The sequence below is a fragment of the Oncorhynchus kisutch genome, linkage group LG28, assembly GCF_002021735.2.
Source record: "Oncorhynchus kisutch isolate 150728-3 linkage group LG28, Okis_V2, whole genome shotgun sequence".
Taxonomy (NCBI): domain Eukaryota; kingdom Metazoa; phylum Chordata; class Actinopteri; order Salmoniformes; family Salmonidae; genus Oncorhynchus; species Oncorhynchus kisutch.
Window position 1 is genome coordinate 10,672,018 of NC_034201.2, and position 72,089 is coordinate 10,744,106.

At 43.9% G+C, this 72,089-nt stretch overlaps 2 protein-coding genes and 1 non-coding gene across 3 annotated transcripts; 1 reads left to right on the top strand and 2 right to left on the bottom strand.

The window, feature by feature from the left end:
* Window positions 1-8,035: 8,035 nt before the first annotated feature.
* On the bottom strand, window positions 8,036-33,109 carry hrh2b (histamine receptor H2b). Its single transcript, XM_020463653.2, has 3 exons — window positions 32,779-33,109; window positions 10,233-11,144; window positions 8,036-10,025 (listed from the first exon to the last, which is right to left on the bottom strand). Exons 2-3 carry the CDS (start codon window positions 10,851-10,853, stop codon window positions 9,597-9,599), a joined length of 1,050 nt encoding a protein of 349 aa, XP_020319242.1. The 5' UTR covers window positions 10,854-11,144; window positions 32,779-33,109; the 3' UTR covers window positions 8,036-9,596.
* LOC116358196 (U7 small nuclear RNA) lies at window positions 19,682-19,736 on the top strand. Its single transcript, XR_004206078.1, has one exon. It is a non-coding gene; the product is annotated as a U7 small nuclear RNA (small nuclear RNA).
* A 26,125-nt stretch (window positions 33,110-59,234) lies between the features above and the next one.
* LOC109872558 (mucin-5AC-like) lies at window positions 59,235-69,419 on the bottom strand. The gene is made up of 4 exons (XM_031808294.1): window positions 68,885-69,419; window positions 64,381-67,610; window positions 60,096-60,170; window positions 59,235-60,004 (listed from the first exon to the last, which is right to left on the bottom strand). Exons 2-4 carry the CDS (start codon window positions 67,542-67,544, stop codon window positions 59,743-59,745), a joined length of 3,501 nt encoding a protein of 1,166 aa, XP_031664154.1. The 5' UTR covers window positions 67,545-67,610; window positions 68,885-69,419; the 3' UTR covers window positions 59,235-59,742.
* Between the last annotated feature and the right edge of the window lie 2,670 nt (window positions 69,420-72,089).

Genomic DNA, 72,089 nt, shown 5'->3' on the forward strand with positions numbered 1-72,089 from the left:
CACTCTCTCTGTACTGCAGCAGTGTGAATGATAGCACTCGAAATGTGATGGGAGCGGTAATGCAGGGAATTGGAGCCCCCTCCAGCCCAACAGAAACAAAACTATAAAAAGAGGGAATCAAAAACTAACAATAGCCTCAGGAGGAGAAAAGAAAGAGTGTTAAAAAGAGAACAACAAGTAAAGGCTATAACAGGGACAGGTATGAATGAGTGGAAAAGTAATGAAACAGCTCAGCAAAACATGCAATCTCTGCTGCAATATCACGTCGCTACATTCTGCTTGCCTCCTCTCCCTCTGTCTGGCTTCTGGAGGAATAAACAGTCTCCATCTCCCTGGTGTTGGAAATGATCTCTGATCAATTCCTTTTCCAGACTTCTCTGTAGGACTGTGTGTTCATGCTAGATTTTCTCTGATGCAGTGTTGTTGCTTTTCTTTTACCGTATTACCGACTCTGGGAGTAATAAATGTTTGTGGTGCATTTTATTCACATGAGAAATAAATCTTCAATATATAGGATTTATCTGATCTGTACAGACTTTTACCTGGGAAGACCATGTCAGTTCAGATTGGAAAACACAGATGGAAAAAAACAAACAGAGAGTTGGATAGAGAAGGAGAGTAATTGTCTCCAAACTAGATTTGCGGTTGTCAACTGAGGTACAGTGTATTCAGATCTTCCCCCATTGAGCTATCCATTTACCCTAGGGGCTCTGCAGACAGGTGCTAAAGTTACAGCTGCATTTTGATGCACTCTCTTTATCCATCCATTATCACCTCTGTTTCCATTCCCTTTTCTTTATTTTGAGGTCAGTAAGAATTATTTTGGGGTAAGTTAAGATACTGGAAGCTTTAGTGATGCTTTATTTTGCATACAGTCAACATGTGAGTTGAGAGTGTGTATGGGTCAACAATGTGAGTTGAGAGTGTGTATGGGTCAACAATGTGAGTTGAGAGTGTGTATGGGTCAACAATGTGAGTTGAGAGTGTGTATGGGTCAACAATGTGAGTTGAGAGTGTGTATGGGTCAACAATGTGAGTTGAGAGTGTGTATGGGTCAACAATGTGAGTTGAGAGTGTGTATGGGTCAACAAGTGAGTTGAGAGTGTGTATGGGTCAACATGTGTGTTGAGAGTGTGTATGGGTCAACATGTGAGTTGAGAGTGTGTATGGGTCAACATGTGAGTTGAGAGTGTGTATGGGTCAACATGTGAGTTGAGAGTGTGTATGGGTCAACATGTGAGTTGAGAGTGTGTATGGGTCAACATGTGAGTTGAGAGTGTGTATGGGTCAACATGTGAGTTGAGAGTGTGTATGGGTCAACATGTGAGTTGAGAGTGTGTATGGGTCAACATGTGAGTTGAGAGTGTGTATGGGTCAACATGTGAGTTGAGAGTGTGTATGGGTCAACATGTGAGTTGAGAGTGTGTATGGGTCAACATGTGAGTTGAGAGTGTGTATGGGTCAACATGTGAGTTGAGAGTGTGTATGGGTCAACATGTGAGTTGAGAGTGTGTATGGGTCAACATGTGAGTTGAGAGTGTGTATGGGTCAACATGTGAGTTGAGAGTGTGTATGGGTCAACATGTGAGTTGATAGTGTGTATGGGTCAACATGTGAGTTGAGAGTGTGTATGGGTCAACATGTGAGTTGAGAGTGTGTATGGGTCAACATGTGAGTTGAGAGTGTGTATGGGTCAACATGTGAGTTGAGAGTGTGTATGGGTCAACATGTGAGTTGAGAGTGTGTATGGGTCAACATGTGAGTTGAGAGTGTGTATGGGTCAACATGTGAGTTGAGAGTGTGTATGGGTCAACATGTGAGTTGAGAGTGTGTATGGGTCAACATGTGAGTTGAGAGTGTGTATGGGTCAACATGTGAGTTGAGAGTGTGAATGGGTCAACATGTGAGTTGAGAGTGTGTATGGGTCAACATGTGCAAAGATAGGGGCGATTCCAGCGTTACGACCATTTCATTTGAATGCAAAATCACAACTTTAATGTCTCACAGAATGGACAAACAAAATCTAAACTAAACTTTCGATGTGTTTGTCTATAGTGCCCCCTGGGGGAGTGTGTACTTAAAAAGCGGACGTCTAAATATTGGCTTTTTGGAGAAATAAATAAAATAAGAGGCATTATGGATGTTACACCCTCCGTTATGGATGTTACACCCTCCGTTATGGATGTTTCACCCTCCGTTATGGATGTTACACCCTCCGTTATGGATGTTACACCCTCCGTTATGGATGTTACACCCTCCGTTATGGATGTTACACCCTCCGTTATGGATGTTACACCCTACATTATGGATGTTACACTCTTTGTTATGGATGTTACACCCTCCGTTATGGATGTTACACCCTCCGTTATGGATGTTTCACCCTCCGTTATGGATGTTACACCCTCCGTTATGGATGTTACACCCTCCGTTATGGATGTTTCACCCTCCGTTATGGATGTTACACCCTCCGTTATGGATGTTACACCCTCCGTTATGGATGTTACACCCTACATTATGGATGTTACACTCTTTGTTATGGATGTTACACCCTCCGTTATGGATGTTACACTTTTTGTTATGGATGTTACACTCTTTGTTATGGATGTTACACCCTCCGTTATGGATGTTACACCCGCCGTTATGGATGTTACACCCGCCGTTGTGGATGTTACACCCTTCGTTATGGATGTTACACCCTACATTATGGATGTTACACCCTCCGTTATGGATGTTACACCCCAGTTATGGATGTTACACTCTTTGTTATGGATGTTACACCCTCCGTTATTGATGTTACACTCTTTGTCATGGATGTTACACCCTACATTATGGATGTTACATTCTTTTATGGATGTTACACCCTACATTATGGATGTTACATTCTTTGTTATGGATGTTACACCCTCCGTCATGGATGTTACACACTCCGTTATGAATGTTACACCCTTCGTTACACCCTCTGTTATGTTACACCCTCCGTTATGGATGTTACACCCTCCATTATGGATGTTACACCCTACATTATGGATGTTACACTCTTTGTTATGGACGTTACACCCTCCGTTATGGATGTTACACCCTCCGTTATGGATGTTACACTCTTTGTCATGGATGTTACACCCCACATTATGGATGTTACATTCTTTGTTATTGATGTTACACCCTACATTATGGATGTTACACCCTTCGTTATGGATGTTACACCCCCCGTTATGGATGTTACACTCTTTGTCATGGATGTTACACCCCACATTATGGATGTTACATTCTTTGTTATTGATGTTACACCCTACATTATGGATGTTACACCCTTCGTTATGGATGTTACACCCTCCGTTATGGATGTTACACCCTCCGTTATGGATGTTACACCCCACATTATGGATGTTACACCCTCCGTTATGGATGTTACACCCTCCGTTATGGATGTTACACTCTTTGTCATGGATGTTACACCCTACATTATGGATGTTACATTCTTTGTTATGGATGTTACACCCTACATTATGGATGTTACACTCTTTGTTATGAATGTTACACCCTCCGTTATGGATGTTACACCCTACATTATGGATGTTACACCCTCCGTTATGGATGTTACACCCCCCGTTATGGATTTTACACCCTCCGTTATGGATGTTACACCCTCAGTTATGGATGTTACACTCTTTGTTATGAATGTTACACCCTACATTATGGATGTTACATTCTTTGTTATGGATGTTACACCCTACATTATGGATGTTACACCCTACATTATGGATGTTACACTCTTTGTTATGAATGTTACACCCTACATTATGGATGTTACATTCTTTGTTATTGATGTTACACCCTACATTATGGATGTTACACTCTTTGATATGGATATTACACCCTACATTATGGATGTTACACCCTCCGTTATGGATGTTACACTCTTTGTTATGGGATGTTACACCCTACATTATGGAAGTTACAGAGTCTGAAATGGCCATTCAAATCTTAAAGATTTCTTGCTAAAAATCTATCGTAACTCATTTGTTGTCATTTGGAATGTTTTAAAATATTAGCAGAAGGCATTGATAGCATAATTACAGGTAGCCTGAATAGTATACAAGGCCTGGCATCACACCCTAGATGTAACCTTTACAAATATAACCATTTTATTTTTGTATTAACATTTTTCTGAAATATATATATTTTTTAAATGCAAATGAGACAGTATACCGCCACTCCAGTACTATTCACAGATAGTTGATAAACTCTTTCCATCTCTCTATCTAAAACAAACTGCCATGTATAATAAATGCATTTCAGCATATATTTTCTAAGTTCCCTTTCAGAAATAAAAACAACACAGACCAGCATAGGGCTGGTTTTGCTGGTGACCAGTCTTTGTTATATTTTGGACGCTTTGATGCTGGTGATGTTGGTATGCTGGTGACAGGCCAGCCAGCATAACCAGCTAGACCATGTTGGTCAGACCAGCTTGACCAGTATTAGACCAGCACTGTCCAGCATGGACCAGCATAGACCAGCATAGACCAGTATGGACCAGCATAGACCAGTATGGAACAGCAAAAAAGATCATAGACCAGCAAAAATGTCAAGCTGGTCTATGCTCTTTTTTCAGCAGGCCTAATCTTAGCTCAAACACATCAGTTTCAAGGTATCAACAATTGCTCCTATTAAAATCGGAAGAATACTTATCAGAAACAAGCACACAAAACGTGGTGAATGCACAAGATTCTGAGGCTAAGAATTGATACGTCAATATCCATAACATCCACAACTATTACGGATGTTACGCATATCATAACGCTGACAATGAAAAGAGATTATAACATTTTTAGACCATATTGAACCTTGATGAAAGTTAAATTGCCTATCCCAGTCACCCCCTGATCTTTACAAGGTTGTAGAACACACAAACAAAACCCAAGATGCTTCAGTTTGATCTGCATTGCTTCATGAACATCTCAACTTCAATAACTAACACTGGGAGACAGCTGTGAGTTGGGAAAAAAAACAAGCTCTGTGAGCCCTTTCTAAAAGCCATGAAATATGAAAAGCCTTATTTGAGACTTGGCCTCGTACTCTGTAATGGTCAAAAGCCTGAACTCCAACATGTAGCCCTCCGTGAATTCATTTGGAAATGACAAACTTTATTTGTTCATGCTTCAGGTTGACTTTTCCACAGACTCACTATTATGGACGCGCATGATTAAATTACAGATCGGATCACATACAGTAGGTACGCATTTGCTTGGTAGTGTGGTTGTACACAACTAGAGATCGATTTGAAAGTGATCTCTGGGACAGGTTTCAATAAAGCAAGTTATCCAATGCGTGTAACATCCTGATAGAATGTGTGCTGTCCTCAGGGAAAGTGGCATCTGTCCATATACATAATGCAGTCTGTCAGTATATCTGTCAAGTGTCCTGAGCAGCAACAGACACAGGCCCAGCCCCAGGCCCCAGTCTTAGCTCAGGCCTAGCCCTTGCTTTACCTCTCTACCCTGTGCCATCTTCCCTTCTGCGCGTTATCAGGTAGTCTTAGACCAGTGACTGGATAGACTACAGACTGTTTACTGCCAGCAGTGGCAGAATTACCATTATGCAAAAAAGGCAAGTGCCTGGGGCCTCACGACACCAGGGGTCCCACCTAAAAAGAAAAAAAAGGTACGAAAAAAATCAACAACATTTCTCTGTTATCTTGCCTTCCTCTTCCACTCAAGGCTTATACTGGGCTGGGCCTCAAATTCTGAGAATTGATTCGGGCAGGGCGGGTTTCGTGCTTGTGTGCATACCTTTTACTACTGCTCTCTCTCAACAGAAGCTGCAGCCAGCCACTGGCGGTGCCAGGATTCCAATATGGGCTGCGCCAGAGAAATGTGTGGCCATGATGAAACGTATTTTTCTGTCATTCGGGAGAATGATGATCCACTAGACCAGACAGGCAGCGCATCTCAGTGTCAGGAGAAGCCAATAATTCCAATGGCATCTGTTAATGCCAATACATCCTAACAAAATACACCATATGACTGCCCTGTTAATGTGCCTTGCTGGACCTTGTGAACTTTCGAAAGTAGACCCGTAGGGCTAACTGATCCACATGCTTTCCTAATGAGGCATAGGCTCGATGTGGTTATTTTGGAATTAAACATAAACATGAAGTTATTATCCGAGACATAGTGCCACCTGCTGGGGAAATGTGTCCTTCCTGTAAGGTCCATATCTATCCCCCTGAGTGCTAACCTATGGAAGCACATTCGTGCCACCAAAACGTCAAGATAGTAGACCGTACTTACAGGTTATGTAGCGTATGCTTCTTCATTTGTAACATTGTGTGGGGATTTCAGAAGTAGTATCCAAGAGTGGTGGTGGGGGGGGGGGGGGGGGGGGGGGGAGAATAGTTTCCCTGGGGACCAGAGTTTTTCCTGATCTGGTAGGCTAACGTAACCAGGTAAAACTCCAGACCCTAGTTGTAGGGTATGACAGTAATAAATCTGCTTTATTTTTTTTCTAATCAGGTTATATGGTTTAAAAAAACAACTGTGATTGGACAATAGAATTTACAGGGCTGAGATGGTTGTATGCAGGGTTGCATCGGGTAGGCCTTTGGATCTGTAATTAAAAAGATACTCATATAGTGAGTCATCACTATTGTGTTGATTGATTCATTCCAGTCAATAATTCTGGATTAAAAAGGTCTTGGTAGCCAAGCCACCTGAAGTGTGAATATAAACCCCATTTGATCACATTACATTTTCTCAGAACAAAAATAAATGGGCCTATAACTTAGTCCATAAAAACATGACATGATGTTACCCCTGGCCCAGATGGGATCAGAGTTAACAGGCTACCTGCAGCTGTCGTTGTTATCAGTAGGCTACAGACTGAAGCACAGATTAGGCCTAATTGTGCATGAGTTGACCATTTGTTGTCGCGCCAAGATGAAGTTAGTCATGTGTTTGTCTAAATTAAAATAAGGAATGCTGTAACAGACGCCTCGTCTACCATCACTTGTTGTAAACAGGTAGCCTAGCGGTTAAGTGTTGGCTACTAACCTATTGAAATCATAGAAAGAGCATGTTGTGTCTCCAACCGATGACAGGCACAACACAAAAACCTCAGATGATGTAAAAGAGGGTCTAAGCGGCAATATATACAAATATGAAAAATATCGGAGTTTACGAGATTTTAGATAATTGACATTTAATGTTAAAAAAAAAGACATTGTACTTTATAATTATATATATTTTTTAAATAAAATTGATTGTTTTTTACAAATTATATCAATCCAAACCATTTATCTTTTCCACTGACGAAGACATGGATGTCTCATGGTATGGTGGGGTATGCAAAATAGATACAATTTGAGCACCTTTATCTCTTGAACGTTTTGGCATTCAGGTCCAAAAAGTCCCTTTCTGGCCACTTCTACAATGAAAGGTTTCGTTCAAATCAAAGAGGTGCTGTCAAAAAGAGAATTTAAATGGATTTTTAGTTTGGTTTGTTTCACGTTTTCCACCTTGGTGCTAACAGGTAATTAATTATCAGGTAACACCTCTTTACTATTTGTTCAATGCTATTTCCTTGCTTCTGTGGTTATAAGACACAACTGGTAAGACTTGTTGTGATGCATTCCCTTGACCCAAGACTCATCTTTTATGTATTGTTTTATAAACTTAATAATAATAATCCCTGTTGGTATATCATAAAGCATTGTTGCAAAATGCAGGCCTATCAGGCAACATCTCCTCGCAAATTTGTCAGAAGCAGAAATATGCAAATGATGTCAGAGAAATGTACAATTAGGAATCTGATTCTTGGATATGGATATCTGGTGCGTTTAATCTCAGATGTGTCAGATGGAGGTCAGGATGTCCTTAACTCAGAGAGTGGGCCCGGAGAGAAGCGTGGAGCTGAGGAGTCTCCTTGGAGCTCAGACAACTTCTCCCTGGAGGTCACGAGCTGTCTTGACCTTTAATAATCCCAATGGTAGTTCACTACTACTACAGATGTAAAAAATACACATAACAAGAAGAAACAATATCCTCACGTAAAGGTATAATGTCAAAAACTGTTGTGTATGATATTGAGGATATGATTGCTGTCTGTCTTCAGATATGAAGTGGTTTGTCACTGAGAGCAAGAGCAACAAGAGTTTCCAGAAGAAGGATTTGATTGCTGGAGAGGGTTCAGAGTGTGAGAGTGGAGAATTGGTTGTTGTTTCTCCAGATTTTAATTACAGTACAGGTACTGTACTGTATCATGCCTGAAAGTGCTTAGTGAAAATAAATCGTCAGGTGATGTTTAAATTCCGTTTTCAGATTGGAATTTTATTTCTTGCTTTGCAGTTCAACAATAACCAGGACATATTAGGTCATTATAATTGGTCGTATGTACATGAATAATACATTATAGATAAACATATGTCTGTAACAATGATTTGTACACACAGATACTGATACAATTGATTTTGTCACCTCTTCTTGTGAGGGTGAGTGTGATGACACATTTGGTCACTAGAGGGCAGGGACATGTCATTTATAGAAGTCATTGCAGACAAAGTACATAGTTTGCAAGTGTCTGAGTGTGAATGAGAGTATTTGATTGTGCGAGGACTTTTTGAAAAATGTCATTCACTTATATTATGAACTATTGTATGTACAATATGAGGTCACATGGTCAGACAGAAACAAAGTCTACAAATCCAGTGGGCAAATTACACTACATTCTGATAAACAGTTAACAGTAATGTCTCATGGTGTGAATGTCACATGCCATATAATAGCAGCACAGGTGAGTGTATCCTGGCAGCACATGTGAATGTGGGGGTTGTTGGGTTGATGTGAGCTAATAATTGTCAAACAGTAGGTCAGTTATTTCTACTGCGTCACAGATTGGGCTGTCGGCTGTGGCAGGAAACAGTTATGTTAATCTGAGGACCATAGGAAGATGTCACGACACCAAAAGGTTTAGAAACCACTGACGTGAGGGAACCTATGCCCAGTGGAACTACATCAACTGGCTGTTGATGCAGGGGTACATTATTTAAAGGTGGACAGGTATCCCATATGGGGCCGGGATGCCTGGATGACACATCCAGATGTCCTTGTATCCCCTCCGCCAACCTCCTGGAAGCCATCCAACATACTGTAGCTCTGACTGGACATTCTGTACCTTTTAGGGATGAACACACATATACATTCAAGTAAATCCATCCAGGTTAGTCACTAATTCACCACAAGTGGGTCTGCAACAGAGAGGATCACCAAAACATTTAACTGCCTATGTCTCCATCAGTTAGCTAGGAAATGATCAGCACGGACACAGCTATTTAGACAGTTAATATTGACTCGGCTATGTTCTCTTTATCTTCTTGGTATGGGTTTGTTCTCCTTTGTTTTATAAGCAGGTGGTAGATAACATATCAGCCATTTTATATCATACTGTACTAGCTCCTGCACAACTGTCCCTCATTCACCTTTATAAAGTGTCCTGCATGTGTTACCTAGTCCCTATCCAGTGTGTATTGTATTTTACCAGGTCTGGTCAGCAATGTTGCTGCCATTGCTCTTCTGAGAGGTGAGGCTCTTTCCCTCTGGCTAATTGTCTTTAGGGAGGGTGTCTGTGTGGCCATTGGTCAGATCAGTGTCTCTGTGTTCGCTAGAGAGGGGCACTTGTTTCTGCAAGGACACGCAGATAGTTGTGGATATGTGTCTCCACCGCGGCCCCCTGCAGCACAGCAGCTCCCCATAGGCTCTGCGGAAGTCCCTATTCAAGGCCGGGTACAGGATGGGGTTGACAACGGAGTTAAAGTAGCCCAGCCACAGCACCACAGAGTGGGCAGTAGTAGGGGGGTTAGTCTCTGCCCCGATGCCCATGCAGGTAAAGAAGGTGTAATAGGGGAACCAGCAGATAATGAAGGCCCCCAGGACTGCTGCTAGAGTCACTGTGGCCTTGTGCTCCCGCGCTGTGGCCGCCACTGATGCTGTGGGGGCAAATGAGGGTGTGGCAGCTCGGATACGCCGTCCCTGAATGGATGGATAAAGACAGGTTAAAGAGAAAGAGGGTCAGCAGATGGATGACTGAAAGGATGACATTAATAAATGGATGGAACTATAATAGCTACTACTAATTATTCCAGTACTACTATTGCTGCTCCAGCCATAATTACTGTTATCACTACTACCACTGATGATACTACCACACAACAAATAAATATAAGGAATAAAATGAACCTGTTTGCGTGCTATCTGAAAGATGCAGTGGTACATCCCGCACATGACCAGTAGTGGGAGGTAGAAGGTGCCAAAGGCATCTAGGAGCACGTAGTTGTTATGCCACTCAAAGCGGCAGGTGCGTCCCTCCTCCACCTCGTCCCAAATGCCCCAGTCCAGGTTCTGCACCCTGAAGTCAGCCGTGTTCCAGCCCAGGTGGATGGGGAGGAAGGACATGGCCAGGGAAGTGACCCAGATGGTGGTGATGGCCAGGGCTACTCGGGGAGGGGTGACCCTGCGGGGGTAGCAGAGTGGGGCTGAGATGGCCAGGTAACGGTCCACACTGATGGCCAGCAGAGTCAGGATGGAGGCCGTACAAAACATCACATCCAGAGACACATAGATGTTACATAGGGTGCCCCCCAGGGGCCAGTGTCCACTCCGCAGCTCCAGGGTGGCAGAGAAGGGCAGCACCAGCAGGCCCAGCAACAGATCCGTCACAGCTAGTGACACAACAAAGCAGTTAGCAATGCGGCGCAGGCGGCGGCTGAGCCCCACGGCCAAACACACCAGCACGTTCCCGCCGATGGTCACCACGATGAAGGACACCAGAAACAGCCAACGGAGTGCCGTGGAGATCATGGCGTCCCTCCCCCTGCACTAGGTCACAAGGTCCAGCCCTGCCTCCACATCAGACCTACTGCTTCTGTCAGCTTATCTTCTCCTGCAGGCAGGACTACAGACAGGACTACTGCATAGAATCCAGCCCTCTGCTTAACAAGCTTGTTGAGGACTTGGTATAATGACAGGGTCCTGTCAATTCAGCTGTCAGTATCCATCAGATTAATGAGGGCTTCACACTGTAGGGGGATGCTGTATTGCAGCCATCTCTTTTTTAATCATTTCACAGAAGATGTCCTCTTTGAAGCTGCCCTGGTGTACAAAAAAACAAAACAATGGCCATTGGGCTATGTCGATTTCAACATGATAGTGCATTAGTAGACTGATTTTAAGTGGTACGAGGTTAAGGCTGTGTTGATTTCAACACGATAGTGCATTAGTAGACTGATGTTAAAGTGGTACGAGGTTAAGGCTGTGTTGATTTCAACACGATAGTGCATTAGTAGACTGATGTTAAAGTGGTACGAGGTTAAGGCTGTGTTGATTTCAACACGATAGTGCATTAGTAGACTGATGTTAAGTGGTACGAGGTTAAGGCTGTGTTGATTTCAACACGATAGTGCATTAGTAGACTGCTGTTAAGTGGTACGAGGTTAAATATATAATATTTATACTTTTTATGTATGCAAATTCACGTCTCTTAGACTACAGAACTGAAACAATGGCCCTTTGGTGTCTAATATACAGTACATGGTTGAAATATCAAAGGTCCTCCTTCAGTTCATTTAATAATTGTTTTCTTTCATGATGGTAATTCAATTGCACATCATGTGAAGGAGAAATGTTAATGAATGCACTTGCCTCTGATGCAGTGTGGTGCTGTTTGTTCTGGAAGAACACAAGAACATTCCGCCAGCGTTAGCTTGAAGCTTCGCTAAAGTCTGTCTGCAGGCCTTTTGATTATGCAGCTTACATATTGGACCCAGAACCCAGGAGTCAAAGATGACCTAAAGGCCTGCTCAAAATGTGCATTTAAAATCAAACATTGAATATTAGGAAATGGCCACCAGACAAGGCATTGTTTTATAAACCATGTTGAGACATCATTAGCACTTCTTAGAAGGCCACATCACATTTGGGCTCTAACATTAGCTTGGACTTGTCCAAGGTACTGAAAATGTCCAGACTAGTGAAAATATCCATGTTCTTATGGGAATATGTTATAATTGGCTCAATGGAGACAGTCTCTTGTTTACAACCAGTGACAGTTCTGCTATTCCCACTAGCTGCCCTCCCTCTACAACTCCCTAACCCAGGTGAAGTACTGTAGCTAGTGTTCCCATTACAGACAGATGAAACCTGGCCTGAACAGGGCTGATCCAATACAATCATTAAGGATGGATGACACCGACATAGGGGAGCTATGAAAGCTCCCAGTTGATGCGATTATACTGTGCTATCCAAACGCCAATCAAATTACAGAGGCATGAGGCGCTACGCAGGCAACATCCACAGCAGGCAGCCAGCCCAGTCAGCACAGGCCAAACATACAGTACTTTCCTCACTGATTTTACCCAAATCCAGATAGCAGATGTTCTGAAAGAGCTGCAAAACCTGGACCCGTACAAATCAGCTGGGCTTGACAATCTGGACCCTCTATTTCTGAAACTATCTGCCACCATTGTCGCAACCCCTATTACCAGCCTGTTCAACCTCTCTTTCATCTCGTCTGAGATCCCCAAGGATTGGAAAGCTGCCGCAGTCATCCCCCTCTTCAAAGGGGGAGACACCCTGGACCCAAACTGTTACAGACCTATATCCATCCTGCCCTGCCTATCTAAGGTCTTCGAAAGCCAAGTCAACAAACAGGTCACTGACCATCTCGAATCCCACCGTACCTTCTCCGCTGTGCAATCTGGTTTCCGAGCCGGTCATGGGTGCACCTCAGCCACACTCAAGGTACTAAACGATATCATAACCGCCATCGATAAAAGACAGTACTGTGCAGCCGTCTTCATCGACCTTGCCAAGGCTTTCGACTCTGTCAATCACCATATTCTTATCGGCAGACTCAGTAGCCTCGGTTTTTCGGATGACTGCCTTGCCTGGTTCACCAATTACTTTGCAGACAGAGTTCAGTGTGTCAAATCGGAGGGCATGCTGTCCGGTCCTCTGGCAGTCTCTATGGGGGTGCCACAGGGTTCAATTCTCGGGCCGACTCTTTTCTCTGTGTATATCAATGATGTTGCTCTTGCTGCGGGCGATTCCCTGATCCACCTCTACGCAGACGACACCATTCTATATACTTTCGGCCCGTCTTTGGACACTGTGCTATCTAACCTCCAAACAAGCTTCAATGCCATACAACACTCCTTCCGTGGCCTCCAACTGCTCTTAAACGCTAGTAAAACCAAATGCATGCTTTTCAACCGGTCGCTGCCTGCACCTGCATGCCCGACTAGCATCACCACCCTGGATGGTTCCGACCTAGAATATGTGGACATCTATAAGTACCTAGGTGTCTGGCTAGACTGCAAACTCTCCTTCCAGACTCATATCAAACATCTCCAATCGAAAATCAAATCAAGGGTCGGCTTTCTATTCCGCAACAAAGCCTCCTTCACTCACGCCGCCAAGCTTACCCTAGTAAAACTGACTATCCTACCGATCCTCGACTTCGGCGATGTCATCTACAAAATGGCTTCCAACACTCTACTCAGCAAACTGGATGCAGTCTATCACAGTGCCATCCGTTTTGTCACTAAAGCACCTTATACCACCCACCACTGCGACTTGTATGCTCTAGTCGGCTGGCCCTCGCTACATATTCGTCGCCAGACCCACTGGCTCCAGGTAATCTACAAGTCTATGCTAGGTAAAGCTCCGCCTTATCTCAGCTCACTGGTCACGATGGCAACACCCATCCGTAGCACGCGCTCCAGCAGGTGTATCTCACTGATCATCCCTAAAGCCAACACCTCATTTGGCCGCCTTTCGTTCCAGTACTCTGCTGCCTGTGACTGGAACGAATTGCAAAAATCGCTGAAGTTGGAGACTTTTATCTCCCTCACCAACTTCAAACATCAGCTATCTGAGCAGCTAACCGATCGCTGCAGCTGTACATAGTCTATTGGTAAATAGCCCACCCTTTTCACCTACCTCATCCCCATACTGTTTTTATTTATTTACTTTTCTGCTCTTCTGCACACCAATATCTCTACCTGTACATGACCATCTGATCATTTATCACTCCAGTGTTAATCTGCAAAATTGTAATTATTTGCCTACCTCCTCATGCCTTTTGCACACATTGTATATAGACCCCCCCTTTGTTTTCTACTGTGTTATTGACTTGTTAATTGTTTACTCCATGTGTAACTCTTTGTTGTATGCTCACACTGCTATGCTTTATCTTGGCCAGGTCGCAGTTGCAAATGAGAACTTGTTCTCAACTAGCCTACCTGGTTAAATAAAGGTGAAATAAAAAAAATTAAAACAAGATCATGAATTAACCATAGTCTGAATATAAGGAAAGATTGACTGTAATTTAGAGAAAATATGCACAGTCAATCAGGAGTCAGCCAGGAAAGAGATCTTTATTGAGGGCCGACTATGCCCCTCATATCTAGTAATGGTGAAGTGGGCCTGGATATATGCCTCAACAGAGCAAAACCCATCAAAGGGACCTGATGAAAAGGAGGGAGCTATATGACAGGTATATCAGGTAAGACCCAAGTGCAGACTGTGTAGAAGTATAATGTTTATTGTAACAGGGGCAGGTTAAGGCAGGCAGGGGGTCGATAATCCAGAGTAGTGGGGCAAAGGTACAGGATGGCAGGCAGGTCCAGGGTCAGGTCAGGCAGGGGGTCGGTAATCCAGAGTAGTGGGACAAAAGGTACAGGACGGCAGGCAGGTCCAGGGTCAGGTCAGGCAGAGGTTGGTAATCCAGAGTAGTGGCAAAGGTACAGGACAGAAGGGAGGCCCAGGGTCAGACAAGGCAGAGGTTGGTAATCCAGAGTAGGGGCAAAGGTACAGGATGGCAGGCAGGTCCAGGGTCAGGTCAGGCAGAGGTCGGTAATCCAGAGTCGGGACAAAAGGTACAGGACGGCAGGCAGATTTAGGGTCAGGCAGAGTCATCAGGCAGGCGAGCTCAGAGTCAGGACAGGCAAGGGTCAAAACCAGGAGGGTGAGAAAAGAGACTGGAAAAAGCAGGAGCTGAGACAAAACTATGGTAGGCTTAAACAAACAAGACAAACTGGCACAAACAGACAGAAAACACAGGTATAAATACCCATGGGATAAGTGGGGAAGATGGGTGACACCTGGAGGAGGGTGGCGACAAGCATAAGGACAGGTGAAACAGATCAGGGCGTGACAGTACCACCCACTCCCCTGCATCCTACCCGGGCCCATACCTGGTTGAGCGGGGTGCCGGCGCTGGGACTCAGAGATGAGGCCTGGGTCCAGGACGTCCCTAGCGGAGACCCAGCACCTCTCCTCCGGGCCATAACCCTCCCAGTCAACCAGGTACTGGAATCCCCTGCACCCAGGTCGAGCCTTCAGGAGACGTCTCATCATGTACGCCGGTTGGCCGTCAATGAGACAGGGGAGAGGGGTGGGCCTGGAAACAACAGTTTTAACTCTAGACACAGAAAAGGTAGGAACAATATGGAGGGTATGGGGCAACAGAGGACAAACAGCAGAGGGGCTAATGATCTTGGAGCGGGGGTAAATCAAGTCTCGGCTTCCGGGGTCGTAGCCTATAGAGGCCTATAGAGGCGTGCCAGCACCTCAGGCTTGACCTTCTTGGATACCGGTCATTGCTGTGGAAGCAAAATGGCCCGGGTCTTACTGAACCCCTTCCGGAGGTCATGGTACTCTGAGGAGCTGGCAGAGAGGTCTGGGGCAATTTCCAAGCCCTCAGGAAGACGTCCCGGGGCAGGCAGAGCTGACTTCAGGCAATGAGTGTGGCAGGACGGGCTTCAGCCCATGATGGCACCAGTAACCCAGTCAATGGAGGGATTGTGTTGATGGAGCCAAGAGAATCCCAATACCACGGGAACCTGCAGAGAATCAACCAGCAGGAATTGGATCGTCTCGCTGTGGTTCCGACACTCGTAGGATGACGGGGGTGGTCTGGTGGGTGACCCGGCCTATAGAGCAGACATCCAGTGCACTAATACCCATGGGAATGGAGAGGGGTTGAGTGGGGATGCTGAGCTCGGACACCAGGGTAACACTCATGAGACTCACCCCCCCGACCACGTCCTGGAATCCTTCCATTAGACCACGAAGCAAATACTCGTTTGTACTAATGATGGCTCCTTGGGAGAGATGGCAATGTGGAGCTGGTCCAAGTCTGCTGGGTCAGTCATGGCCAGTTCATACTATCAGGTTTCAGGTAAGACCCAAGTGCAGACTGTGTAGAAGTATAATGTTTATTGTAACAGGGGCAGGTCAAGGCAGGCAGGGGTCGATAATACAGAGTAGTGGCACAAAGGTACAGGACGGCAGGCAGGCCCAGTGTCAGACAAGGCAGAGGTTGGTAATCCAGAGTAGGGGCAAAGGTACAGGACGGCAGGCAGGCTCAGGGGCAGGCAGAGGTCAAAACCAGGAGGGCGAGAGAAGAGAGACTGGAAAAAGCAGGAGCTGACACACAAAACGCTGGTAGGCTTGAACAAACAAGATAAACTGGCACAGACAGAAAACAGGTATAAATAACCCAGGGGATAAGGGGGGAAGATGGGTGACACCTGAAGGGGTTGGAGACAAGCACAAGGACTGCCCTTGCTGTCTCTGCCTGGCTGGTTCCCCTCTTTCCACTGGGATTCTCTGCCTATAACTCTATTACAGGGGCTGAGTCACTGGCTTACTGGTGCTCTTTCATGCCGTCCCTAGGAGGGGTGCGTCACTTGAGTGGGTTGAGTCACTGATGTGATCTTCCTGTCTGGGTTGGTGCCCCCCTTGGTTCGTGCCGTGGCAGAGATCTTTGTGGGCTATACTCGGCCTTGTCTCAGGATGGTAAGTTGGTGGTTGAAGATATCCCTCTAGTGGTGTAGGGGCTGTGCCTTGGCAAAGTGGGTGAGGTTATATCCTTCCTGTTTGGCACTGTCCATATCATCGGATGGGGCCACAGTGTCTCCTGACCCCTCCTGTCTCAGCCTCCAGTATTTATGCTGCAGTAGTTTATGTGTCGGGGGGCTAGGGTCAGTTTGTTATATCTGGAGTACTGTCTTATCCGGTGTCCTGTGTGAATTTAAGTATGTTCTCTCTAATTCGCTCTTTCTGAGGACCTGAGCCCTAGGACCATGCCTCAGGACTACCTGGCATGATGACTCCTTGCTGTGCCCAGTCCACCTGGTCGTGCTGCTGCTCCAGCTTCAACTGTTCTGCCTGCGGCTATGGAATCCTGATCTGTTCACCGGACGTGCTACCTGTCCCAGACCTATTATTTGACCATGCTGGTCAATTATGAACATTTGAACATCTTGGCCATGTTCCACCCCTCACAGCCTGGTTCCTCTCTAGGTTTCTTCCTAGGTTTAGGCCTTTCTAGGGAGTTTTTCCTAACCAACGTGCTTCAACACCTGCAATGCTTGCTGTTTGGGGATTTAGGCTGGGTTTCTGTACAGCACTTTGAGATATCAGCTGATGTACGAAGGGCTATATAAATACATTTGATTTGATTTGAAGGACAGGTGAAACAGATCAGGGTGTGACAAGGTATGCAAAGGCTCTAAACATTTCTATCCTGCAACTCAAAGAAAATGCAGTCCCCATGCATAACTGCGGGCAGAGATATGCACTGTAGAGCTGGCCATATTATGTTGTTTTTTCAATCACAGACAAGCATTTTTTGGAACAATGTTGTCGATTTTTAAAACAGAGTCCACAAGACTGTTTTTTGCAAAACAGTAAATGGGTTTTCCAAATCTCAAAACAAATGCATTCATCAAAACTATATTGAGCCGTCAAAATTGCAAATGCATTCATCAAAAGAACGACTGCCTGCAAAAACACAACCATGCTTATCTATTGAGTCCGAGCAGACAAAACAGAAAGTTAGTTTGTCTTTTAAAATCCAAGTCAGTCAATACATTTTCTTTGCAGTCAGTAAATCATGATCAAAATTGGAAGTAGATGTAGTGATGTGCACTGGGAGTCGGGAAGCAAGTTCAAGTTCAAGGATCATTTAATAAATTGAACATAATACAAAACAATAAACATGAACAACGCAGACAGGAAACAGAAACAACGTCGCCTGGGGAAGGAACCAAAGGGAGCGACATATTACATTTTTTTTTACCTTCATTTAACTAGGCAGAACAATAGATTTTTACCTTGTCAGCTCAGGGATTTGATCTTGCAACCTTTTGGTTACTTGTCCAGTGCTCTAACTATTAGGCTACCTGACGCCCCAGTGGGCTTGACGGGCTCCCCTGCCTTAAAGATATAGGGCAGGTAATCAAGGAGGTGATGGAGTCCAGGTGAGTGTCATTATGATGAACCGGCTGAGGTGTGAGAGCCTAATGAGCTAGCTAAGACCTCCCCAGTTGCCTCGGTCAAGGCACGGGAACCTGTTCACCCAGCTGAGGCAGGGGAGCCCATCGAGCCTGCTGGGCATGGAAATCCGGCTGAGGCCTCCCAGGTAGCTCAGGTAGCTCCGGTTCGGACACTCGGACCCGACTTCACCTCCAACACAAAAGAAAACTCCCTGATGCTTCCCTATGATGAGGCGTCATTCTGTAATGTGTTTGCTTAGAAGCAAGTTCAGAGAGTGAAACATTTAATGAACATAAACAATTACTCCTGGGGAAGGAACCAAAGGAGTGACATATATAGGGCAGGATATCAAGGAAGTGATGGAGTCCAGGTGAGTGTCATTATGCGCTGATGCGCGTAACGATGGGGACAAAATGTGCCAATAGCAAGTGTGACAATAGAACTATATTACTCTCTTTTTTATTCATATTTCACCAGCACTTTCATACACATCAAATCAAATATTCTTCCTAATTATAAATACATAACAATGAGAATACAAATAAGCACATTGTGTGTAGTATTCATTCATCAACATCATCACAATCCAAATCCATGTATTCAATACACAGGCTGGTTTGCTCATAGTTGTGTAGACTTTCCATTGGTGCACATAAACACAATCCACAATAGAAATAAGGAAAGATGAATACAATGTGGGAACACAACTGATATGAATGTGTAGGCATCAATCCACACCAAAGCAAAGCTTTAAAATGGAAGGTCACGATGTTGGAGACACACACACACAGTGCATGCATGCACACACACACAGTGCATGCATGCACACACACACACACACTCACAGAGAACACAGAAGCATGCAGAACACTAAGTGTAACGATGAACAGTAATTGTGTAAGCTAAATGGCTTCACACTTCTCCTTAGGTAACATGAAGGGTCTAGACCATTCATAAAATATTCTTGAAATTGTGTCATTCTGTTTTCTTTCTCGCATAATATCATCCATGTGAGTTTGTGTACGACTTTGACTGCAGTCCCACATGAAAAAAATTGTACTGTAGAATACTGTAGTAAACTGTAGTATACTGTAGAATACTATACTACATAATGTAGTGTCTCTCGATCGTGTGTAGCAATTACTATAGAATATTGTAGTACCCTGTAGAATACAGCGATGAGATGTAAATACTACAGTATCCTACAGTCTGCAAAAACACTACAGTTTAACTATAGTAATAATATAGTTAACTAGGCAAGTCAGTTAAGGATTTGATCTAGCAACCTTTACGGTTACTGGTCCAACGTTTTAACCACAAGGATACCCGCCTACCTACAGGTTATGGAAAATTTGCTCTTTTAGTATTTGCCAAGTAGGTTTCCTCAAGGAGAAAGCCCTCCTTTTCTATGCAAAAGATAACAAAAGAATACACTATAGTAAATACTACAGTATAATGTCCACAAAAACACAACAGTAAATATTACAGTATACTGTAGTATACTGTAGTACAGCCCGTATACAGTATACTGTAGTACTACAGTTTATTAACTACAGTAATACTACAGTATTTATACTATATTAAACTGTAAATACTATAGTCTATTACAGTAATATCTGCAAAAACTCTATTCGGAAAAAAATACAGTATACCACAGTCTGCAAAAAGAATACATTCCACAAAAACACTACAGCTTTTTAACTATAGTATTTTTTCATGTGGGAGTGGTATAAACAAAAATCTATTCAGTGGAAATGCCAACATTTTCCATAAACTTTAATTTGACAAAAACCGTCCTCCATAGTCTAGACATGGCATTAACACCCGCAGACATTTTCAGTAGGCTTGGACAAAAGACACTTTTATACTGTTAGGGGCAATTATTTCTTAACCTAAGGTCGATGTCTGCACCCCGCTGAAATCTAATTAGCACAATAAAAAAATCCCCATAAAATCAATCAGTTTAAGCTAGAGGCACAGTAGCTATTTTTTTTCATTGGATGGATCTCAATCCACCCCTTCTGCCGACTGTATGGAACACTTCTGCATCTGCAGTGAAAGGTGACAGAGTTAGAGCAAAATGTTGGTCAAACCATGAGACATCCAAAAATCAGTATTCTCACACAATCATCTGTAGCGTCCGAACGGTTTAGTCTACAAACCACTCTATGGAAAAATGAGACTCTCACGAATACATACAGTACCAGTCAAAAGTTTGGACACACCTACTCATTCAAGGGTTTTTCTTAATTTTAACTATTTTCTACATTGTAGAATAATAGTGAAAACATCAAAACTATGAAATAACACATATGGAATCATGTAGTAAAAAAGTTTTAAACAAATCTAAATATATTTTATATTTGAGATTCTTCAAAGTTGCCACCGTTTGCCTTGATGACAGGTTTGCATACTCTTGACATTCTCTCAACCAACTTCATGAGGAATGCTTTTCCAACAGTCATGAAGGAGTTCTCACATATGCTGAGCACATGTTGGCTGCTTTTCCTTCACTCTGCATTCCAACTCATCCCAAACCATCTCAATAGGGTTGAGGTTGGGTGAATGTGGAGGCCAGGTCATCTGATGCATCACTATCCTTCTTGGTCAAATAGCCCTTACACAGGTGCCTTTTGGGTCATTGTCCTGTCAAAGAATAAATGATAGTCCCACTAAGCGCAAACCAGATGGGATGGCTTATCGCTACAGAATGCTGTGGTAGCCATGCTGGTTAAGTGTGCCTTGAATTTTAAATAAATCACTGACAGTGTCACCAGCAAAGCACCCCCACACCATCACACCTCCTCCATGCTTCACGATTGGAACCACACATGCGGATATCATCCGTTCACCTACTCTGTGTCTCACAAAGACACGGCGGTTGGAACCAAAAATCTCAAATTTGGATTCATCAGACCAAAGGACAGATTTCCACCAGTCTAATGTCCATTGCTTGTGTTTCTTGGCCCAAACAAGTATCTTCTTATTTTAGTAGTGGATTCTTTGCAGCAATTCAACCATGAAGGCCTGATTCCATGCAATCTACAATCTACAATGTAGAAATTAGTAAAAATCAAGAAAAAACCCTTGAATGAGTAGGCGTGTCCAATCTTTCGACTGGTCTCTATGATGCCCGCAGTTCACACAATACTCGTCTGAAGGTCCCCCGGGACCAGTTAACAAGATTAATATATATGATAGACACTTCAAAACAAACTTCCTTTAGATTTGTTTTTGGGGGGACTATCTGTTGTTCCATGTAGTGAATCTGTCTATCAATAAATTTTTTGTTTTAAACAATTCTAAAGCAAATAGCAAAATTATCCTCTGTATGACCTTCTTAAAACAAGAGGGAGATAGAGAAAGGGAGAGGGGGAGAGAGAGAATGAAAGGGAGTGGGGGCGAGAGAGAGAAGGGAAAGGAGAAGGGGAGAGAGAAGGAGAGGGAGAGGGAGAGAGAGAAGGAAGGGAGAGGGGGAGAGAGAGAATGAAAGGGAGTGGGGGCGAGAGAGAGAAGGAAAAGGAGAAGGGGAGAGAGAAGGAGAGGGAGAGGGAGAGAGAAGGAAGGGAGAGGGGGAGAGAGAGAATGAAAGGGAGTGGGGGCGAGAGAGAATGAAAGGGAGTGGGGGCGAGAGAGAATGAAAGGGAGTGGGGGCGAGAGAGAGAAGGAAAAGGAGAAGGGGAGAGAGAAGGAGAGGGAGAGGGAGAGAGAGAAGGAAGGGAGAGGGGGAGAGAGAGAATGAAAGGGAGTGGGGGCGAGAGAGAATGAAAGGGAGTGGGGGCGAGAGAGAATGAAAGGGAGTGGGGGCGAGAGAGAATGAAAGGGAGTGGGGGCGAGAGAGAATGAAAGGGAGTGGGGGCGAGAGAGAATGAAAGGGAGACGGGGAGAGAGAAGGAAATGGAGATGGGGAAAGAGAAGGAAAGGGAGTGGGGGAGAGAGAAGGAAAGGGAGTGGGGGAGAGAGAAGGAAAGGGAGTGGGGGAGAGAGAAGGAAAGGGAGTGGGGGCGAGAGAGAGATGGAAAAGGAGAGGGGGAGAGAGAGAAGGAAAGGGAGAGAGATAATGTACTTGTATACCCTGCAATACAGACAATGATTTACAACAACGACAGTGGAAAAGTGGTATCGAAATGTATTATCATAATGGCCTCACTGTATAAGAACACCACAAATGTCTCACTTGCGTTCTGCCCTTTGGAGCAACCAAGTGAAACAAAGTCAATATAGATTCCTCTGTGGTGTGAACTCTTGTCCGTTTCCATGGAGACTTTAATAGCCATGAGTGGCAAGTCTGTGATCTCCTTGGTGATTTCAACAGGCAGTGTTGTCTTCATGCCCACCTGAGCAGGGTTCTGGGTACTGTCAGGGAGGGGACAAAGATAACAGGGTGTTGTTGACTAAAGTGGTTTGGTTAGACTGTTGAACCAACTCATGAGTTGTCATCTCTACCTTTACATTTCGCCCACGTTGCACGCATGGAACTACAGTTCTTAGGCAGTCATGATAGCTCAAGAAAATGACTTTGTCACAGTATTTCAGCAGTGACACAATCACGTGTGACACTGTCCTATTCTATTTACCAGCTCAGAAGTACTATTATGACTACTGAGGTTCTCATGTGGCGGGACCCTTTGTCAAATATTTCTACTGACAGACCTGGTTAGTATGACTTGGTAAGTCAATTTGAGGCAGTAGATGTGATGTATCCCTCAATATGGTGTATGAAATTATTATTCCGTTTTGAGAGAAGAGAATTGAATTGATCTTAGGGAATCCACCTGTGTACGTTTATCAGCAAAGGTCAGCTGGGTGAGTGGCGTCTGGTCACCCTAAGTGCATGTACTCCACTCTACAGCACTCAAGATAGATCAATGGTAGATAGACAACAGAACAGATGGGCCATTATTTTAAAAAAGGTGAAATTGAATGGTCTTCTTGCCCAAGGAATGAGCCACCCCGCATGGCTGCCAATGTGATAGGGATGCAACCAGGGCCAACGTGGATGTCGGTTACTCATGTGCAGGACATAAAGTGTTCCGAAAATCATTCTGGACTGCACTAATTTGGAGGGAAGGCGTGTTTTTGGAGAGAGATGTAAGGAGATGGACCAAATTCATTTACATGCATACTTTGGGGTTCTTATCCTTGCTTGTGTTTTCAGATCCAATGGGGAATCCACAGAATCCCCGTGGGATGCAGAAACTGGTAGAGAACATTTCTGTGCAACAATGTCTCTTGAAAACTTCCACATAATTTCTAGGATCTTCCCCTTCGATAACGGAGACACCAGACCAGCTCGGCGGCAGAGAGACCAACTAGCTGCATTCGGGTCAGTGTGAGACAAGTGGGTGGACCGCCTTCCCCTGTTTTACAACCCTGGGCCCAACGTTACTATTGATGAGCAGCTTATGCCATTTATGTGCCACAGCCCCTTCAGGCAGCACATACCGTCTAAACCCGCAAAAAATGGAATCAAGATCTAGGCTGCCTGTGCTGCTTCATCATATGAGTGGAACTTGCAAGTGTTTACAGGGAAGCCAGGTGGAGGAGCCCTTGACAAGAACCAAGGGATATGGGTTTTCCTGGACATGACACAGGGACTCCGTGTCCATAACACCACATGCAATAACTTTTTTACTTCACACAAGCTGGGACAGGAACTCCTCAAGAAGAAGCTGATGATGGTAGGAACAGTACGAAAAAACAAGCCAGAGCTCCCAACTCAGCTGTTGAATACACGTAACAGGCCTATCAATTCCTCTAAGTTTGTGTTTGTGGCCGACACATCCCTAGTATCCTGCATTCCAAAGAAAGGCAAAAATGTGGTAATCATGAGCACGCTGCATAGGGGTGGGAGAATCTGTGGCCAGGAACATCAAAAAACAGAAATCATAATGGATTACAATGCCACACAAGGAGAAGTGGACAATTTAGACAAGTTGGTGACTGGCTACAGCTGCAAAAGAAGAACCCTATGCTGGCCATGTGATATTCTTCAACATCTGGACATCTCAGCGTACAACGTGTGTGTCATCTGGATGGCGTTGAACCCAGATTGGAACAGAGGGAAGCTCCAGAGGAGATGGCTCTTTCTAGAGGAGCTTGGCAAGGCATTGGTAAGACCTCAAATCCAGAGGACGAAACATATCTCAAGGACCCCCAGCTTTTGCACCCACTGTGAGGAGGATTCAGGAGGAGGATGCTGGTGCCCCATCCCCCCGACCCACAGAACCAACAACTCAGTCCCTCATGTGGGGTGTAGACCGGCCTTAATTTGTATTCAATGGGGCTCATTTATCGTTAAATACTGTAAGTAAAATATGTCCTTCCAATTTGTTCTGTTCAAAGCAATACATATCAGTAGTGATGAAAACCTTGTTAACTCTATATTTGTTCAAGATAAACATGATTTTTTCTCCACCCATGTCTTGAGCATAATTGATTATAATCGGAACTAGAAGCACAAGCATTTCGCTACACTCACAATAATATCTGTTACCATGTGTATGTGACCAATACAACTAGATTTGATACAAACATTTTATTGATAAATGTGATCTAGCAGCAAATATTAACCATGTATGCTGTCTATATTGCTTGTAATTGATATAAGTCAACATCTAAGTATTAAATATTAAGTCTTTTTTTGCATAAATTATGTCTGTATTTTTTTTTAAACCCAATAATGTTGTGGGTCCATTAGACCCGCTTATATTAGGTGAATAACAAACACATGACTACCACACACGAGTTAAGTGCCTTTGAACGGGGTATAGTAGTAGGTGCCAGAAGAACTGCAACGCTGCTGGGTTTTTCACGCTCAACAGTTTCCAGTGTGTATCAAGAATATCACGTGTGCTCCCTCTCCGGCCTCTAGGTCACAAGGCTGCTCATTATGGCACACACCTGTCACCACCGTTCCGCGTTACGTCGTCAGACTCACCTGGTCTCCATCACCTCCTTGATAACCTGCCCTATTTATGTCACTCCCTTAGATTCCTTCCCCAGGCGTCATTGTTTCTGTGTCAGTTTCCTGTCTGCACGTTGTTTTAGGTTCTTGTTTTGTATTATGTTGCGTTTATTTTATTAAAAACACTCACTCCCTGAACTTGCTTCCCGACTCTCAGCGCACATCGTTACAAAGATTGGACAACACCCAATGGACTTTCGGCCAACCTGACAAAACAGTAGGAAGCATTGGAGTCAACACGGGCCAGCATCCCTGGGGAATGCCGTTCGACACCTTGTAGAGTCCATGCCCCAATGCATTGAGGCTGGTCTGAGGGCAAAGGGTGGGTGCAACTCAATATTAGGAAGGTGGTCTTAATGTTTTCTACACTCAGTGTATAATCACGCTATACCACAAACATAAAGTTCAAATGCAGAGACTCTGAGATCACTGAGTGCTTTTGAACAAAACAGCGGTGCCAAGTGGTAGGCCTAGTAGACAAAATATCAGATCTGTAAGGCATGACACTATTTATATTTAGTTTAGTTACATTAATAGTAAATATATGCCATAAACAAAGGTCGAATGGAGATCCAAATAACCAAAACATAGCCTAAAGCTTATTACAGTGAGATGCAGACATGCACAGCTGTTTTGCCAAATAAATAGGCCTATACAGGCCTGTTTCAAAAATATTAATTAATGCCGCTTGCTCACAAGTTCAGTAATACGTTGTGTTAAGTCACAATACACTTCTGTGAATCAAATTCCACCCACATAATCAATTAAGCAATGACAGCCTACCATAAACACGTTTCTAATAAGTACAGTTCCATTCACAACCACAAAAACAATAGGCTACCAAGAAAACCATAATATCATAATTTCAGTGATGAAACATACCCATATGTAGCTATACCCAGGGGTGTAATTTGGGTTCTTGCATTGGATTTAAATTGAATTCTACTTATATCACACTATACAACAAACATAAAAGTAAAAAAACATGCTTTTGACCAAGAAGTGACAGGTTCAATGGTACAAAATCTCACTGTGCGCTACCAGGGCAGTTCCCTACACACAGGAAATCACATGTATTTGTGGGCTATTGTGGACTTTATTGAGTTCCTTATTTAGATGGTACACTGATTATCGACACAATGACTGCTTGTTCTGTCACATAAACTGAAATTGTCACGCCCTGATCTGTTTCACCTGTCTTTGTGATTGTCTCCACCCCCCTCCAGGTGTCGCCCATCTTCCCCATTATCCCCTGTGTATTTATACCTGTGTTCTCTGTTTGTCTGTGGCCAGTTCGTCTTGTTTGTCAAGCTTACCAGCATTTGTCCTGTCAGCTCCTGTCTTTTCCCAGCCTCTCTTTTTCACACCCTCCTGGTTTTTGACCCTTGCCTGTCCTGACCCTGAACCCGCCAGCCTGACCACTCTGCCTGACCCTGAGCCTCCCTGCCGCCCTGTACCTTTGCCCCATCTGGATTTCCGACAACTGCCTGACCTGAGCCTGCCTGCCGTCCTGTACCTTTGCCTCTGTTGCTGCAATAAACGTTACTTCGACACGGTCTGCATCTGGGTCTTACCTTGTCCTTATAGAAATTAGGCAAACTATTTGAATTTTAGTAACCAGGAACTGGAGGAGTGATTTCAGCATATTGCACCTTTAAGTAACCTTCTGTCTTATGTAACTGTACCAAAGGTAACATATCATACTAATTTGAGTTTCCCAGATTTATGTTTACAGTGGCTTGCGAAAGTATTCACCCCCTTTGGCATTTTTCCTTATTTGTTGCCTTACAACCTGGAATTAAAAAAGATTTTGGGGGATTTGTATCATTTGATTTACACAACATGCCTACCACTTTGAAGATGCAAAATATTTTTTTATTGTGAAACAAACAAGAAATAATACAAATCAACTGAAAACTTGAGCGTGCAAAACTGTTCAATACTTTGTAGAGCCACCTTCACAGCTGAAAGTATCTTGGGGTATGTCTCTATAAGCTTGGCACATCGAGCCACTGGGATTTTTGACCATTATTCAAGGCAAAACTTCTCCAGCTTCTTCAAGTTGGATGGGTTCCACTGACGTATAGTAATCTTTAAGTCATACCACAGGTTCTACATTGGATTGAGATGTGGGCTTTGAATAGGCCATTCCAAGACATTTAAATGTTTCCCCTTAAATCACTCAACTGTTGCTTTAGCAGTATGTTTAGGGTTATTGTCCCGCTGGAAGGTGAACTTCCGTCCCAGTCTCAAATCTCTGGAAGACTGAAACAGGTTTCCCTCAAGAATTTCCCTGTATTTAGCGCCATCCACCATTCCTTCAATTCTGACCAGTTTCTCAGTCGCTGCCGATGAAAAACATCCCCACAGCATGATGCTGCCACCACCATGCTTCACTGAGAGGATGCTATTCTCGGGGTGATGAGAAATGCTTATTTTTTTCTTTAAGCAGTGACTTTTTTCTGGCCATTCTTCCGTAAAACCCAGCTCTGTGGAGTGTACGGCTTAAAGTGGTCCTATGGACAGATACTCCAATCTCCGCTGTGGAGCTTTGCAGCTCCTTCAGGGTTATCTTTGGTCTCTTTGTTGCCTTTCTGATTAATGCCCTCCTTGTCTGGTCCATGAATTTTAGTGGGCGGCCCTCTCTTGGCAGATTTGATGTGGTGCCATATTCTTTCCATTTGTTAATAATGAATTTAACGGTGCTCTGTGGGATGTTCAACGTTTCTGATATTTTTTTATAACCCAACCCTGAGCTGTACTTCTCCACAACTTTGTCCCTGACCTGTTTGAAGAGCTCCTTGGTCTTCATGGTTCCACTTGCTTGTTGCTGCCCCTTGCTTAGTAGTGTTGCAGACTCTGGGACCTTTCAGAACAGGTGTATACTGAGATCATGTGACACTTAGATTGCACACAAGTGGACTTTTTAACTATTTAACTAATTATGTGACTTCTGAAGGTAATTGGTTGTACCAGATCTTATTTAGGGGCTTCATAGCAAAGGGGATGAATACATATGCACGCACAACTTTTCATTTATTATTATTTTTAATTTTTTGAAACAGGTTATTTTTTCATTTCACTTCACCAATTTGGACTGTTTTGTGTATGTCCATTACATTACAAGTCCAAATACAAATCAATTTAAATTACAGGTTGTAATGCAACAAAATAGGACAAAATGCCAAGGGGAATGAAAACTTTTGCAAGGCACTCTACTTTGTTATGTATAGTCTATGAGACCAGCCTGTCTACACATACAGCAGAGCACCTTGTCCATTGTGTTGACACGGTGCCTGTCACTCAATCTTTTAACTTTTTTGATATTTTTTTGTAGGGACATAAAACTAAAACTGAAGGAGCGAAAGTTTGAACTGAAGGAGCTGAACCCCCTTTAGCCTTCGTGGTTCCGTGTCCGACTACAGTTTAAAGCAAGATTTTGATCAAATCCAACCAGCTAGATTGAAACAATCTTACCTTTTCAAAGAGTTGCAGCTTCCTTGATGCTTTGTGGAACTTCCTAAGGAGTCAATTACTCCGTTCTCCCTGAAATATACCTGTAAGAGATCCCTCAAATGCCAGTTGGATTAGTTCAGCTTTCCTCGGGTGTAGCATGCCTCTTCTGTGCTGACTGAACACATTTGTCAATGCAGAAAATTTGTTTTCGCAGGTAGTCGTGGATGCCCCAAAAGTCAGTCCATGTTTCAGTGCAGTAAGTATGGTCAGGATGGTGGAGAGATACCCAGAGGATCATTGCTGGATTTCAAGTGGGGTCCATTTGTCCTCATTGGAGCCAGAGTGGACCATCGCTCACCAGCTAAAACTGGTGAGTGACACTAAACTCAGCTTCCATCAAATCTGTTTTGCTTGGTTCAAGTGACATTTTTCACATCTAGAGAGTCATGGCTCTCCGGGTCAAGGGCACACACCGTCTCCACCAGTTGGCTGTTGCTTTCGCTGAATCGTTCTGCCATTTTTACCAATGACAGCATCTAACACGCTGAAAAACAGTACTTTCCATTGTCTCTTTTCCTCAGTCCTGCTGGCCTACTGTACTGTCCACCATATATTGCTGGAAATTTGTATGTACATAACATTGTCATTTGCTTGGAGCTGGTGGTGTGTCAATGCCACCAGCTCCAAGCAAATGACAATGTTATGTACATACAAATTTCCAGCAAGTACGAATGGCTCACCCCTTGTTTAAATAATTGCCCTTTCCCCTTTATCCACACTACAACCTCTTCCTTTCGGTTAATTGAGATCGGAACCATGTTCAAAATATGATTAAAAATGCTATTATCTTTGATGATGACATGAATGGTGGAGTTATGTCATACGTGCAGGGTACATAAACATATGGGGGAAAAAATAAGCAAATCTGGAGCGAAACATAATGCGGATGTATTCCAACCTGCTTTCTCATGTGCGTGCTGAGAACGTTGTGGTAATATTAGGTCAAACTTAAATATAACATTTTCGAAATATTCTGTTCTGAGGACGTCCAACAAGGTCAAATGTAAATTGCATGAACATCAATTGAATGTTTTGTTTAACCTAAAACAAATACCCTGTGAACGTCATATAAACTGACTTATTTCATTTTTAAGAACATTGAGGGAATGTCCTGTGCAACCTAACCTAAACATTGTATGAATGTCATCACAACTGAGCATAGTTTGTGTTTTGGGAACCTATCTCTTGTAATGTACCCACACTGTTCCCACAACCTATTTAAATGTTCTGGGAACCTTCACATAACTTAATAAAGGCTGTTCTGTCAACATTCCTGCAACATCAAAGGAACGTTTTGAGCAGTCCGATACAAACATTATCTGAATGTCAGCACAACAAGCTTTAGTGTTTAGGTAACCATATCCCACAATGTTCCCACAACCTATTCCGGGAATGTTCGTACAACATCAGGTGAATGTTTTTTGTACCCTAAAAGAAGCATTGGAATAATTTGTACAACTTGACAGTTTTTCTATTTTGGGAACATATCTTTCGGGATGTCCCCACAATGTTCCCGCCAGACTGTTCCCACAACCTAATAACATATATTGAGAACCTTTAAAGAAGAGATTAAATGTGTTCTGAAAATGTCCTTGTAACATCAGGTGATTGTTTTTTTTGCACCCGAAAATAAACACTGTAGACTCATCTGCACAACTGGACAGTTTTTGTGTTCTGGGAACATATATTTTGTGATGTCCCCACAATGTTCTCACCAGACAGTTCCATAACCCAATGAAACATTCTGGGAACCTTTAACGAACAGATTAAATGTGCTTTGGGAACATTCTTGTATCTTTTGTGATGTCCACTCATTGTTCTCACAAGACTGTTCCCACAACCTATGAAAATATTTGGAGAACTTTTAAAGAACAAATGAAATGTGGTCTAGGACACATACAGTACCAGTCAACAGTTTGGACACAACTACTCATTCGAGGGTTTTTCTTTATTTTTGACTATTTTCTACATTAGAATAATAGTGAGGACATCAGAACTATGAAATAACACATATGGGATAATGTAGTAACCAAAAAAACTGTTAAACAATACTAAATATATTTTATATTTGAGATTCTTCAAAGTAACCACCCTTTGCCTTGATGACAGTTTGGTCTAAGATAGCTCCCAATGTGTTCTCCAGTATCATAAAACATTTTAGAAAAAGTCTCAGTGTCATTATTCTTGCAAGGTGAGATATTGAAAACAGGAATTTCAATCATTTTGACCCTTTATAAAAATAAAAAAGTAATTAAAAGTCATGACGATCTCACTTACTAAACTCTGTTCTACATGAGACTGCCTTTATGACCAAAATGATCAGATGTACACATTGTAGGCTATTTTGAAACGTTTCAGACTAATATCAATACCACATAAGCCATTTTCTATCAGAGAAGTTGTTTATTGCCTATTTGTTTAGTTAACTAGGCAATTCAGTTAAGAACAAATTATTATTTACAACGACAGCCTACCAGGGAACAATGGATTAATTGCCTTGTTCAAGGGCAGAACGACAGATTTTTACCTCAGTTTAGGGATTCAATCCAGTAACCTTTCGGTTCACTGGCCCAACACTCTAACCACTAGGCTACCTGCCGCCCCAACGTTTTCTAAAAACGTGGTCGCATAAAATATTTGTGCAGAAACAATGGATTGTCAATGGATTACATGACACCTTGAGTTTGAAAACATATATTTTGGTTATTGAACTACAGTAAAGTGGATTTACATCAGGTAACATAATTAATGGAATGGAATTACATCACGGGTACAAGATCTGTACAACTCAGTAACACATAATTATGGATAGGAATGTCATTCTCTTCATGGTGATGTACCCTGACCAGGTACACAAAGGTAGCAATATGCAATATCATAATTATTGGTATTCTACACACTTGCTCATATTCGTATGAGCTCAGCACTCAAACAAGTACAAATGTGGTTGTTCTGGACCGGACCAAATCTGAACCAATCATAGACGTCTATGTTTCACAGCTTTAGACATCGCAGTATGGCAAAGTAGAACACAGTAGAGTACAGTACAGCAGACTACATCACAGTAGAGTACAGTGCAGTATAGTACAGTACATTGGAGTAGTTCGGTGCAGTACAGTACAATAGAGTACAGTAAAGTGCGGTATAGTACAGAAAAAAAAGGAAGAATCAAATCAAATCAAATGTATTTATAAAGCCCTTCTTACATCAGCTGATATCTCAAAGTGCTGTACAGAAACCCAGCCTAAAACCCCAAACAGCAAGCAATGCAGGTGTAGAAGCACGAAAGAAACAGTTGCACGAAAAGTACTGTGTACAACTATGCCCCCAAATATTCAAATGAGCCCCACCTCTACATCATGAAGTAGCTGTTGTCATGAAAACCCAACCCTAGGCAACACAGTGACAAGGGGCTGGTTTCAATTACGGACACTATAGGCATAGAGGAACTCTGTCATGCCTACATCCATAAGAAAATGGTGGGACTCTTTGCAGAACTTTTGCAGTGTTTATAGTGAAGGTAGTTGATGCAAACTAGCCACTTGAGAAAAGCACTCTTTAAAAAGAACCTCTGTGATCTCCATCTTGCTAGTTACTATTTTGTATTTTAAGCAAGCTTATAAAGTAATGATGCAGGTAACGACGTAGGCAGTAGGTCCTCCATGCCAAAATAGTCCATCATTGAAACCAGACCCTGGTCACAGTGTTGCCTAGGATCGGGTTTTCGAGACTATTATTTATTTACGATTATCAGAATACAGCAAGAGACTAAGACCCCCCAGGAAACCACTTAAAGCACACTCAAGGGTAATGTGGTTAACTGTGACAACGTCCTAGACTGACATCTACACAAACGTAGAAATACACATTCACATTTACATTAATCACAGCAAACACAACTAGTTTAAAGACAACCAAAGTGCCAAAAGCTGTGAAGGATTTACAGAATGAGAAGCTCACCTCACACTGGCTGATGGGAGTCAGAATGACGACAGTGTTCTCGCCAAACCTAACCTTCTGCTCAGGTTATAAATGTAATTTCGGTTTCCATCTGGTGTCTACTCCCTCTCCCTCCCTATCACTCTTTCCCGCTCTCTCTCTCTTCCTGTCCTCTGTTTGCTTTACTCGCTCCTCCTCCTTTTAGTGTTCGTCATTACCATATTTATTTGTTTATTGTTTACATCCTCCCATTCAATTGGATTGTAGTTACATAAATAGGATGAGAAATGAATCGTATAAAACAATTAAATGACAACTCTTCTCTCTCTGTCCACTATCTCTATTCCCTGTCGTTTCTCTGTCTCTCACACACACTCACACACGTACGCACGCAGGCACCCATGTACTGTACTCACATACTCATACTGTACAAACACAGCACTCTAACTGGGATTAGTGATTATTGTGCATCAACACTCCTCTACCGGTGGTAATATTTGATGAGAACTGAACATCCAGAAGCAGTCAATCATTATTTGTTAACTTAATATCGCATAGCGAGCCCACACGTTGGTAAGAGAGGCCGATGAGCCGGCACCCTGACGAAACTCTTTCTACCCTCCGTTCTATTGGTGAACATACAATCACCGGAGAACAAATACGAGATCCATTCGAAACTATCCTATCAAAAGACCTAAAGACTGTAATATTCTATGTTTCACGGAGCTGTGGCTGAATAAAGACATGGATAATGTACATCAAGCTGGTTTGTCTATGCATCGGCAGTACAGAGGGGCAGCGTCGGGTAAGCTCAAGAGGGGAGGTGCGTGACTCTTTGTTAACAACAGCTGGTGAACAATCTCTAATGTTCAGCAAGTCTTGCGGTTCTGCTTGCCTGAGTTAGACTACCTCATAATAACCTGTAGACCATACTATTTACCAAGAGAGTGTTCATCTATATTTTTTCATTGCTGTCTATTTACCACGACAAACTGATGCTGGCACTAAAACCGCAACAAGCTAGTGCATTCACAAAGTATTCAGACCCCTTGATTATTTCCAAATGTTGTTATGTTACAGCCTTATTCTAAAATGGATTAAATAAAGCATTTTCCTCATCAATCAACACACAATACCCAATAATGACAAAGTAAAAACAGGTTTGTATAAATATTTGCAAATGTATTAATTATAAAAAACAGAAAACCTTATTTATATACGTATTCAGAGCCTTTGCTGAGACTCGGAATTGAGCTCAGGTGCATCCTGTTTCCATTGATCATTCTTGAGATGTTTCTACAACTTGATTGGAGTACACCTGTGGTAAATTAAATTGATTGAACATGATTTAGAAGGCACACACCTGTCTATATAAGGTCCCACAGTTGACCGTGCATGTCAGAGCAAAAACTAAGCTATGAGGTCGGAGGAATTCTCCGTTGCGCTCCGAGACAGGATTGTGTCGAGGCACAGATCTGTGGAAAGATACCAAACCATGTCTGCAGCATTGAAGGTCCCCAATAACACAGTGGCCTCCATCATTCTTAAATGGAAGAAGTTTGGAACCACCAATACTCTTTCTAGAGCTAGAGCAATCATAGGAGAAGGGTCTTGGTTAAGGAGGTGACCAAGAACCCAATGGTCACTCTGACAGAGCCCCAGAGTTCCTCTGTGGAGATCAGAGAACTTTCCAGAAGGACAACCATCTCTGCAACACTCCACCAATCAGGCCTTTATGGTAGAGTGGCCAGATGGAAGCCACTCCTCAGTAAAAGGCACATGACAGCCCGCTTGGAGTTTGCCAAAAGGCCTAAGAAACAAGATTATCTTGTCTGATGATACTAAGATTGAACTCTTTGGCCTGAATGCCAAGCTTTACATCTGGAGTAAAAACCTGGCACCATACCTACGATGAAGCATGGTGGTGGCAGCATCACGCTCTGGGGGATGTGTTTCAGCAGCAGGGACTGGAAGACTAGTAGGGATCGAGGGAAAGATGAATGGAGCAAAGTACAGAGAGATCCTTGATGAGAACCTGCTCCAGAGAGCTCAGGACCTCAGACTGGGGCGGTTCACCTTCCAACAGGACAACGGCCCTAAGCACACAGCCAAGACAACACAGGAGTGGCTTTGGGACAAGACTCTGAATGTCCTTGAGATGCCCAGCCAGAGCCCGGACTTGAACCCGATCGAGCTTGAACCCGACCTCTGGAGAGACCTTAAAAAAGCTGTGCAGCGACGCTCCCCATCCAACCTGACAGAGCTTGAGAGGATCTGCATAAAGGAATGGGAGAAATCTCCCCAAATTTCAGTTGTGCCAAGCTTATAGCATCATACCCAAGAAGACTTGAGGCTGTAATTGCTGTCTAAGGTGCTTCAACAAAGTACTTAGTAAAGGCTCTGAATACTTATGTAAATGTACGTTTTATTTGTAATTTTTAACTCATTTGCAAATATTATGGGGTATTGTGTGTAGATTGATTAGGAAAAAACGATTTAATGCATTTTAGAATAAGGCTGTAATGTAACAAAATGTGGAAAAGGTCAAGGGGTCTGAATACTTTCCAAATGCAATGTAGGGTCATAAACAGACAAGAAAATGCTCACCCAGAGAAGACACTCCTAGTTACCTGTGATTTCAGTGCAGGAAAATTGAAATCCATCTTGCCTAATTTCTACTAGAATGTCAGGTGTGCAACTACCAGAGGTGGGACCAAGTCATTGTTTTACAAGTCACAAGTAAGTTTCAAGTCTTAGCACTCAAGTCCCAAGTCAAGTCCCAAAGTCAAGACAGACAAGTATCAAGTCAAGTCTTAAATCTTTAACTTTGAGTTTTGAGTTAGTATATTACATTTACGCAAATAATGAAGGCTTTTAAAAATATCTATATATTTATTACTTTCCAAATAAACGTTCGATTTCCATGGAAATACATGGGTAGCCGTGAAAAAGACCCCCCCCCCCCGCCCCAATATGGGGCGCAATCAGGTGATGTAGGCTTGTACACAATCGCCCAACCATAACACACACTCGCTCTGTGTGGTTACAGTAGGCTAACATATGTCAATGGTTCTAGGAACAGCAGTAACATCAGGCAGGATTTAGGCTACCAGCTGCCTAGCCAGTTGTAGCTCAATCTTGGGTGCAATGATCACGTTCCCACACAGACTGACTGTGTGGAGGCTCATTGATTTAAAGTTACGTTAGCATACATGATACACTAGTAAAGTAATAAAAAATATCGCTGTCGTCTATATTAGCCATGACTTACCGTTCTTTGTATAGCTTCAAATGTTGAACAAAGTTGGAAATTGTTGCGCCTCCGTCTGTAATTTTTTTGTCTATACAGCGTCGTCTTTATACCCGAAAAATTTTGGGTATCATCTTTCCAAGGGCTCTATCTGAATTCACCCGCCAACGTTCCTCTGTACTGCCACGCACAACTTTTTCTCAGCTGGCACAATTTGATTGGCTGCTGTCTGATTCAAACTGTAATCTGTTAAAAGAAGAGTTGATACTCTGCACACTTTTTTTAATAGCATCATTTTTAATATTTGGGCTTGTGGAGGGTATCAAGTCAGGCCATGTCATAAGGCTCAAGTCCAAGTCACAAGTCATTGGTGTTAAAGTCAAAGTCGAGTTGCAAGTCATCATATTTGTGATTCGAGTCCAAGTCATGTGACTCGAGTCCACACCTCTGGCAACTACAGACGAAAAAACGCTAGATCACCTTTACTCCAAACACAGAAAAGCATACAAAGCTCACCCTCCTTTTGGCTAATGTGACCATAACTCTATCCTCCTGATTCCTGCATACAAGCAGAAACTCAAACAAGAAGATCCAGAACCGCACAATACAGATGTGGTCCAATGAAGCAGATGCTAAGCTACAGGATTGTTTCGCTAGCGCAGACTGGAATATGTCCCAGGATTCATCCGATGGCATTGAGGAGTTTACCACATCAGTCACTGGCTTCATTAATGAATAAGTGCATCGAAGACTTCATCCTCACATATCCCAACCAGAAGCCATGTATTACAGACAACATCCGCACTGAGCTAAAGGCTAGAGCTGCCACTTAGCAGAAGCTGGACACTAATTCCGGACGCTTATAAGAAATCCCTCTACACCCTCAATGAACCATCAAACAGGCAAAGCATCATTACAGGACTATGATTGAATCCTGCTACACAGGCTCTGATTCTCATCGGATGTGGCAGGGCTTGCAAACTATTACGGATTACAAAGAGAAACCTACCAGACAAGCTAAATTCCTGCTATGCTTGCTTCGAGGCAAGCAACACTGAACCATACATGAGATGGGAGCACCAGTTGTTCTTGATGACTGTGTGATCATGCTCTATGTAGCTGATATGAGTAAGAACTTTACACAGGTTAACATTATCAGGATGTGTACGCAGAGCATGCACTGACCAGCTGGCAAGTGTCTTCATGGAAATGTTAAACTCTCCCTGAACCAGACTGTAATACCTACATGTTTCAAGCAGACCACCATAGTCCCTTTGCCCAAGACCTCCAAGGTAACCTGTCTAAATGACTATCGCCCCGTAGCACTCATATCTGTAGCCATGAAATACTTTGAAAGGCTGGTCATGGCTCACATCAACACCATCATCCCAGACACCCTGGACCCACTCCAATTCGCATACCGCCCCAACAGATCCACAGATGACGCAATCTCTATTGCGCTCAACACTGCCCTTTCCCACCTCGACAAGAGGAACACCTATGTGAGAATGCTGTTCATTGACCACAGCTCAGTGTTCAACACCATAGTGTCCTCCAACTCATCACTAAGCTAAAGACCCTGGGAATAAACACCTCCCTCCCACAGGCCGCCCACAGGTGGTGAGGGTAGGCAACAACACATCTACCACGCTGACCTTCAACACGAGGGCCCCTCAGAGGTGCGTGCTTAGTCCCCTCCTGTACTCCCTGTTCACCCACGACTGCAACACCATCATTAAGTTTGCCGGCGACACAACAGTGCTAGGCCTGATCACTGACGACGATGAGACATCCTATAGGGAGGAGGTCGGAGAGCTGGCAGTGTGGTGACAGAATAACAACTTCTCCCTCAACATCAGCAAGACAAAGAAGCTGATTATGGACTACAGAAAACTAAAGGAAGTGTAATATAGTGGAGCGAGTTGAGATCTTCAAGTTCCTTGGTGTCCACAGCACCAACGATTTATCATGGTCCACACACACCAGCACAGTCATGAAGAGGTTACGACAACACATCTTCCCCCTCAGGAGGCTGAAAAGCTTTGGTATGGGCCCTCAGATTCTTAAAAGGTTCTACAGCTGCACTATTGAGAATATCTTGACTGGCTGCTTCACCGCTTGGTATGGGAACTGCTTGGCATTTGACCGCAAGACGCTACAAAGGGTAATGCGTACAGCGTGGCACATCTCTGAAGCCTATCTCCCTGCCATCCAGGACCTCTAAATCAGGCGGTGTCAGAGGAAGGCCCTAAATAGACTGTTCTCTCTGCTACCGCATGGCAAGCGGTACAGGTGCACCATGCCTGGAACCAACAGGACCCTGAATAGCGATAGCCATAAGACTAAATAGTTCAACAGTTTACAAATAGCTACTCGGACTATCTGCATTGACCCTTTTTGCACTAAATAGTTTACAAGTTAATTCCACAAATTCAATCTAATTAAACTCCCTCCCTCTCCCTTTAAATTAAATTGAATTCAAATTCCAGGTCTGTCATTGAATTGAGAGATAACACATTCCTCTCAATTCCAATGTTATGTAAATTCCAATAATTCAATTTCCAATTCAATATTATCCCCAACAATTCCACACATTCCAATTAGAACTCAATTCGCTCAGGCTTTCAGTCTGATCATGTCACTGTACAGATAGCCTAGCTATACTGGAAATATAGAAATACAAGTTTCAATTATTGAAAATAAATCCTGCAGTCCATTTTCGATACTAAGTTCATTAATTCAATTATCTGGGAAATGTACATTTGTTTGAGTTTTTTACAATTCCAATTCAATCCCATTTCAAAACATTCTATTTTAATAGAATTCAAAGTTTATTCACCACTTCATTCATTTGAAATGAATTTAGAATTGACCCCAACCCTGATGAGGACGCATGAGAATCAGAAAGGTCTGTATGTTTAACCAGAAATAGTGGTGTGATAGGCTCCATAAAACCGACCTAGTCAAGGGGAGGACAGAGATGAATAGTGCTGGCAGAGAACTGTTCTGAACCATCAGAGGCATAGGTAAGTTGAATGTAACTAAAAAGGCTGACTGGGTTAGAGAATATCCTTCAGGACATGATGAGAATGTAGTGTGATGTGGACAAGCTGTCTACAAATACAGTTTTATTGATCTGAACAGTAAAAAGCTTTCTGTGTCACTGCTCTTCTAACCTCATAGAAATAAAACATAACATATATTTTTATCCCTGAAAAGTTATTGAAATATCTTCTAGGAGACAAAGTACACCATGGGAGAACAGTTAATCCCAAGTATATAAACAGTGGACAATGAAACATCTGAAGTATCCATCTCACAGACGTATAGTAGATATTCCACATTGTCTTGTATTTTCCATGACAAAAATAGACATTTCTAACAATTGACCAACTGAGGAAATTCCAAGCCCTCGGTGAACAGTAGCATCATTTATGTTACAGTCCACTGAGGTTGATTAGCTCCTTCATTTAAAAAAGAAAATCAGCTTTATTAGTGCAGACAGATTGTGGAATCAATGGAATTGTCTGCCTCATTTGCAATTTCCTATATATTTTTTGTTGTTGTAAATATATATATAACATATGTATATATTTAAAATATATTCTCCTTTGTTATTTCCCTTAACCCTACCACCCCTAATTGGAGTAAACTAATGGACTTCTTCCAGCTTATAAATACTATATACATTTTACAGACACAGTATATTTTACAATAGTTATCTTTGTTTGTTTTTAGTCCCATCCTTCAGCTATCCTTAACCCCTGCCCTATATCTCTGAAGACCATCCCGTTTTGATTTCTATTTTCCACATATTTTTCAAATAGTTTTGAACCTTTCTATTGTTATGGTTTCAACAGACTGTAAATTAAAGATGACGTTTTTTGCTAAAAGTATTATCATATTAAAAATCGATTGACCAACTTTTTTTAATCACCGAGCAGCACTATTTGCAGAGTTAGCTCCAGGTAAATGTTGCAATTCTTATTCATTGTACAAGGAACAGTGACGTGATCCAAAATAACGTTTTTGAAAGTGGATTGCTTCCGTGTTTCTTGGTTTTATCACCCTCTTATTGACAAATACATTGTTGTGGCTGATTATGAGTTAAAGTACACATTAGCTTCATTGTCTGCTACGTACATGCGGGAGTTGTCCAGAGGTGAGGCGTCCACTCTGCAAACAGACCGAACACAAATCAATGATAGTGTTGCTGATAACTGGGGACCGATCAATGCACTGCCAGTATCATGGTAGTGCGTCAAACGACATTACTGACTGACTCAAGGGTAAACATAATACAGTAGATGGGCTCTCCCTGTGTTATTAAACCACACACTTGCTGTACCCTTATCACATAACAAACATGTGCCTTACAATGTGTGTATGCTTGTGCCTGTGTGTGTGTGTGTTTTCAGTGTGTGTATGCTTGTGCCTGTGTGTGTGTGTGTGTTTTCAGTGTGTGTATGCTTGTGCCTGTGTGTGTGATTAAATAAAACAACGGAAAGAGAAAGATTAAAATGGAGCGCAATATTACTCTCTGCTGATCTCTGGTGGCCTTTGGTAGTACTGAAGTCATCTTTTTGACACCGTGTTTTGACGCAATGAAAACCACAGCTGCTCTAATTTTGTAGATTCTGGTACACATTCATGCAGTGGCATACGCATTTATACACAAGGACACACACACACACACACACACACACACACACACACACACACACACACACACACACACACACACACACACACACACACACACACACACACACACACTCTCTCTCTATGCTAATGTGACATGATGTGTTGTGCTCAGCTGTGAAGTCTTCTGTCATCTGGACTCTAATGTAGGGGGAGGGGGGGGGGGAATATTTATAGACGACGCACATTATCAACAGAAAAATCTTCATGTCCCTTATATTTAGCATCACAATAAAGTGTTTTAATAATTTCTTTTCAGGACAGCCAGGGCTACAAGTAGAACACAAAACAATTTAACATAAACATGAGTTTTATTGACAAATGTCAATTTAAAACAAAGGTCCGCCATGCAAACACCTGATAAAAATGACTTTAAAAAAATGCAGAAGTACAGCAATTTGCTCAGTGGGAAATTAATATCCAACTAGTCAGAGACAACTGTGTGGAGTTTGTAGTTTGTGACAGCCACCACCCTATGTGAGCTGAAAACAGTATTATAGACACTAGGTCATGGGATGGCGTAGCAGGTAGCCTAGTGGCTAGAGCGTTGGACTAGTAACTGGAATTTTGTCAAGATCGAATCCCCGAGGTGACAAGGTAAAAATCTGTCATTCTGCCCCTGAACAAGGCAGTTAATCCACTCTTCCTAGGCCGTCATTAAAAATAAGAATTTGTTATTAACTGACTTTCATTGTTAAATTAAAAAATACCCTATAGTCTTCTATGTAAACTCTGCAAAAGAGAGGTTCCTTTTTCAGGAGGTTGCCTGTCTTTCAAAGATAATTAGTAAAAATCCAAATAACTTCACAGATATTCATTGTAATGTGTTTAGAAACTCTTTTTCACTTATTAATGAACATGCACCTATGGAATGATCGTTAAGACACTAACAGCTTACAGATGGTAGGCAATTAAGGTCACAGTTATGAAAACTTAGGACACTAAAGAGGCCTTTCTACTGACTCTGAAAAACACCAAAAGAAAGATTCCCAGGGTCCCTGCTCATCTGCATGAACATGCCTTAGGCATGCTGCAAGGAGGCATGAGGACTGCAAATGTGGCCAGGGCAAAAAATTGTTCGTACTGTGAGACGCCTAAGACAGCGCTACAGGACTGACAGCTGATCGTCCTCAAAGTCGCAGACCAAGTGTAACAACACCTGCACAGGATCGGTACATCCGAATATCACACCTGCAGAACAGGTCAGGATGGAAACAAAAACAGCCCGAGTTACACCTGGAAAGCACAATCGCTCCATCTGTGCTCAGACTGTCCGCAGTAGGCTGAGAGAGGCTGAACTGAGAGCTTGTAGGCCTGTTGTAAAACAGGTCCTCACCAGACATCACCGGCAACAACATCGCCTATGGGCACAAGCCCACCGTAGCTGGACCAGACAGGACTGGCAAAAAGTGCTCTTCACTAACGAGTCACATTTTTGTCTCACCGGGGGTGATGGTCGGATTTGCGTTAATCGTCAAAGGAATGAGTGTTACACCAATGCCTGTACTCTGGAGCGGGATCGATTTGGAGGTGGAGGTTCGGTCATGGTCTTGGGCGGTGTGTCACAGCATCAACGGACTGAGCTCGTTGTCATTGCAGGCAATCTCAAGGCTGTGCGTTACAGGGAAGACATCCTCCTCCCTCATGTGGTACCCTTCCTGCAGGCTCATCCTAACATGACCCTCCAGCATGACAATGCCACCAGCCATTCTGCTCGAGATTTCCGGCAAGATTGAAATATCAGTGTTCTGCCATGGCCAGCAAAGAGCTCGGATCTCAATCTCATTGAGCTCATCTGGGACCTGTTGGATCGGAGGGTGAGGGCTAGGGCTATTCCCCCCCAGAAATGTCCGGGAACTTGCAGGTGCCTTGGTGGAAGAGTGGGGTAACATCTCACAGCAAGAATGGGCAAATCTGGTGCAGTCCATATGGAGGAGACGCACTGCAGTACCTAATGTAGCTGGTGGCCACACCAGATACTGACTGTTACTTTTGATTTTGACCCCCCCTTTGTTCGGGGACACATTATTCAATTTCTGTTAGTCACATGTCTGTGGAACTTGTTCAGTTTATGTCTCAGTTGTTGCATCTTGTTATGTACATACAGATATTTACACGTTAAGTTTGCTGAAAATAAACGCATTTGACAGTGAGAGAACGTTTCTTTTTTTGCTGAGTTTAACTTCTCATGTCTGGCTTGTCAGCGTTATGAAGGAAAACAGATTCGGACTCTACAGACATGTTTGAGAGAAGACCCGGCCCTGGGACCCTTCGGGATCCGTCCTTGTCTCACAAAAAAACACTCTAGCTCAGCCCCCATTTATCACACAGACTAATGGTTGGTACAGTGCCTTCAGAAAGTATTCATAACCCTTGACTAATTCCACATTTTTGTTGTTTTACAAACTGAATTCAAAATGCATTATTATTTGTTTTCTCACACACATTACCCGTGTAAAAAAATTAAAAGTTTGCATATTTACTGGAAATGAAATACAGAACTATCTCATTTACATGCGTACATATTCAAATCAAATCCATTTTAATTTGTCATATGCGCCGAACACAACAGGTGTAGGCCGTACAGTGAAATGCTTACTTACAAGCCCTTAACCAACAATGCTTTAAGAAGTTAAGAAGTTAAGAAAAAAAGTGTGAAGTACAAAATAGATATGAAAAAAATTGAGAATTTAATTAACAAATAATTAAACAGTAGCAGTAAATTAACAAGAGAGGCTATATTCAGGGGGTACCGTACAGAGTCAATGTGCGGGGGCACCAGTGAGTCGAGGTAATTGAGGTAATATGTACATGTAGGTAGAGTTAAAGTGACTATGCATAGATTATTAACAGATAGTAGCAGCAGCATAAAAGAGGAGTCTGGGTAGCCCTTTGATTAGCTGTTCAGGAGTCTTATGGCTTGGGGGTAGAAGCTCTTAAGAAGCCTTTTGGACCTCAATTAGCGCTCCGCTACTGCTTTCTGTGCAGTAGCAGAGAGAACAGCCCATGACAAGGGTAGCCTTCCTCTGACACTGCCTGATATAGAGGTCCTTGACGGCAGGAAGGACCTCTAGTCATTTAGGCACAATACCTTAGTGTTCTTGGGCACAGGGACTATGGTGGTCTGCTTGAAACATGTTGGTAATTACAGACTCAAAGGTTGAAGGTTGAAAATGTCAGTGAAGACACTTGCCAGTTGGTCAGCGCATGCTCAAAGTACACATCCTGGTAATCTGTCTGGCCCTGCGGCCTTGTGAATGTTGACCTGTTTAAAGGTCTGGTGCTCTCATGCATGTTTCAGTGTTGCCTCGAAGCGAGCATAGAAGTAATTTAGCTCGTCTGGAAGGTTTGGGTCATTGGGTAGCTCGTGGCTGTCCTTCCGTTTGTAGTCTGTAATAGTTTGCGAGCCCTGCCACATCCGACGAGCATCGGAGCCGGTTTAGTTTAGAAATGATGCTTTCTTTAGTTATCTAATTGCTAACCGTTTCATTAGCCAAAATCAAGACTTCAAAATTCTCGTTATTTTTAGTAAATGAAAAATCACAAGTTTACTTTGAGCAAATTCCTTCATGTTATCTAGTTATTTTTTTTAAATCGTTTGACATCCAGAGTTAAAATAGACATGTCTTTGAACTGTGTGTGCCAATGTGTGCGAGTTTATGTATGTGAAAGTGTGTTTGTGTGTTGGGGTATCCTGGGAGGTCTACCCTGGGGGTTGGTGATCGCCCACACACACCTGCTCGGGCCACACCCGGGGATGCAGAAAACCAGTTGGGAATTGGTTTCTCTGGCCCGGAGTCATGCCCACCGTGGAGGACTACTGCCATACCTGCCCGGAGTGCCAGTTTAAAGCTCTAAGGGCACATTATAGAAACCTTTTGGTTCCCTTGCCTCTTGAAGCTAGGGGGCACTATTTTTATGTTTGGAAAAATAACGTTCCCAAAGTAAACGGCCTATTTCTCAGGACCAGATGCTAGAATATGCATATAATTGACAGATTAGGATAGAAAACACTCTAAAGTTTCCAAAACTGTAAACATATTGTCTGTGAGTATAACTATAAGTATAAAAATAGCTTCTATTTTGAAAACTCCATGTTCCATAGCCTCCCATTGCTCCATTTAAAGGGATATCAACCATATTCCTTTTCCTATCGCTTCCTCAAGGTGTTAACAGTCTTCAGACACAGTTTCAGGCTTTTATTTTGAAGAATGAGTGTGAACAACCACATTGCGTAAGTGGATAGGTGGGGGCCCTCAGAGTGAATTGTGCGCAAAAGAGAAAGGCGGCCATTGTTACTCCCGGTCCTAGTGAAAAGCCAACTGTCCCGGTTGATATATTATCGAACAGATATTTGAAAAACACCCTGAAGATTGATTATAAAAAATGGCTGACATATTTCTGTGGACATTATGGATATAATTTGGAATTTTGTCTGCGTTGTCATGACCACTCTTTCCGGAGGATCCCTGTGCATAACTCACCAAACTAACGGAGGTATTTGGATATAAAAAATATATTTATGGAACAAAAGGAACATTTGTTGTCTAACTGGGAGTCTCGTGAGTGAAAACATCCGAAGATCATCAAAGGTAAACGATTCATTTGATTGCTTTTCTGATTTTCGTGACCAAGTTACCTGATGCTAAGTGTACTTATTGTTTTGTCGAGCGATCGATAAACTTACACAAACGCTTGTATTGCTTTCGCTGTAAAGCATCATTTCAAAATCTGAGACGACAGGTGGATTAACAAAAGGCAAAACTGTGTTTCGCAATATTGCACTTGTAATTTCATGAATATGAATATTTTCTAGTAATATTATTTGACTGTGGCGCTATGCTATTCAGTGTTGCTGATGACAATTATCCCGGATCCGGTATGGGTGGTTCAGAGAGGTTAAAGGTGCCGTTTGAGCGGGTGGCGATGGACCTGGTGGGTCTGTTGGTGAAGATGGCAAGGGGACACCAATACATCCAGGTAATCGTGGATTACGCCACCCGGTATCCGGAGGCGATCCCCGTACGCACGGCGGAAGCGAAAGGTATCGCACAGGTCGTCTTACATTTATTCAGCCGGGTGGGTATTCCACGGGAAATCCTGATGGACCAGGGCACCACGTTAATGTCTTGTGTAATGAAAGATGTCTGCAATCTTTTACAAACAGGTGAGGATCAGTGGGTACCATCCAAAAATGGACGGGATAGTCAAATGTTTCAGTAAGACCTTAAAGCAGAGGCTGATGAAGGTCATTGAGAGAGACGGGAGGAGCTGGGAACAGCTACTTCCACACCTGATGTTCTCGGTACGCAAGAAACACCAAGCGTCCACTGGGTTCTCCCCCTTTGAGCTCCTGTATGGCTGTCAACCACACGGACCTACCTTGCCTCGGAGGTCTGGGAGGACCAACCCACCCCCTTTCAGTGGTGGAACAGGTGGAGGAGATGAGGGAGAGGATGGGTGCTGGACACCCTCAAGTATTACCTCCTCAGTAGGAAGTTCACTCTGATCACTGACAATGCCCCGCTCGAGTGGATGGCAGGAGGTAAGGACACGAATGGCCACGTCACCTGCTGGTTCTTGTCATTACAGCAATTCTCTTTCTCTGTCATCCACAGGTCGGGGGTCCAGCATGCCCTCTCCATGAATAATGCAAACCTAAGCCTGAGCACACCCTCCTCCCAGTCAGGGCTAAGGGGGAGGTGTGTGGTATCCGGGGAGGTCTACCCCAGGAGTTGGTGATAGAGGGGAGGGACGTGCCGCAACGTTGGCTCCCTCTGCTAGGAGTACACGGGCTGGGCACCCCGACACTGATGGCCCCAAGTAGAGGTAATTAGTGGAGAGTGCCAACTGAACGTGCAGGTCACTTAAATGGAGCACTGTGGCACACCATGAAGAGGACAAAGAGAGAGGCAAGGAGTGAGCCTACAGAGGGGAACACATCCCCGGAGGCACGGAGCCGAATAGGAGAAGAAGGACCGAGCCAACCCTAAGGTATTTTGTTGTTTATTTTTGTTGCATAGTAAAGTCATGTTCTCTGAGTCCATCTTAGCACGCTCAAACCAACACCCCACAGTTTACCACAGTGTCCAGAATGTACATACTGTATGTGCTTGTTTAGTTCAAGGGTCTTCAACCTTTTCTTGCAAAAGGACATACTGGGCAAACCTGCTACCCAGAGACACCATCATCACAGAAGCACCATCACTTCTTTTCTCATCATCAGATGAATGATAATGGCAAGGAGAAGTAATCAATCTTTTAAAATGAATAGATTTCAATAGTTTTTCAATATGTTTAGCTCCCCACATTATAATTGAAAGAGGAAGTATAAACTCTAACCTAGCCTATTAGATAGAAAGGTAACTCAAAGCACATGTTCGCTAAGAGCAGCAAACGTTCACTGGAACTAAGGGGCCTAGCCTGAACCATGAAAAAAAGCCACAGACCATTATTCCTCCTCCCCCAAACTTTACAGTTGGCACAATGCATTCGGGCAGGTAGCGTTCTCCTGGCATCCGCCAAACCTAGATGGTGAAGCATGGTTTATCACTTCAGAAAACGCATTTCCACTGCTCCAGAGTCCAATGGCGGCGAGCTTTACATCACTCCAGCCAACGCTTGAAATTGCGCGATCTTAGGCTTGTGTGCAGCTTCTCGGCCATGGAAACCCATTTTATGAAGCTCCCGACGAACAGTTATTGTGCTGACGTTGCTTCCCGAGGCAGTTTGGAACTCGGTAGTGAGTGTTGCAACCGAGGACAGACGATTTTTAGGTGATACGCACTTCAGCCCTCTGCGCTCCCTTTCTGTGAACTTGTGTGGCCTACCACTTCACTGTGAACTTGTGTGGCCTACCACTTCACTGTGAACTTGTGTGGCCTACCACTTCACTGTGAACTTGTGTGGCCTACCACTTCACTGTGAACTTGTGTGGCCTACCACTTCACTGTGAACTTGTGTGGCCTACCACTTCACTGTGAACTTGTGTGGCCTACCACTTCACTGTGAACTTGTGTGGCCTACCACTTCACTGTGAACTTGTGTGGCCTACCACTTCACGGCTGAGCCGTTGTTGCTCGTAGGGTTTTCCACCTCACAATAACAGCACTTACAGTGACCGTGGCAGCTCTAGTAGGGCAGAAATTTGACGAACTGACTTGTTGGTAAGGTAGTGTCCTATCACGGTGCAACGTTGAAAATCACTGCGCTCTTCAGTAAGGCCAATGTTTGTCTATAGAGATTGCATGGCTGTGTGCTTGATTTTATATGCCTGTCAGCAACAGGCAGTGGACGAGCCAGAGGGGTGTCCGGGGTGGCACTATTTACACTTTAGAAGATTTCTGTTGTTACACCAGTCCGCAGTGCTTCTTGCGAGAGAAGCTTCTCAGCTTTACAACCGATTAAAACCCACCTTAGGGCAACAATGGTTGATGACAGGTTAAGTCACCTCGGAATTCTCAGTGTTGAGTCAAGGAGGGCACGTTCCCTCAACATGGATGAGGTTGTGAAACATTTAGCCAGTTTTCAACAGAACCGCAGAATATTGCTGTTTTAAATCTACCTTGGATAATTTGGCACTTAGGTGGTCCCTCTGGTCATGATTAAAACCTGCACGGTGTACTAACTAATACACTGACATTTTAAAATGACAAATTCAAAGGGTACCATGTCACACAGATTTAATTTGGTCTTGATTAGGCCAATTCCTAAACTTTTCTTTCCTATTAGTTAACATAATATATGAGCATAAATATGATACTGTAAGTTGATGGGCATCAAAATGATTTTTAAAGTCCATTTCTGATTGATACCTGGTATGTCAAATTGTAGTGTGTTTTTTTGTAAATACATTTTGTTGTAAATAAAACTATGCAATTTATGTATCACACAAATGCTCTTATTTCCTTGGTGCTTCAGATTTATTTTCTGAAAATGTTTTGGATGTTCAACACTTACAGACCCAGATTATATATTCATGAAAACAGAGTGACCCAAGTCTCTCCAGTAGGTGAGTACTGTGTGTGTGTGTGTGTGTGTGTGTATGTATGTATGTGTGCGTGCATGCGTTTGTGTGTGTGTGTTTGAGAGAGAGAGAGAGAGAGAAATGGAGCTGCAGTTCCGAGGTAGAGACACTGACTATTCATATTAAAGAATTCTAGTGAAGTACAGTGGGGCAAAAAAGTATTTAGTCAGCCACCAATTGTGCAAGTTCTCCCACTTAAAAAGATGAGAGAGGCCTGTAATTTTCATCATAGGTACACTTCAAGTATGAAGTGGAGGATTTTTAATGAATTTATTTGCAAATTATGGTGGAAAATAAGTATTTGGTCAATAACACAAGTTTATCTCAATACTTTGTTATATACCCTTTGTTGGCAATGACAGAGGTCAAATGTTTTCTGTAAGTCTTCACAAGGTTTTCACACACTGTTGCTGGTATTTTGGCCCATTCCTCCATGCAGATCTCCTCTAGAGCAGTGATGTTTTGGGGCTGTTGCTGGCCTACACAGACTTTCAACTCCCTCCAAAGATTTTCTATGGGGTTGAGATCTGGAGACTGGCTAGGCCACTCCAGGACCTTGAAATGCTTCTTATGAAGCCACTCCTTCGTTGAGTTTGGGATCATTGTCATGCTGAAAGACCCAGCCACGTTTCATCTTCAATGCCCTTGCTGATGGAAGGAGGTTTTCACTCAAAATCTCACGATACATGGCCCCATTCCTACTTTCCTTTACACGGATCAGACGTCCTGGTCCCTTTGCAGAAAAACAGCCCCAAAGCATGATGTTTCCAGCCCCATGCTTCACAGTAGGTATGGTGTTCTTTGGATGCAACTCAGCATTCTTTGTCCTCCAAACACGACGAGTTGAGTTTTTACCAAAAAGTTCTATTTTGGTTTCATCTGACCATATGACATTCTCCCAATCTTCTTCTGGATCATCCAAATGCTCTCAGGCAAACTTCAGATGGGCCTGGACATGTACTGGCTTAAGCAGGGGGACACGTCTGGCACTGCAGGATTTGAGTCCCTGGCCGCGTAGTGTGTTACTGATGGTAGGCTTTGTTACTTTGGTCCCAGCTCTCTGCAGGTCATTCACTAGGTCCCCCCGTGTGGTTCTGGGATTTTTGCTCACCGTTCTTGTGATAATTTTGACCCAACGGGGTGAGATCGTGCGTGGAGCCCCAGATCGAGAGAGATTATCAGTGGTCTTGTATGTCTTCCATTTCCTTAATAATTGCTCCCACAGTTGATTTCTTCAAACCAAGCTGCTTACCTATTGCAGATTCAGTCTTCCCAGCCTGGTGCAGGTCTACAATTTTGTTTCTGGTGTCCTTTGACAGCTCTTTGGTCTTGGCTATAGTGGAGTTTGGAGTGTGACTTTTTGAGGTTGTGGACAGGTGTCTTTTATACTGATAACAAGTTCAAACAGGTGCCATTAATACAGGTAATGAGTGGAGGATAGAGGAGCCTCTTAAAGAAGAAGTTACATGTCTGTGAGAGCCAGAAATCTTGCTTGTTTGTAGGTGACCAAATACTTATTTTCCACCATAATTTGCAAATAAATTCATAAAAAATCTCATTTTGTCTGTCATAGTTGAAGTGTACCTATGATGACAATTACAGGCCTCTCTCATCTTTTTAAGTGGGAGAACTTGCACAATTGGTGGCTGACTAAATACTTTTTTGACCCACTGTAACCCTTTTGGACCACCCTATCTGCCACATTGAAGAACTCTGGGTTAAGTGAATTATCACTTCTACCTCTAATCAGCAATCATTAGGATTCATTCATGCTCCTTAGATACCAGGTTAGGGTTACATACTCATTTTCTGTCATAGTCTATGGACCCCCTGAAGTAGCCTGGGCCACCCCCTGGTCACCCCATGTAGAAAACTCTAGTTCCGCCACTGGCAACGGTTGTGGCTGAAATAGCCGAATCCACTAATTTGAAGGGGTGCCCACATACTTATATATATATATAAATATATGTAAGTATATATAAATATATGTAAGTATGTATATATATATATATTCGTGGACCTCTTGCAGAGCTAGGGGTCCGAGGACCCCCGGTTGAATACGCTGGTTTAGCTGTATCCTGCTCCGTGTGTTTACATAGTTTCTGTGCGTAAGTGTCCAAGCATGGTGAGGGTGTCTTTGTGTGTGAAGGCTATGTGCTCCTCGGGAGGACATGTCATGTCACTAAGATTATTCAGGCTGTATGACTTTTCTGGCCCAATTAACAGGGATGAAAAAGGTCTCTTGGCACTGAGATCCTGTCTCTGTCCATCATGCTCATCCTTTGCTGTGTGCTAACAAGCTGTTAGTGGACTGCCTCCCAAGTCATGTTCCTGACTAACCAGCTCTGTCAGTCCTGTCTTTAACTCACACTGCTGCCTAATCCTTTCCACGGTGGTACTGCACCCCAGGGTTATCATCACTGAGCACATTTGTCATTACTGTAATTACAGTATAGTTTCAGGGTGCATCCTAAACCTGACTGAGAGACCACACCTCTCCGGAGCTGGAACCCCCCCCCCCCCCCCCCCCCCCCCAAAAAAAAAACTGAATTTATAAACAATCAGTGGAGGGCATGGGCTGTTTTGGGATTAAAACTGATTTACTAGCACAACTTGTTTTGGTAAAAATGTAGTTACAATCCATTTTTATTGATACAGCGTCATCTTCATATCCGAAAATAACCATTTTGGTTATCATCTTTCCAAGGGCTCCATCTGAATTCACCAGCCGATGTTCCTCTGCACTGCCAGGCACAACATTTTCTCAGCTGGCACAATTTGATTGTCATTGATGTTCAAGTCAATAGTCGAGTTGCAAGTCATCATATTTGTGACTCGAGTCTGACTCGAGTCCATGTATGTGACTCAAGTCCACACCTCTGCGACTAACTAATAATCATGCACCCATTAAGAAAATGACTGTAAAAACTGTGGTTTGATGAGGAATTGAAAAAAATGTATGGTTGAGAGGGATGAGGAAAAAGAAATGACAAATAAGTCTGGCCTCATAGCGAATTGGCAAAGGTACTGCAAATTCTGAAATCATGTGACTAAACTGAATAAAAAAATAAGAACATGTACTATGAAGCAAAGATAAATCAAATAAAGAATGACAAAAAAAGCTTTAGAGCTCCTTGAATTACATTTAGAGAAACAGGCAAACTCAGCACATTCATCATAAAACCCACTGATTTCGTCAATTACTTGAATGATTTTTTTCATTGGCAAGATTAGTAAACTTAGGCATGACATGCCAGCAACAAACACTGACACTACACATCCAAGTATAACTGATTTAATTATGAAATACAATTACGAAACGTGGAAGAGGTGAAACAATTATTGTTGTCTATCAACAATGGCAAGCCACCGGGGTCTGACGATCTGGATGGAAAACTACTGAGGATAATAGCGGTCGATATTGCCACTCCTATTTGCCATATCTTCAATCGAAGCCTACTAGATAGTATGAGCCCTCAGGTCTGGAGGGAAGCAAAAGTCTTTCCACTACCCAAGAATAGTAAATACCCCTTTACTGGCTCAAATAACCGACTATCAGCCTGTTTTACTTTGGAGAAAATTGTGTTTGACCAGATACAAAGCTATTTTACTGTAAACAAATTGAAAACAGACTTTCAGCACGCTTATAGGGAAGGGCACTCAACATGCTCGGCAAGAAACTGATAATAATACAATTTTGGAGGCGTTATGTTAGATTTTAGTGCAGCTTTTGATACCATTGATCAGAACCTATTGCTGAAAAAACACAGTTGAAGTCGGAAGTTTACACACATTTAGGTTGGAGTCATTAAAATACATTGTTCAACTACTCCACAAATTTCTTGTGAACAAACTATAGTTTTGACAAGTCGGTTAGAACATCTATTTTGTGCAGGACACAAGTAATTTTTCCAACAACTGTTTACAGACAGATTATTTAACTTAAAGTTCACTGTATCACAATTCCAGTGGGTCAGAAGTTTACATACATTAAGTTGACTGTGCCTTTAAACAGCTTGGAAAATTACAGAAAATTATGTCATGGCTTTAGAAGCTTCTGATAGGCTAATTGACATAATTTGATTCAATTGGAGGTGTACCTGTGGATGTATTTCAAGGCCTACCTTCAAACTCAAAAGAAATCAGCCAAGATCTCAGAAAAAAAATGTAAACGTCTACATGTCTGGTTCATTCTTGGGAGCAATTTCCAAGTGCCTGAAGGTACCACATTCATCTGTACAAACAATAGTACGCAAGTATAAACACCATTGGACCACGCGGCCATCATTACACTCAGGAAGGAGACGCGTTCTGTCTCCTAGAGATGAATGTACTTTGGTGCGAAAAGTGCAAATCAATCCCAGAACAACAGCAAAGGACCTTGTGAAGATGCTGGAGGAAACAGGTACAAAGTATGTATATCCACAGTAAATAAAGTCCTATATCGACATAACCTGAAAGGCCACTCCAAAACTGCCATAAAAAAGCCAGACTACGGTTTGCAACTGCACATGGGGACAAAGATGGAGAGACAGTTGGAGAATGTCCTCTGGTCTGATGAAACAAAAATAGAACTGTTTGGCCATAATGACCATCGTTATGTTTGGAGGAAAAATGGGGAGTCTTGCAAGCCGGTGAACACCATCCCAACTGTGAAGCATGGGGGTGGCAGCATCAAAAAATGTATTTATAAAGCCCTTCTTACATCAGCTGATGTCACAGTGCTGTACAGAAACCCAGCCTGTACAGAAACCCAGCCTAAAACCCCAAACAGCAAGAAATGCAGGTATAGAAGCACAGTGGCTAGGAAAAACTCCCTAGAAAGGCCAAAAGCTATGAAGAAACATAGAGAGGAACTAGGCTATGAGGTGTGGCCAGTACTCTTCTGGCTGTGCCGTGTGGAGATTATAACAGAACATGGCCAAATACTAATTGAGTGTATGTAAACTTCTGACCCACTGGGAAGGTGATGAAATAAATAAAAGCTGAAATAAATCATTCTCTCTACTATTATTCTGACATTTCACATTCTTAAAATATAACATCCTACCCCAGCCAATTGTGCACCACCCTATCACAGCCGGATGTGATGCAGCCTGGATTTGAACCAGGTACTGCAGTGACACCTCTTGCACACCACTCAGGAGCCCATTAAACATCAGGTATTGTGAAAAGCTGAGTTTAAATTTATTTGGCTAAGGTGTAAGTAAATGTCCGACTTCAACTGTCGGTTTTATGGATTTACATCCTCTGCCTTATCATGGATTCAGAGTTACCTATCAAATAGAATACAGAGGGTTTTCTTTAATAGAAGCCTCTCTAATGCATATTCGGTTGAGTGTGGTGTACCGCAGGGCAGCCGGCTTGGGAGATGATTGTTTTCTGTTTTTACTAATGACCTTCCACTGACCTTGAATTAAGCCTGTGTGTCTATGTATGCTGACGACTCAACCGTATACACGTCAGCTAGTATGGTCAAATAATTAACTGACACCCTTAACATAGAGCTCCAGTCAGTTTTAGAATGGGTAACTAGCAATAGGTTGGTGCTACGTATCTCAAAAAAATTAAAGCATAATATTTGGGACAAATCACTTACTCAACCCTGAACCTCATCTAGATCTGTTACTGAATAATGTGGCGATTGAGCAAGTTGAGGAGATTAAACGGTAGGGTCTAACCCTATATAGCAAGCTGTCACAGCCAAAACACATGGGAAGAGGTCTGTCCATGATAAGGCGTTGCTCTGTTTTCTGGATCTAACTCAGCCAGGCAGGTCCTACAGTCCCTAGTTTTGTCGCACCTGGACTACTGCCCAGTTGTGTGGTCTTGTGCCGCAGAGAAAGACACAAGAAAATTGCAGTTGGTCCAGAACAGAGCTGCACGTTTTGCATTTAGATGTACACAGAGGGCAAATGTCAGTGGTAAGCAAGTCAATCTCTCCTGGCTCAAAGTGGAGGTGAGATTGACCGCATCACTATTGGTCTTTGTGTGAGGTGCTGATGGGTTAAAGGTACCGAACTGTCTGTTCAAGCAGTTGGCACACAGTTCGGACCCTCATCGGTGCCACACAAAACATGCAGCCAGAGGTCTCTTCACAGTCCCCAGGTCCAGAAAAGAGTCTGGGAAACTCACAGTATTAAATAGAGCCATGACTACATGAAACCTTGCCACTCCAGGTAACTCAAGCTAGTGATAAAACCAGATCAGAAATAACACCTTGGGGACTGTGAAGAGACATAGACATTTTAATATATCTTATATTGCATTTTGCATTGTATTATGTATTTTATTATATAGTGTTATGTATAGTATGCATTATGTATTTTATTATATAGTGTTATGTATCGTATGCATTATGTATTTTATTTGTGTTCTATTTCCTGTTTGGACCCCCGGCAGGAAGAGCAATGCAGCTGCTCATTGGAGATCCTAATAAAATACACAAATTCTAAATTCAAATGGTCATACTACCAAACTGTCTGTTGATAAGCAACTGCTTGCTAAGGTTAGGGCTACATATATACTGACAAAATACTGGACTGACCACTGTAACAATGGGAATACATGTCCACAAAGCAGGCGGAGAGGTGGCAGGATCAGAGGTGAACCTTCTAGCCAATGAGAAAGCAGATACGCATGTGAACAACAGGCACAACTCTGATCTGAAATGGTTTTTCTGGAAGATGCCGGGTTGCCACGGCGTCCTCTTACATCAGTACATTCATAACAACCTAAACAGCACAAAACGTCTATTTGATCAAATAATCCTCACGTAGCAAATTAGCCTCCCTTTGCCTCTTCCTCTCTGGATAAACCCTGCTTTAGAGGTGAAGGATGCTGTTTTGACCAACACAATGGACAAACACGAGGAACTCATTTCAAGTACCAGGTTTAGCGTACAATGGAAAGGGGGCATTTGCTTTGCAATGGTGCCAAAAACGGACAAATGTTGGCCGAGGTGATTTTCACTAAACAGCTCATCTGTTGTAACTATCGCTCCAGCACGTTTTTGTTGCTGTTGAGTTGATACACACAAAGCTTAGACCTTTATTTGTATCTCTTGATGTGGTTTAAAACCACGTCAAATTAGTTGTTTTAATCTCTAGGGGCCTGACTTATTTAACACCAAATATGAAAAAAAGAAAGTGCTGACAGGAGACTAATGTACTTTTTTTTTTTTCATATTTGCTGTTAGCTAAGTCAGACCCCGAGAGTTTAAAACCACTAATACGATGTTCATGAATGCAACACCCAACAACATCAACAAAATGGCTCATAATGCAAAATTGTATAAAAAAATTTTTTTATGTGCTACTTCAACTAATCCCTGTATGTGAATCCTGAGCTACCTGGGAGATCCCCACCACTCCCACTATCTGCAGCATCACCCCCCTGACCACTGATCCATGGTCCCTATTGATCCCCTGTGTGTCGCTGTGCGCCAGCAGCACTGAATATCACAGTTTCTAACTTAATGATTTCTCTTTTGGTGCCTTCCTCCCTTTTTTCTCCTCTGCCAGAACGCATCTTCGTCCCGGGGCACACCGACCTCGCAACTCCCCAGACAGAAGCTCCCTTCAACACCCCCCCCCCCCCCCCCCCCCCGCTGTCCCCAGGGAAGACCGCCAGTAGCTCTCCATGTCAAAGTGAGTCGCTAGTCCTCTCCAGCTGAATCAAACCGGCAGCACCGTTTCCATTTTTAGGGGAGAATGAGTGGAAGAGTCTGTTCAGTTCATAAGATTCTGCTGCGAAATTGTAGGGAAAAAGACAGGAGAGAAAAGGCGGGGGGAAACGAAATCTTACACAAGAAAGTGCATGCAAATACACTCCCCCAAACCAATGACCCGCACAGACAGACACACACATTCTCTAGTCTGCTGACCTGGACCGCAGATGGGGCTGCAAGTCATAAATGAAATACTTTGTTGAGCCATCATTATTTTGTGTCTCAGTAAAACACAGTATTGCCCTTTACACACAGTGTTTACTGCCCATGCATGTGTCACAAGCAGAGTTCTAAAATCCCACGTCAAACACCACAGAGGCATGCCAAAGTACAAAGGTTTTTTATTATAAATTCAGCTTTTACAACATTGACAATACACAGTATTCCTACGGCCCAATAAAATGGCTTGCATTTAGGGCTATAGACTAACTATGAGCGCCGGGGCAAATTAACACAACAGTTGATTCACTCAATGTTCTTTCGGTTTCTTCTGAGAAGTGTTTGTTAGTCTCTACCCGAGCAGAGATTGGCTCTTCCTCCCGATCAGGGGTCGTTAATCGCCGGCTGGTTCGGTTGTCAATAGTAGTTCGGTGGCTGTCACCCTCTCCACACTGGCCCAGCTACGTGGTAACGTTGGCAGCTGAGTCGGGCATGTCCCCAGTGACTACAGTCGCAGGGGATAAAAAACATACAATTCCTTTAGTAACACTATAGAGAGTGTTGGATGAATTGAGCTCTTGGTAGCATGGCTCAGTTGTCGGTGGCTGCTTGCTGGGCGGTCTCTCGCTGTGCGCCGGGCCTGCTGGGATGTAGCATTGGGTGTGTAGCCTCTCACAGTTATATTGGGCGTGTCCCCGGTGTTGGCAGGCGAACAGCCGATCACTCTGAAGGTACATTCTGGTTCCTTCTAACACTAGTTCTGAGGGCGTGTTTAGGAGGAGTTTGGAGAGGGAGGTGGTGATAGGGAATTGGCAACTGCTGTCTCAAATCAATGTAGTCCATTCCAATCTGGGGGATCACAGCACACCATGCAAGCAAACAAATAGTTCATGCAATTCAATTTCACACGTGAGGACGTCAGAAGTTAAGTAAAAGGCCATCGCTGTAAACAACAGCACACTCGATTAAAAGTCACTCATGAATAGGCAGCATTAAATGCAAATACCTCCTGATACTTAATATAAAATAAATGTGTCTCTAGTCATGTTCTGTTGAAATTAGGCAGTAATAAGCAATACAAGCAATAAGTAGGGGATCAGTTTAGTCTCGAGTTATTTTTAAAAGACATGGCCCTGTTTCAGTTACTCTGCTCCCTCTTCTGCCCCTACTAGGATAATTACATTCTCTTTGCTATCTGTCTCGTTTCCAGGAGAAAGTTTTGTTTTTACCAAACTTTAATCTCAAAGCCAGTTGGAACTCACTGGAGGTTCGTAGGCATTGTGTGCTGACAGAAACGGACAGGGACGAGCTTCCTCCACTGTTCTCTGCCTTTACGTCTAACAGGACTTGAACAACCTTAACACTTAAAACTTCAACACAGTTGCAAGCTTCCCTGTGTAACTGCATAAGCCTGAAGCACACACACAATTATAATATATGTTCCTCTCTACCCTTGCATGCGATTTGAGTCACTTCCTCTTTCTCTCTCTCTCTACCATCAGACACAATGGAAAATGAATAGATTAATATTCTGCCTTTTCTGTTGACATGTATTCCTTATGTAGATGTCCTGGGTAAACAACTTGAGGGATAGGAACAATGAAAAATACACCCCATTTTATCAGTGCTAGCAGTGCAGGGGGAGTGTGTGAAAGAGAGTATGAGAGGGGTAAGAGGGCACACTGCTTTGTCCTTGTCGCGCAGCAAGGCTGGCATAGCTGCCAGGGCTTCCCAAAAAAAGAGTTCACAACAATACACAGCCTTGTCTGACAGGACTACTCTAAAAAGATGTCTCTCCTTGTCTTTCATGATCTCTGAGTCGAGATCAGACTTTTCCAAAATGGCATATTCCCCGAGGCAGCTCCTTACTTGTCAGAGACATTAACTAGAATCATGAGCTAAAGTTATTCATGCTTCGTTGAAGCCTGCCATTGGGTGCTTTTAGGTTCAGTGTAGGAGGTTGTGTGTGTGTGTGTGTGTGTGTGTGTGTGTGTGTGTGTGTGTGTGTGTGTGTGTGTGTGTGTGTGTGTGTGTGTGTGCGCGTATATACGATGTGTGTGTATGTGCATGGGTGTGTATCTGCACGTGACCATGGAAAATTGCATTGTGGGATTTTCATGCTTCATTGCAGCAATACGTCCTGCCATTGTTTAACTCTGAAGCCTTTTAACAAACCCTGTTAGGCTTTAGATTGTTTGGGGATTTAGAGACCTTCTGCACAAGCCTTTCCCTTCTGGGAAAAAGAGAATGAAAGTTTCTCCACTTTCAGGGACAGCTGGCTGCTGTGAACTGTCTAACTGTGTCAGGTGAGAGAACAGAGCAGGCCTGGATGACTACAGTATCTATGAGTTTTGTGGGAGGATTCCTGTGTAGTACCATGTGTGGGTCCCTGTACTCTGTCTGTCTGTCTGTCTGTCTGTCTGTCTGTCTGTCTGTCTGTCTGTCTGTCTGTCTGTCTGTCTGTCTGTCTGTCTGTCTGTCTGTCTGTCTGTCTGTCTGTCTGTCTGTCTGTCTGTCTGTAAGAGGAGGTGATGAAATTACTAACAGGCTAAGATAGACAGATGGATAGCAATAAGCGATGTTACTTACATATGAAAGAGAGCATGTTTACAGTATGTGCTGTAGCTTTGGTTTATTTCTCCAAAAAATCAGACAGGTACATTTACCCTGGGATAAGCTGGTCAGGGGAATCTTTAAGAGGACGGCAACACTTAGCTACAAGACACTATAGAACATAACTAAGTGGACTTTCATCTACATTTACTCTGGAAAATGGTGATTGCAATCTAGCAAACTTTTGGAATTCTCATCTAGTTCAACAAAACTATCGCATGTGCTTTGGATGAAGGTTTATGATTTTCACCTGAAGGATGAAGTTTTCCCTTATGATATACTCTTGCTCGACTGGGCAAATGTCTCTAGTTACTTTTGGGTATATCCTGTTCATGCTATGTCCTGATTGGACAGTAGGGTGTCAATCAGCCTTAAAGGAGCAAATCAGATTTCAGAACAGCTATCATGTGAACAGGAAGTGGCATTGTCTTCCACGATGACAAGCGCTGCTTGCTGTAATAGGGACATCAGATCTTATATTACAAGGGATACCTCATGGATAGCATGCTAGGAGTTCAAATGATCTGGAGAGAGTTGGTGAAAGGAGGACCTTGTCCGCTGAATTTTCCTAGGCAGCCATTGGAAAAGCGTCTTGCACAACTTTTTGCTTTTGACCTTGGACTTGGTCATGGTCTTAGTGATGGCATTCGTCAGCAAGGTGGGGTTGTGAGGCAGGGAGGGGGGAAATGTTGTAGCGTTGTTGTCAGCCTTCTGAGGATTCAGAACCGCCAAGAAACGTCTCTCTTGCTGCCTGAAGTCATACTCCACACTGCAGCGACAGAGAGATAGAGGGAGGGTGAAAACTGAGGAAAGCAAAAACAGGAGGAACGAGTCAAACCGATCTGCTTCTTGTGTCTCACCTGTAGACGATACAAGCGGTCTTCTGACAGGTGGAGCACTCCCTGAGGTCCTGCCCTGTTCTGTAGCATCGCCGACTGAAACAGCAGGAGAGCAGGAGATATTAAAGTTATTAAAGATATTAAAGACGATTTCCCTGTGTTTTATATACATTTCCACACATGAGATTGGAGTAATACTATGACATTGTGAAATTTATGATAATGCCCTATTAGTGTAAGAGCTGTTTGAAAAGACTGTCCGAAATTACCATGCAGTAAATTAGTTAATAGACCAATAAGAAAGAGAGTTCCAAATCTCTATGCCAGTAAATGTTAATTTTCCGTTTTCCCCTCCCCACTCAGACCACTCCCAGCCAGTCCTAGAATTTTTTTTGCCTGAGAAACTGCCCTTTGATAAGAAAATATTGTTGTTTCTATTTGACCATTTTAATTGAAAACAGTCACATTAATGTACTTAATTGTCACCAAGAAATGATTTGATTTTGAGATGAAAACGGCTGCATTGGGCCTTTAATAAGAACAAAAGAGGCTTTCATTCCTTTTCTCTTCTTTCTAATGTCATTCTATTCTCTACTCACTCCTTCCCACCCCATCTATCTCCCTGTTCTCTTTCTCTACTCACTCCTTCCCACCCCATCTATCTCCCTTCCTCTTCCTCTACTCACTCCTTCCCACCCCATCTATCTCCCTTTCTCTTTCTCTACTCACTCCTTCCCACCCCATATATCTCCCTGTTCTCTTTCTCTACTCACTCCTTCCCACCCCATCTATCTCCCTTCCTCTTCCTCTACTCACTCCTTCCAACCCCATCTATCTCCCTGTTCTCTTTCTCTACTCACTCCTTCCCACCCCATCTATCTCCCTTCCTCTTCCTCTACTCACTCCTTCCCACCCCATCTATCTCCCTTTCTCTTCCTCTACTCACTCCTTCCCACCCCATCTATCTCCCTGTTCTCTTTCTCTACTCACTCCTTCCCACCCCATCTATCTCCCTTCCTCTTCCTCTACTCACTCCTTCCAACCCCATCTATCTCCCTGTTCTCTTTCTCTACTCACTCCTTCCAACCCCATCTATCTCCCTTTCTCTTTCTCTACTCACTCCTTCACACCCCATCTATCTCCCTGTTCTCTTTCTCTACTCACTCCTTCACACCCCATCTATCTCCCTGTTCTCTTTCTCTACTCACTCCTTCACACCCCATCTATCTCCCTGTTCTCTTTCTCTACTCACTCCTTCCCACCCCATCTATCTCCCTTTCTCTTCCTCTACTCACTCCTTCCCACCCCATCTATCTCCCTTTCTCTTTCTCTACTCACTCCTTCCCACCCCATCTATCTCCCTTTCTCTTTCTCTACTCACCCCATCTATCTCCCTGTTCTCATTCTCTACTCACTCCTTCCCACCCCATCTATCTCCCTTTCTCTTTCTCTACTCACCCCATCTATCTCCCTGTTCACTTTCTCTACTCACTCCTTCCCACCCCATCTATCTCCCTTTCTCTTTCTCTACTCACCCCATCTATCTCCCTGTTCACTTTCTCTACTCACTCTTTCCCACCCCATCTATCCCCCTGTTCTCTTCCTCTACTCATTCCTTTCTACCCCATCTATCTCCCTGTTCTCATTCTCTACTCACTCCTTCCAACCCCATCTATCTCCCTTTCTCTTCCTCTACTCACTCCTTCCCACCCCATCTATCTCCCTGTTCTCTTTCTCTACTCATTCCTTCCTACCCCATCTATCTCCCTGTTCTCATTCTCTACTCACTCCTTCCCACCCCATCTATCTCCCTTTCTCTTTCTCTACTCACCCCATCTATCTCCCTGTTCTCATTCTCTACTCACTCCTTCCCACCCCATCTATCTCCCTTTCTCTTTCTCTACTCACCCCATCTATCTCCCTGTTCACTCTCTCTACTCACTCCTTCCCACCCCATCTATCTCCCTGTTCTCTTTCTCTACTCACTCCTTCCCACCCCATCTATCTCCCTTTCTCTTTCTCTACTCACCCCATCTATCTCCCTGTTCACTTTCTCTACTCACTCCTTCCCACCCCATCTATCTCCCTTTCTCTTTCTCTACTCACCCCATCTATCTCCCTGTTCTCATTCTCTACTCACTCCTTCCCACCCCATCTATCTCCCTTTCTCTTTCTCTACTCACCCCATCTATCTCCCTGTTCACTTTCTCTACTCACTCCTTCCCACCCCATCTATCTCCCTTTCTCTTTCTCTACTCACCCCATCTATCTCCCTGTTCACTTTCTCTACTCACTCTTTCCCACCCCATCTATCCCCCTGTTCTCTTCCTCTACTCATTCCTTTCTACCCCATCTATCTCCCTGTTCTCATTCTCTACTCACTCCTTCCAACCCCATCTATCTCCCTTTCTCTTCCTCTACTCACTCCTTCCCACCCCATCTATCTCCCTGTTCTCTTTCTCTACTCATTCCTTCCTACCCCATCTATCTCCCTGTTCTCATTCTCTACTCACTCCTTCCCACCCCATCTATCTCCCTTTCTCTTTCTCTACTCACCCCATCTATCTCCCTGTTCTCATTCTCTACTCACTCCTTCCCACCCCATCTATCTCCCTTTCTCTTTCTCTACTCACCCCATCTATCTCCCTGTTCACTCTCTCTACTCACTCCTTCCCACCCCATCTATCTCCCTGTTCTCTTTCTCTACTCACTCCTTCCCACCCCATCTATCTCCCTTTCTCTTTCTCTACTCACCCCATCTATCTCCCTGTTCACTTTCTCTACTCACTCCTTCCCACCCCATCTATCTCCCTGTTCTCTTTCTCTACTCACTCCTTCCCACCCCATCTATCTCCCTGTTCTCTTTCTCTACTCACTCCTTCCCACCCCATCTATCTCCCTGTTCTCTTTCTCTATTCACTCCTTCCTACCCCATCTATCTCCCTGTTCTCTTTCTCTACTCATTCCTTCCTACCCCATCTATCTCCCTGTTCTCATTCTCTACTCACTCCTTCCCACCCCATCTATCTCCCTTTCTCTTCCTCTACTCACTCCTTCCCACCCCATCTATCTCCCTGTTCTCTTTCTCTACTCATTCCTTCCTACCCCATCTATCTCCCTGTTCTCATTCTCTACTCACTCCTTCCCACCCCATCTATCTCCCTTTCTCTTTCTCTACTCACCCCATCTATCTCCCTGTTCACTTTCTCTACTCACTCCTTCCCACCCCATCTATCTCCCTGTTCTCTTTCTCTATTCACTCCTTCCCACCCCATCTATCTCCCTGTTCTCTTCCTCTACTCACTCCTTCCCACCCCATCTATCTCCCTGTTCTCTTTCTCTACTCACTCCTTCCCACCCCATCTATCTCCCTTTCTCTTCCTCTACTCACTCCTTCCCACCCCATCTATCTCCCTGTTCTCTTCCTCTACTCACTCCTTCCCACCCCATCTATCTCCCTGTTCTCTTTCTCTACTCACTCCTTCCCACCCCATCTTTCTCCCTGTTCTCTTTCTCTACTCACTCCTTCCCACCCCATCTATCTCCCTGTTCTCTTTCTCTACTCACTCCTTCCCACCCCATCTATCTCCCTGTTCTCTTTCTCTACTCACTCCTTCCCACCCCATCTATCTCCCTTTCACTTTCTCTACTCACTCCTTCCCACCCCATCTATCTCCCTGTTCTCTTTCTCTACTCACTCCTTCCCACCCCATCTTTCTCCCTGTTCTCTTTCTCTACTCACTCCTTCCCACCCCATCTATCTCCCTGTTCTCTTTCTCTACTCACTCCTTCCCACCCCATCTATCTCCCTTCCTCTTTCTCTACTCACTCCTTCCCACCCCATCTATCTCCCTTCCTCTTTCTCTACTCACTCCTTCCCACCCCATCTATCTCCCTGTTCTCTTCCTATACTCACTCCTTCCCACCCCATCTATCTCCCTTTCTCTTTCTCTACTCATTCCTTCCCACCCCATCTATCTCCCTGTTCTCTTTCTCTACTGACCCCATCTATCTCCCTTTCTCTTCCTCTACTCACTCCTTCCCACCCCATCTATCTACCTGTTCTCTTTCTCTACTCACTCCTTCCCACCCCATCTATCTCCCTTTCTCTTCCTCTACTCACTCCTTCCCACCCCAGCTATCTCCCTGTTCTCTTTCTCTACTCACTCCTTCCCACCCCATATATCTCCCTGTTCTCTTTCTCTACTTACTCATTCCCACCCCATCTATCTCCCTTTCTCTTCCTCGCCATTTCTCGTGATTGCGATCTTCGTCATTTCTCGTGATCTTCCTTCCTGTCTCTTACCCCTTGCTGAGAGCTTGGCTCATCTCCAGGTCTTGGATGATGTTGAGAAGGGTAGTGATCCTGTCCTGGTTGGCTGCCAGGTTGGCCTCTACAAACTGCAGCCTCCGTTGGAGCAGGGCTGGCCTGCTGCACTGTGGGGAAGGGGGCAGCAGCAGTGCTGCGTCAGCCGGGTGGGAGTGAGCCAGCCTGGAATCGTCTTGGGATGGCTGCGGGGTGGTGCTTGACGATAAAAATGGAAATACTGGATGGATCATCTGGTGTGTCTGATTGGGATGGGTGAGGGTGTAGGAGGCTAGGTGAGCCATGCGGGATGGAGGCAAAAGGCGGTAGCACTCGGGGTCTATGGGTGTGTGTGTGAGGAGATCAGTAATGGTGTATGGACGGGCCTGTGGTATGAGTCGGTGTGTGGGGCTTGTGTGTTCGTTTGGCGTTGATGTGGAACTGAAGTCTGTGTTTCTGTGGCTTGGTGTTTTGGTGACGGGCTTGACATGTGCAGAAGTGTTCGTCTGGGTTGCAATGAGGACCTTAGGGTCTGCTCGTGTCTGTGGTGTGACGGAAGGTGGAGCGTCATTTGTGTATGTCTGCCCATCAAGTCCGAATGTGGATGTGGTATTTGCATGAGTGTGGAATGCGCTGGAGGGAATATGCTCTGTGTGGGAACGTATCTGAGGCTCAGACCCAAGTTTTAGGTTTGTGGCGAAGTGTCCCTGCTCTTCTCCTTCTTTCTCTGCATCCTTTTCAGCGACGCATTCTGGGAGGTCAGTGACCTTTGATGCATTGGACATTCTAGTGTCCCTTTCCTCGTCTGTCTGTGGCGCGATGACAGGGCTACAGTGTGTGTTTCTGGTGGAGACGGTCAGTAGCTTTGGATATACATTTGCGTGCATTATTGGTTCAACGACAAATCGCTTATGAGTGTTTGCGTGGTAGGCAGTGGTTTGTTCAGCGTGTGTCTGTGTGAATGTTATCTTATTATGTGATCTGTCCGATGGGTCAGGTGGTTTATTGTATTGCATCTGCGTCACGATCAATGGTCTCCAGTCAGTCAGGGATGTGGCTGAGGGATGACGCCGAGTAGATGTAGTTGCCTGTGACCCGTTCTCAACACTGGGGGGTGTTTTGGGGGATGTGTAAACTAAGTAAGGAGATGTAGGTGTGTGCGATGTGTTTGAATGGTTAGGGGTATTGGACAAAGGCTTTGGGTGTGTAGTGGTGCGTATTGTGGTATAATAGTAGGTGGGTGTAGTTGTGTGTGATGTGTTAGGAGGAGTGGTATGTGATGTGTTATAAGGGTTAGCCAGAGTGGCGGTATATGGTGTGTTTGCTGACGTGGTAGTTGTGTGTGACGTGTTAGCATGGCTAGGGAGTATTCTATATGTCGCCGTAGTAGCTGTGTTTGGGAGTGTTGTTGTTGTCGGTGTGCATACAGGGGTAGGTGGTGCAGCTGTGAGTGCCTTTGGAGACTTAGGGGGTTTAGTGGGATAAGGGGGTGCGCTTCTATGTAATGTCGTAGCAGTGAAAGAAAGCGTTGTTCTGTGTGGAGTGTTTTCAGGCTTAGGGGATGTAATAACCCAGGATGGGTTTACATGGTTTGGAGGAGAGGTTCTGTGTGGTGGGTTTACATGGTTTGGAGGAGAGGTTCTGTGTGGTGGGTTTACATGGTTTGGAGGAGAGGTTCTGTGTGGTGGGTTTACATGGTTTGGAGGAGAGGTTCTGTGTGGTGGGTTTACAGGGTAAGGGTGACTAGATGTGATTGAGGGTTTGGGTTGTGTGTTTGGATGTGTGAGTGTCTTCGGATGCTTACGGTGTGTGCGTGGCGTGTTTGGCCTTGTGGCCACGGCGATTTGGGGAGAAAGTGTGAGCGGTGTTTGTCGAGGAATCTTACTCAAGTGAGATGGGGTCTCAAGGAAGTTGGCATCTGTACGCCTGGGTTCAATAGTCGCCTTGGTGACTGTCGCCGTCGCTGTGTGTAAGATGCTTGTGAGGCTGGCTGCCTTGTCTGAGTGTTTTTGTGAAGGTGTGTCTGCGGTTTCTACTGGGTCTCGGATAGAGGTATGCAGGGGGTATGTGGGATGGGAGGCATAACCATTAGTCTGTTTCAGATCTCTGTTCTGCCATGCAGGCGCTGGGCTTTCAGGCAGATTGGGTTTCCTGTCTTTGTTGTTCTGAATAGGGGGATTACAGTGGGGGTGGGGGGGTAGAGAGTCTGTGTGTGTCCACTGGCTTTGTTTCCGATCCCTGTCTGCAAGCCTCAGAGGAGAGAACGCAGAGTCTCTCTCTTTCTCAGTATGTGAAAGGGGAAGGTTGTTTCTGTCTGTGAGTGAAGGAGGTGCTTTCATGGCTGCTGTTCCTTCAGGGCATGCAAAGGAAGGGCTCTTATCTCCCAGACTGGCAGCTCCAGCTCCTGGGACCACAGTCTGTCTCCCTCCACAGTGGCTGCAGATCCGCTGGGGCATTTGGAGAGGTGGAGGAGCTCGTGGTCGTTTTGTATTCCCACAATATGAATATGCCACAGAATGCTCTTTAGGTTTTGATTGGTCCCCTTCTCTAGAGGACATGGTTGAGACAGGCTCCGCCTCATCACTGCCGTCAATACAAATCCCTCCTATAGCCTCAGAGTCAACTACACTGCCATTGGTGTAGCGCATGTCCCGCCTCCCTTTGAGCTTGCTATTCCCCATGCCCCCTGATAAGTGTGGGTTAGTCTTGATTGCCCGGGCATAGCAATAAGTCCCACTTTTCCATTGGTTGAAGAACACATTCTTTGTGAGCTTACTGGAAATCCCTTCAAAAGTCACACCCTGTTTGATCTTGGAATCTAAACTCCTCTGTTTTGCAATAACCACTCTTTCTCTGACACTCTTAGTCTGTCTGATTCCTTCCTCTTCCTTTGGCTCCTTTGGGATGTAGCCATTGGATTTGGGAGTAATCCTGCTGTCTGATTGGACAGGGAATGTGCCAATTAGTTGCGTGCCCTGCAGGATGGGAGGGGCTCTTACACCAGGCGAAGTTTGCACTCCGATGCTGCACTGGGGACCCCATGTCAGGGGCAGCACTTCCCCGGCCCTTTCCCCTCCTACTGTCCTCCAATCACGTACCCCCACCAGGGCGGGAACTCCTAGTACTGGCACGGCAGTGGTCAGGTCAGCCGCCCGTCTCCCCATCACCTGGGCAACTGGCTCAGAGGCCTGAAAAACCTGGAGAGCTGGTGTCCACCTTCACCATTACATCTATTGGGAAAGTCAATGTTAGTTAACTGTGAAGAGCAATTGAATTCAAACAAAGTACACATGAAGGAAACTGCCAAAGCTGCCCGTATGCAGCAGAAATAGAGGACAAGCAGAGGTCTAAAGCTTTGATAGCAGATTGGAGATAGTCATGAATAATGGATATTTTCATGTCTACCACAGCTTAGAACAAAAACAAATATTAATTTAGATTATACACCTACACTGACAATAGGAGACGTTATTACGTGATATAATGTGTGAGAGGTTGTTTCAGGTACTGTGAGCTGGACAGCAGTACCCGTATGACACCAAGTTATCACACAGCAGGACATGGGGGTGGATGACAGTCAAGAAACAGTCAAGCTAATTGGAGTCCTTCCTATGACCCTTGTTTACTTTTAGCTCATTATATTCCGAGCATAACAGCACGGTCTGCCCAGGCTGTGTTTCCTTCAGAGCTCACACTTCAGACATCATCTAGTCACAGCATGACTCCAATGTTGACCTCCCTCTCTGTCTCCTCGGTTACCTGTGCCCGCACTGGGCCGCCTCTTACACTGTCCTGTCCTCTCCTGCATTTAGCCCACCTTGGGCAGCGGATAATGTATGCATTTATGCTAACGACTTCATTAAAGCCTGACATGGGGAAATTCATCAGTGGCTGTGTGTGCATTTAACTGACACACTAAATGTCAGGGTACCCGTATGTGTATGTGTGTTTGTTTTACTGATGCATAGAACTACAATTCAGTGGCCAAAGCAAGGACAATAGTGTGTGTGTGTGTGTGTGTGTGTGTGTGTGTGTGTGTGTGTGTGTGTGTGTGTGTGTGTGTGTGTGTGTGTGTGTGTGTGTGTGTGTGTGTGTGTGTGTGTGTGTGTGTGTGTGTGTGTGCATGCAAAAAAAATTTTTCCCACAGTCCACCCCCACCCTTCATGCATTGCTGTCAGAATTTGAGGCAGATCATCTATTAATTTGAGCCTGCAGGCACCACTCTGTGGCTGTCACATTGTGGATGTCGCTTGGTTACAGTCCAACGGACTCCATCTGATGTCACTCCGGAACAGTCAGTGACGAATGCCTTAACTCCTCTTCAGACACAGCTGATAAAGCTGCCATGAATTCCCTAGCACAGGCAAGAGGGGTAAACTGTGTCATTTCATCGCCACTAGATTACTGATACCTCATGTATATCCAGGACAGAGCAATACGAAACCTGTGCCATACCGTCACAGTCAATCTTGATGGGGTCACTTAACATGTTCAGGTGACTTACCATTGTTAGCGTTTGTCAAGCCCTGGGTCTAGCTGTGGTTCCACTCACTTTGTCCTAGGTGTTCTTGGTGCAGTGGGGGTCCCCCTAGCCCCCTTACCACCTTGTCCCCCTCTGTGCTCCTCTGCTTCAAGTCTTTGAGGAGGGGGGGCACTGAGAGACTCTCTTATAATAAGGTTGAATTCCTTCTCCCTTCAGTCCCTCGGTGGCACTCATAAACTCACATGAATATGCACTATGCAGGCAAACAGTGGTGCAAAGCCATATTCTCTGGTGGTTAATATTCCAAAAGCTCTGAGTCACTGCTAATCTGGCTCCCTCAGACTAGGTATGTAGTCCAGCTCCGTCCTCAGTTTATTCCCTCTCTGCTTCTCTTGTTTTGGTCCCTCTCCTCCTTCCTGCGTCCCTGCTCACATCACAGCAACATGATGCACTGCCCTCCTCTCAGCAGCACTCTGTCCAACTCTCTTCCATTCTCTCTCTCTCTCTCTCTCTCTCTATCCTTCTTTCTCTCTCTCTTTTCCCTCTCTTATGCGCACACACACACAGATCTAAGGCTGGGTGACGGGAATCAGAAATTCTGCTGGAGGGAGGGAGGGAGGGAGGGAGGGAGGGGAGAGAGAGAGAGAGAGAGAGAGAGAGAGAGAGAGAGAGAGAGAGAGAGAGAGAGAGAGAGAGAGAGAGAGAGAGACTAAAATCACAAGGGAAGGGACTGGGTGAAAAGTACTATAAGACTTGAGAAACAAGACAGGGCAAACTGCTGCAGGGTATCCCACCAGCAGAGGAGACATGACAGTTTTCCCAGTATCTCCCAACACATCATGTGGGTGATGAGGGTGCTTGACAGCAGTGTCTGTATACTAAACTTTTATGTTTAGTCCGAAGATTTTGTGATACAAGAAAGAAAAATATTTTGGGGGGCTAATTTAAACGTAGGTTTTTCCTAATTTACTAGTGACAACATGTTATGCTTATGATTATATTCTGGAGGTAATACTGCCATAGACTGTGTGTGTGTGTGTGTGTGTGTGTGTGTGTGTGTGTGTGTGTGTGTGTGTGTGTGTGTGTGTGTGTGTGTGTGTGTGTGTGTGTGTGTGTGTGTGTGTGTGTGTGTGTGTGTGTGTGTGTGTGTGTGTGTGTGTGTGTGTGAGTGTGTCCATATAACCTTGTGTGTAACCCTAAGTAGCTATCATGTAAAGCTACAATGAAATCCAATATTCATCTTCATAAAATGGAATGTTCTCCCTATGCAGGGCATCAGGATTATTCTGTTTAGCTAAAAAGCTGTTTGAAATAACGCAACATTTATTTTAACAGTGTATGCAGTGTAACAGCATATTGTTTAACTCAGCTTGGTATTTTATACTTTTTTATTACCCCTTATTCTGAGTTGTAGCCGCAGTCAGAGATTGTTTATGTTTTTATTGGGTATTGCTGCCATCTACTGTCTCAGTAGATGGCAGCAGCTGAACAACTCCACAAACTCATGCTTATGATAAGAAGTTATTTCCATAAGTTTAAGTTTGAAATATCCATGGAACCCCAGACACTGGCCAATATAATATTGAATCACACACAAGTGTCACATTTTATATTTGTCAGTATTTATTAGTGAAAGTAAATTGCAGTTGTTGATTCAAGGATGATCCTCATCACGTGTATGGTGTTCACTTCTCTTTGGGAAGAGAAGGAAGCCACTGAAGGTAGCATGGTTATTTGGGTAATCAGCAAGCCTCTCACTGGTTTTCATGCATACCCCTTCACACTCCTCCAGATATGGTACAGCTGCAAACCTTCTACAACCAGCAGTATCAACTTCATCAACATACAATCCTGACGTAACATTTTTATACAGCTGAGCATCCACATAACAGTACAACACTGTTACTGCAAAGGGTAAATCTGAAGCAGTAGACCCATCTTTGGTGTAGACTCTCTGGTGTAGACTCTCTAGTGTAGACTCTCTGGTGTAGACCCCTCTCTGGTGTAGACTCTCTGGTGTAGACTCTCTGGTGTAGACTCTCTGATGTAGACTATCTGATGTAGACTCTCTGGTGTAGACTCTCTGGTGTAGACTCTCTGGTGTAGACTCTCTGGTGTAGACCCCTCTCTGGTGTAGACTCTCTGGTGTAAACTCTCTGGTATAGATTATCTGATGTAGACTCTCTGGTGTAGACTCTCTGGTGTAGACTCTCTGATGTAGACTCTCTGATGTAGACACTCTGGTGTAGACTCTCTGGTGTAGACTTTCTGATGTAGACTCTCTGGTGTAGACTCTCTGGTGTAGACTCTCTGATGTAGACTCTCTGGTGTAGACTCTGTGGGGAGACTCTCTGGTGTAGACTCTCTGGTGTAGACTCTCTGATGTAGACTCTCTGGTGTAGACTCTCTGGTATAGATTATCTGATGTAGACTCTCTGGTGTAGACTCTCTGGTGTAGACTCTCTGATGTAGACTCTCTGATGTAGACACTCTGGTGTAGACTCTCTGGTGTAGACTCTCTGATGGAGACTCTCTGGTGTAGACTCTCTGGTGTAGACTCTCTGATGTAGACTCTCTGGTGTAGACTCTCTGGTATAGATTATCTGATGTAGACTCTCTGGTGTAGACTCTCTGGTGTAGACTCTCTGATGTAGACTCTCTGATGTAGACACTCTGGTGTAGACTCTCTGGTGTAGACTTTCTGATGTAGACTCTCTGGTGTAGACTCTCTGGTGTAGACTCTCTGATGTAGACTCTCTGGTGTAGACTCTGTGGGGAGACTCTCTGGTGTAGACTCTCTGGTGTAGACTCTCTGATGTAGACTCTCTGGTGTAGACCCCTCTCTGGTGTAGACTCTCTGATGTAGACTCTCTGATGTAGACTCTCTGGTGTAGACTCTCTGGTGTAGACCCCTCTCTGGTGTAGACTCTCTGATGTAGACTCTCTGGAGTAGACTCTCTGGTGTAGACTCTCTGATGTAGACTCTCTGGTGTAGACCCCTCTCTGGTGTAGACTCTCATGGAGTAGACTCTCTAGTGTAGACCCTTCTCTGGTGTAGACTCTCTGGTGTAGACTCTCTAGTGTAGACTCTCTGATGTAGACTCTCTGGTGTAGACCCCTCTCTGGTGTAGACTCTCTGATGAAGACTCTCTGGTGTAGACCCCTCTCTGGTGTAGACACTCTGGTATAGACACTCTGATGTAGACTCTCTGGTGTAGACCCCTCT

What these genes read in the sequence shown, in the direction of transcription:
- hrh2b (XM_020463653.2), bottom strand. Translation starts at nt 10,853, where the DNA reads ATGATCTCCACGGCACTCCGTTGGCTGTTTCTGGTGTCCTTCATCGTG. An exon ending in TTCAGATAGCACGCAAACAG is followed by an intron (nt 10,026 to 10,232) that starts GTTCATTTTATT and finishes CCATCCATTCAG; the next exon opens with GGACGGCGTATCCGAGCTGC.
- LOC109872558 (XM_031808294.1), bottom strand. Translation starts at nt 67,544, where the DNA reads ATGGGGAGACGGGCGGCTGACCTGACCACTGCCGTGCCAGTACTAGGA. An exon ending in AGCCAAGCTCTCAGCAAGGG is followed by an intron (nt 60,171 to 64,380) that starts GTAAGAGACAGG and finishes CTGCTGTTTCAG; the next exon opens with TCGGCGATGCTACAGAACAG. An exon ending in ACCGCTTGTATCGTCTACAG is followed by an intron (nt 60,005 to 60,095) that starts GTGAGACACAAG and finishes CTGTCGCTGCAG; the next exon opens with TGTGGAGTATGACTTCAGGC.